Source organism: Lycorma delicatula, chromosome 8 (genome assembly GCF_047948215.1).
Source record: "Lycorma delicatula isolate Av1 chromosome 8, ASM4794821v1, whole genome shotgun sequence".
Lineage (NCBI taxonomy): Eukaryota > Metazoa > Arthropoda > Insecta > Hemiptera > Fulgoridae > Lycorma > Lycorma delicatula.
Genome location: NC_134462.1, coordinates 49833061 through 49894008, shown reverse-complemented (window position 1 = coordinate 49894008; position 60948 = coordinate 49833061). Strand labels below are relative to the sequence as shown.

The 60948-nt window shown below is 31.1% G+C and overlaps 1 protein-coding gene across 1 annotated transcript; it reads left to right on the top strand.

Annotated features, from left to right (window-relative positions):
- Nucleotides 1-672: 672 nt before the first annotated feature.
- Nucleotides 673-28430, top strand: LOC142328949 (uncharacterized). Its single transcript, XM_075373143.1, has 8 exons — nucleotides 673-830; nucleotides 5250-6607; nucleotides 12710-12955; nucleotides 14499-14630; nucleotides 19317-19512; nucleotides 21887-22104; nucleotides 25515-25784; nucleotides 28090-28430. The coding sequence occupies exons 1-8, from the start codon at nucleotides 743-745 to the stop codon at nucleotides 28393-28395; spliced, it is 2814 nt and encodes a 937-aa protein (XP_075229258.1). The 5' UTR covers nucleotides 673-742; the 3' UTR covers nucleotides 28396-28430.
- The last annotated feature ends 32518 nt before the right edge of the window (nucleotides 28431-60948 follow it).

The following is a 60948-nucleotide window of genomic DNA, read 5'->3' as shown; positions in this document are numbered from 1 at the left end:
ACCATAAAAAAAAACTGGTAACCATGATCTAGTATTCAACTCTGTATAAAAGTGATTGCCTTTATTAGGACTTGAATGCTAGAACCCTCGACTTCCAAATCAGCTGATTTGTGAAGACGCGTTCACTACTAGACCAACCCGGTGGCTGAAACTACCCTTTACCAACACAAATCCCTTCACCACCACAAGGTTTGATCCATGGAAGGGTGTACAATATATATTCCCTTCATAAAATTTCTGACTACATAAATCTTCAGATAATTTACTTTAATTGTGTAGAGGCGAGTAAGTGCTTTTATTTTTTCATTGACGTATGTGTGTAATTATATACATATGAAATATAAAAGTTGCAGAAATCATTACAGATGATAAACTCCATTGAATTTTAATTTATTTAAAATAAATAAATGTTTTCGGGAGCGGAAATTTATTAGGTTTGTTATATTTTAAGTACTATAGTACTTAGTACAATATTTGATATGTTGTACCAATTTTCAGAAACTTATATTATGTACACACACACACACATATATATATATATATATATATATATATATATATATATGTAAAATAAACTTTAAGTAAAAGTGAATGGATAAAATTAACTTCATTCAATCTAAATTATTTTATTAGTTTTTGTTTGTTACGTTGAACAACCTGATCCGTATCCCGGTAACAACAGTTGTATGATAAAGTTTACTAGGTTGCGTGATTAGTTTTAGTTTTTGAAAATAAATTGAAAATGGAATTTGATTCTCATTTTGCTGTTATTCAGGGTGTTTTAAAAAGCCAAGAAAAGATTCATGGAAAACTTCAAAATATTAATTCAGGTAAAATGAACATTATTTTAGTGAAAAATAATTTGTAAGGTTATGTTTAATACTTCTAATCTATTTATGTTAATAAAGTTTTAATATGTTTAATGATAACAGTTGTTTGTAAAAAAGGCATTTTTCAGGTGTTTGGGCGATCATTGTATTTCTTTCCTTTATCAAAATTGATAATATATTAATCAGTGATAAGTGCTTGAAATCTGTTTGATCATGGGTTCCGTACCTTCCAAATTTTGTTTCCTTTAATATTGTGACATATCCAGAGATAAGATTATTTCTTACCCAAAATAGTTTTTTTGCCAATCTAAGTTTTTCAAAAACATATGTGGCAAAATTAGTAATAAAGTTTGAACTTGAATTTGCAGGGTATTAGTTTTGTAGTCGTCCATAAAGGACATTACTAATCTTTAAGCATTTTACCTCCCTGCGTTGCATTTACCATATTTTTCTTTATTTTCTAATCTGTCGCATACTTTTAAATAAAGCAGCCATTTTCTTTAGATTTTTTTTTAATTCTTGGAACAGCTTTTCCCTAGTTAGACACAAGTCTCTATTCTGCGAGGGCTCAATTAACAACTGAGTTCTTGATTTTGAATTCTGATAACAATTAAATTCTGAATTGAGAGTTTAGGCTCTATTTGTTATTCATGATATCCTAACTCATGTAATCCCCCCCTTCATCTTAATTACATATTTCTTTACAGTTAGCAGGACTTCTCTTCCCTAAACTGTACAAATTCCTTACTATTAATCTCTCTTGCTGAAATACAGTTTAAGTAAAAATTGATGATATAATCAAAAAAATCTACTTTTGTCATGTTTATTTCCCATTTAGACATATGTTTATTTATTTATGATTGTGCTCTATTTTCACCTAGTTTTCTTTACAGTTACTTTGAATTAATCAGACTTTGTAGAAAATACAACTGGAGAAAAGTGTGTATCCAAACCAACCTAACCTGACAGTAAATTAATAAAACTTTTCATTTTAAAATGCTTAGTTTTATTTATTTTTTAGATGTATTAATATTGAATGTTAACAATCAACGTGTAAAGGATTGCATGTTAACTTAGTAACAGAAAATATAGGATATTTATTTATTTGGCATGAACATACTATTAGTTTTTTCCATGCAACATTACTTTTATTGTAAAATTAATATGCGAGATTTCGTGGTTTAGTTTAGTTTCCTCAACTCTTTTTTTCTTGAAAGTTTAAAGTAACATTACCCTTTACAGCCTTTTATAAAAGGCTGCTACAGTTAGATAACAGTTAAAAAATCACTAATATTGATTATAAGGCTTTGTTTTTCTTTTATCTAACCATTACATTTCTCGTATTAAGCTGATTAGAATTGTTATCTTCCATGCATACATTTGATAATATTTATACATTAATAATGTTGTAAAGTAGACTACTATTATTATTTCAGTATTAGAGCCCCCCACATTATTAGATGACACTGATACTAAAATCTTTGATACAATATCTGAGGGTGCATCATCTCTTTATTTTGGTTAAGAAACTATGTGTTGGCTATTTGAACAATATTCCAATCATGTAATTCGAAGTTGGATTCAGTTTTTTAATTTCAACAAAATTTACTTAATCCTCCTCCACAACTGTGTTCATTCATCACTGAAATGCTGGATCCTCCATTCCAGTATAATCTATGACCACCATTGATAACATGAAAGCAAGGCAGTAGTTCAGTTATTTAAAAAGTAATTATTTAAAGGTAGTTAAAAGTAAAAGTAGTTTACAAGTAGTTATTTAAAAGGTAAAAAGGTCAAGATGATGTTGAAATTTTAAGAGACAGAAGTGGTTATGAAGTTAATTTGTTCATTGGAAAATCATGATTAGCTTGTTAATTTGAACAGTGATCCAGTAAAATGTTAAATAGATTTAGTACTCTTCCATTATGAATCAATAGCATTAATGTTATATTAACCACCAAATACTCTTGGCAAGTTTGAAGTTCTCTGATATGCTCGCCATTTGTCTGAAATATTGCCAATTTTTCACATTTATGTAATTTGTTATTAGAGACATTAAAGTTTGCATGCTTCTGTGTGGCACCATAACCAAAAAACATAACATATTTTATTGACAGTAACCACTAAAGACCCATTGCTGAGGCAGTATATGGCCAATAGTATGTTTTCATACATGAACATACTCAAGTAAATTTCAGCTGTCATATTGGGTCTGCCAATTGCCATCAGATTGCTAATGATTGTGAGCACAAACCTCACCCATATAGATAATCAGGCCCTCACATTTGTTGTGGTTGATTTCTAACTCTTGTTCACAAAATTTAACTGGTAACTGATAAACTTTGCCCAAGCATAAATAAATATGTTTTCCGAAATGATAATTTAGAACCAACTGGTCTGAAATGAATTTTGGTGTAACTGTCCACCGATTCCACACACCCATTTGTAAAATCATGTCATCCCCCGTTCACATCTATGTGAATTGTGTAAAATGTTATTTACAAAAAACAACACAGCATCATTTTCATTTGTAATGAGTTCAGCCAAGTGTACAAAATTTATGATAAATGATGGAAAGAAAAAACAAGACTGGACAATATGGTTTAATTCATTATTAATAACCACTTCGGTACAGATCTGTATGAATGCATGCAGTTCTACGTACAGTAACACACTGTATTAATATATTAATACAATAACAAATATGAATAAAACAACTAGATATTACTAGATTACAACTGGATTAATTAATAACTTTTCTCGACCATAACTAAAACTCATTATTTGTTACAGTTATTTTACACATGATGTAATCTGTATATTGTACTGAAGTATAAGGGAGAGAACTACGTTCTTCTCTATATGCACATTATAACATTCTTATACAAAAATATAAGAATGTTTTTTAAATATTCTTATATAACAAGTTTTCAAGTGAAACAGAAATTTACTTGATTAATTGTGTAATGAATTAATATAAATAAAATGCTAGTAAGGAAAAAAAAGTTGTTCATTATAAAAAGTAGTCATGTGAGAACACTATTAGAAACATTCCACTCAACGTTTATTGTAATGATTGATAGTACTACAGTTCACAAAGTACCTTACTTGCATCTCTGGAATTTGTAACCCCTCTCATTTTCTGTCAGTTGCTATTGTTATGGAGTTTAGTACATCTTTATGTCAACACATCTAAAACAATGTGCAGTGATTGAATTTCAATAGCAGAAAAAGTACCTATTTCACACCCTCTGTACTCACCAGATTTGGTATCCTGCAATTATCATTTTTTTCTACAATTAAAGAGATATTAAATATATTCATTTCACCATGAATAATGAACTAAGGAACACAGTCAGGTTATGGATCAAGGAAAGATTCTTGATTGATAAGCATTACATTTTAGCCTCCCCTAAGTATTAAATTCACCAAAATTTTCTTCAAATGCTAGGCAATTGGTGATATTACAAGCTATTGATATATTTTTATTTAATTAATAAACTGGATCTCTCACTCTGAGACTTAGCATAATTGCAAACAGTGAAATATCTCAATCACATCTTTTATGTTCTGCAGTTTACACATTTTCAAGATAATGATATATTCATACCCATTGAATTCTGTTCTTGTACCATATTCTGTAAGTCTTCATAACTATTCCTGTAGGATGTTTATATATTCAATTATTTATATTTGTTTACAAATATTTATATTTGTTAATAAATTGTGAAAATTAGCGTTAAATCCATTTCCTAGAAGTTTCACCAATCAATTGGATTTTTCTAAATTTCTGTCCCGCCACGCCACTGGCAGTTCAACTAAGATTTGTCAAAGATTTGTTTCATTTGGTTTGTGATAATTCATTTTTTTAAGTTAACATTTTTGAATCATATCAGAATAACTGGAGGTTTTTTTTTACATAATGTATTTGGTGAATAATTATATTAATTCTCCTAATGTTATGTTTTTAAAAACTTTTTCATATGTTCTCTGTTTCTGATAAAAAATAATTTTAGTTTTGAATCACTGAGAATCATATACCTATTCATTATATCGATTAAATTTATATTGCATGTAAAAATACTCGGATGAATATGGTGATGTAAGATAATATCTTATGGAATTGAAATTATGTTATTGTTACATTGAAACCAGGTAGTTAGTCAACAGCTAGAAATAATCTTATTGACATTTTTTGCTTTCTTAATCTGTACATAAATATAAATTAAAAGAAGACACAGTTATTGCATAAGTGCCTGGTCGGTTTTTTTTTAAAGCACACACATGCAAATTCTTCATTTAATTATTCTGCAAGAAATCTAACAAACATTTTGTAAGTTTGTTTTTCCATTTTGATTATGTTTTACTTTTTTCTGATATTTATTTGCATTTAATTAATTACTTTTCCTTTGTTTTCAGGAAATGAATCTAAAGTTGATACCATTAATAAAAAATTGGCAGAAGCAATTAATCAAGTCTCTATGAATGATGACAATTTAAGACGTGTTTATTTACTGCTTTTTCTTAATACTGATCATGACTGCTTTGATTGTTTGTATGAGAACCCAAATTATGGTCATGTAATTGGGACAATACCTAAATTAAGTAAATATTTATTTATTGAAATAATTACTTTTTTGAAACTCGATAACTTCTTATATGAATCTATTTTATTTTTACCGCCTGTGTTAAGCATTGAAGTCATTGAGATGTATGTCATTTTATTAAAAACTAAGGATTCATTTCAGTTATTTAAATATGTTGATTTTATTTTACGTGCAATTTTTGTCAAGCTTATTTTACTAAATGTTAATAATGAAAGTAATTTTAATATAAAGTTAAAATATTTTGAATTTTTTCAATCGATAGTTGGTAATTTTAATTCATCAAAAATTGATGATTATAAATCTTGGGAACAAAATAAACTTTATTATTTCAGTGCTTGTATTATGAAATCAATTACTTCAGTTGTGAAAACATGTTGTCAGTTTTATGTTAAACCAGTTTTTAAAGACGATGCTAATATAAAAATTTATAATATTGAAATAAATAAGGAATTCCAAAAAGAAGTAAAGATTAGAATCGATGAGAACACTGATATATTGAAGAATAGTATGCAATTGATTTTATCAAAATTTTTAACTACTGCTCAAAGTATAACTATTTTGACATGGATATCTTGGATTGAATTAGATGAGTACACTGAAGAAAATTTACAAGTGATCATTGGTAATGAAATCTATTGTTGTTTACAGTTTATCAATCAAGAAAAGATAAAAAGTTGTGTAAATTCTCATTTATACTCAGAATTAACAGCAGTACTTTCTAATTTATCAATAAAACCCACTGATGAAACTGATGAAATAAAATATGCCGACATTGAAACAATATTAAATAATATAAAGAATCCTAATAAAAATGAAACAATATGGTTAAGTGCATTAATAAAAAATGAAACTTTTATTCCTGATGTTGCATCTTTAGATATTATTCAAGAAAAGGTTCATTTAATTTCGCAGGAAGATAATGAAATTTTGTTAAATAAATATATGAAATTTATTGAACAAAATGATAATTTAGATTCAAATTTAATTATTTTGTTTAAAAATATTATTTTATCTGCTCTTAAAAATATTCATGTTGACAACCAGGTTGTGTTATTGCAATCATTTTTCAAAGTGTATGGTATGACAGATGCACTCAAGTTACCAGACTTTGATTCAAAACTTACTGAAGTTTTTAATAAATTTGTTGATGAAGATGCTCAGACAATGGATGTGAGTATTTTAATTTTATATGTGACTTTTAAATTTGTTTGTTAATTTACTTATTATGTAAGGTTAACCCTGAGTACTGCCACTCAAGTGTCAATTGACCCCTTTCTGTACTTTCTCCATTTGGAGTATTGGTAGGATTTCTGACATTACATTTAAAATTTAATTTATATTTAATTAACCCTGATATTTCTGATATGTTAATTTATGCTTGTTACGGGAAATACAACAAACAGTACTGCTACTCAAACCTATTTAGATCTCTGAATTATATAAAAATTCATAGTTTCTAATACGCATTTGTTCATTAATTGTTTGTTTTTTGAAATGTTGTTTATAGTTGCTATGTCAAAAAATTTCTAGAATAGGGAAACAAGGTGACTCCTGAAAAAACTTGGCAATCAATTTAGAAAATTATTGAAATCTTAGGCAACTTGTATCCAACATTTTATGAAAGTATTTTAAGATTTTATTATTTCAAAGAGAAGGTGTGAAAGAAAATAATTCTATACTGGTTTGATCCTATTTTGTGAGATTCTAAGAATGAGAGAGAGAGAAACACTGACAGACAGAACCATTAGAGGGACCAATCCTCAAATCAGAAGTTTGTTCTTTATGCTTTATTTTTCAACAATTAGCATTATTGTAGAATCTCTTTTGTACTTAACTACTGAAAAAACTAACTTCTAATTTAACTGAAGAAATAACTATTAATCATATATTACTTATTTTAATAAAAAAAAGTAGGTCATCCTGGTGACCATATTGTATTTAATTTTGAAAATATATGTTTTATAGAAAAAAAAAACCTGGAATTTCAGTCACAGATTTCATTAGACACCTTGAGAAACAGAGAATGGTGAAAAAATCTGAGACAAATGGTATATCTTATACTATTCACATCACTTTTTCTTCATATAGTTTTCACTTCTTTGTTGATATATTTAAGTTTTGAGCCCTTACTATAGAACTTAATTGCAGTTTTCCTGCATTCTGTGTAAATACGAGTAACATGCTAGAGTGTTGTTGCGTTGTTATAATATTTGCTTTGTATCTTACTCTTCAAAATATCAGAATGATGATAAACTGAACATGCTAAGTTAGGAATTTCTCATTTTTTTCTCAATTTTTTTAACAGTAAATGATGAGCTACAAAAGAACAACCATTCTCATGCTACAAGATGATGTTTCTTATAAATCAAGACAAAGTGTTTTTGGTATCTAAATTAAAGAAGCTGGATAGGACTGTTTCAAGAAAATATTTCAATTTGTGAGAAAATCAAAAATTTTTCCCATCTTTTTTAATTAAAATACTATTAAAAGATGATTTTATTTTATAGAAAGATTATTTCTCTGTTAATTAATTTTTAAATAATACTAAATAAAACATAATGTCTTCTTTTTATTTAATAATCAACCTTTTGTAAGTTGTAATGCGACTTTGATTAACATTTACTTTGTTGTCTCTTGATCCATCTAAGTAAAGCAGTAGTAGATACCTTTTTATCTGAGAAGTAGCCTTTCTGCCCATTTGTTATATTATCTTTATTATGCAATATTATAAAAGGTTTATTTATTAATGAATATATGATTATGATTTCTTTAGTTCCAAATAATCAATTAGTGTGTATCCCTCAGCAACACAGTAGTCTATACATTTCACTTTTGCTCCTAATGACAATTTTTTCTTTGCTTGTGAATTCAGATTTGCTGTTGCTTATTATTATATTTGATTTCATTGTTACCAGGTTTCCTTCCATATTGTAATATTGTGCCAAAAATGTTTTCACTCATTTATATATTTCAATGAGTGAAATATATAAATGAAATATATATATATATATATATATATATATATATATTTCATTTTTGTTTTCAATGAGTATTTTAGTCGGTGGTTAAGAACTGCTAAACCAAAGAGCACAGATTTTATATTATTTTAAACCATTAATCTCCACCTTAATTTCAATCTGCCCAGTTCAAAATTATACTATGATTTCATTCCTAGTCACTTGTCTAGACTGACAAGTTCCCACATTGTTGCATTAAGCTTTTCTTTTGTACTCATCTTTCTGAACTTCTCATACTGCTGGCACTACATATATTAATATTTCTGTGATATTAATGAGGATTTTTGGTACTATATACACAGCAAGTGGACTTTATCATAACGACATTGTATGAGTTTTTTAATTAAGCATCACTTTTAGAAAATGGATTTCTATATCTTATTTGGTATACTAATTTAATAAAAGCCTGATTATCACATATATGTTTTACATGCCAGATCTTCGTGAATATTTGTATCCCAGATCATAGTTGATGGCTGACACACATGATTGGCTCCTTACAGAAAGTTACTATTCTATTTTTTTTTCAAGTTGTGATATACGGATGATGTTGATTCATGTGACATAATTTTTGCATTGTTGTTTTTACACATTTTTAGTGGACTGTATATAATAAATTAGTTTCTTATTATGTTTTTACTGTTATGGCTCAGCTAGTCCCATACATGTTATAAACACACAGAATGTAAACAATATACAAATTAAGTATTTCACAATCTCATTCATGCCCTCTACCTTGGAGATATCTTTAAAATACCACATAAATACACACAAATAATAATGACAACATTAACAAGTTAATGTCTAATGTTTTCTTTAACAGAAATTGGCAATAAACATAATGTGTTGATTGGTCTCTTCAATACACCATTTGATTGAACGCGTTTTCCTAAATCAGTTGATTTGGGAAACCCTAGTAAAGGCAGTTACTTTTATACGGATTTGAATACTAGATCATGGATACCGGTGTTCTTTGTTGGTTGGGTTTCAATTAACCACACATCTCAGTAATGGTCAAACTGAGACTGTACAAGACTACAGTCATGCATATCATCCTCTGAAGAAATATTAACTGAATGGTAATTATCGGACGCGAAACAGGAAAAAGAAAGAATACACCATTTGAAGTCTTGACAGTGACATCCCAAACTTTGTTATCTTCTGCTGGATGAAGTTCTACAATATGGGCTATTTTCCATTGGGGGAAAAGAGTCTTCGTTGATGATAACCATGTCACCAATGCTTAAATTAGGTGTAAAAGTGTTCCACTTCTTTCTCTGCTGTAGTCCATTCAAGTAGTCTCGCGACCACCGTGATCAGAAGTGTTGCAACAACTGTTGGATTTGTTGCCAGTGAGATAGTTTATTTGCTGGGAGATCAGATATAGAAAGTTCAGGATTAGTTGCAAGGTGACAAGGAGTTAAAGGAGAAAGATTGGTTGGGTTATCTGACAAAGGAACTAATGAGCGTGAATTTATGCATGCCTCTACCTGTGTTAATAATGTTACAAACTGATCGTAAGTTAAAACTGATGTCTTCATGATACATTTTAGGTGTGTTTTGACAAGTTTGACTGGTGGCTTCCATAAACCTCCAAAATGTGGAGCCTTGGATGGTATGAAATGCTATGTTATATTCCTTTGGGATAGTGAGGTTAAGATAGAACTCTTGAATTCCTCGTTCTTCTGTAACTTAGCTAGTTCTAGCAGTTGTCACTGAGCACCAACAAAATTAGTGCTGTTATCTGAGTACATATCTTTGGGTTTCCCCTGTCATGAGATAAATCTTCGAAGTGCTGCCAAGAAAGACTCTGTAGTAAGATCTACTAGTTCTAAATGTAAAGCCTGTGTACTGAAGCAAATGAAAAGTGAAATATAATATTTTATTGGTGTAGCTGCTTTTTATTTAGTTAATTTAACATGAAATGGACCACAATAGTCTACACCCGTGGTATAGAAAGAACAAGGTGGTGTTTGAACTTTTGATCTTGGTAAATCACCCATAATTTGTGTCTGAAGTTTTGGATTTACCTTGAAGCATGTGATGCATTGACAGAAGATTTTACTAGCTAAACTTGTGCCATTGATCAGCCAATATTTTTGACGAATAATGTTTAACAATAACTGTGGCCCTGCATGAAGCATTTTGGTGTGAAAGTGTCTGGCAATAAATCAGTAAATGTACGACTCTTTGGTGAGAGGATGGGGTGAATTTGATCTGGAGCTAAATCTGAGTACTGTAATCTTCCACCATGTGTTACATTGTTTTTGTCTAAGAATGGACTTAGAGAAATGAGTTGGCTGGTTTTGGTTAGTGGTTTTCCTATATGCAAATTGTTAAGCTCACTTGGAAACAATTCCCTTTGCACAATCTTCACCAAAGCACGCTCGGCTTATTGAAGTTCAGAAGCTGATAATGGACCGCGAAGGTGCGAATTTTCTGCTTGAGTGTTATTAATAAAACGTAAACAATAACTCATTAACATTGAGTCCTTGTAAACTAGAAAAATTATTTAAATTGATCATTTGGTTTTCAGCTGTAACATATGATGACGCTCTGCAATTTGATCACCAGTTGGTAGACTACTGGCTCTTCTGGAGATTCCTGTGACCTATACAAAAATGAAGGCCCCTTCCAACACAAATCCGCCTTCGTAATCTTATCTGGCATTAAGCCTCACAACAGGTAGTCAGCAAGATTGTTTTGACTCTTCAAATGCTTCCACAACCTGATGTCGGTGTTAATTTGTATCTGAGATACCCTGTTAGCAACAAATGTTGTCCAATGAGAAGGTTTAATCTACAGTAATGTTATAGTCGAATCAGTGTAATATGAAATTAAATCAGTTTGAAGATGTAATGCATTAACAGTTGATTGCATAGTTCAGATAACACCAGAGCGTCACTCAACTCTAGTCTTTGTAACAAAATTTTGTTTAACGGTGCGACGAGATTTTGATGTGACTAAATTTAACAGTGATGATTCCATCAAGGTCAACACACTTGAGATATATACAGGAACTATAGGCAGATTCTGAAGAATCTGCAAATCCATGTATCTCTAACTAAAGAACACCTTTCTGTTTAGGGACTATGGCCCTTTGGCCATAGCCCTTTGGACTTCAATGTTTGATAGCATATGCAATCACTCTTAAAACAGAGTCCACTCTTTAAGTACCCTTTCATCCCATCTGGTACCCTTTCATCCCATCCTAGTGAATAGGACCACAATTTTTGGATGATTAATTTTCCGGTTAAAATTACTGGACTTATGGTTTCAAGGGGATCGAAAATCTTTCAGATTGCCGACAAACTAGTGCATTTAGTTGTTTTACGACTGTGTTTTCTTCACGAAAGGAAAATTGGAATACATCTTGGCCTGGATTCCACATAAGACCCAAGTATCATAATCTTAGTGTCTTGATCTATCTCAATGCAACCCTTAGCCACATCTAATGGAACGTCAGATAGAATGTCTGGATTGTTAGTGCTCCACTTTCTGAAATGAAAACCCCCTTGATGAAGCAGATCTTTTAAATCACTCTGTAGTTGTTTTGCTTCCTTTATTGTCTTGGCTCCAGTCATAACATTATCCACATAAAAATCCTCTACGACTACCTTGGATGCCACTGGAAAGGAGGATTCTTCATACAGTGCTTAGCTGCTTTAAAGTTCTTGTTGCTAGGTAAGGAGCACTAGCGGTACCATAAGTGATTGTTAGCAATTTAAATGTTTTTTCATTAACAGTTTTAACTGTTTGGAATCCTCCATTTTTTAATTAATAGTAGTGAAGATACGATTATTCACAAATGGTCGTACGACAAGAATAATAATGATGTTTAACACGGCACAAGTTTGATGGCTGGGTAGAGGCATGCACATGAAAATTAACAATTAAAAATATTAAAAAGTGAATGATGAAAAATAAGCTAAGACATATCTGACTTCTAGTCATGGGGCGTTGCTGAATGATGCCAACGTCTCACGTAATTCGTAATTCACAAACACATTAAAATTAACATTATCCGGGTCAGTTGGACCAAATTGTGGATGTTGTTAATTCATGTGACACAATTTCTGCACTGTTGTTTTTATACATTTTTAGTGGACTGTATATAATAAATTAGTTCTTATGTTTTTATTGTTATGGCTCAGCTGGTCCCATACACATTATAAACACACACAATGTAAACAATAAACAAATGAAGTATTTCACAATCTCATCCAATATATTTGTATTCTTATCTGTATTACAGTTTTATATAGATGTAATTAGTCTTACACTTCAGTCACCCGAAACAGTTATTAATAAAGCAGTTAAACAAGCTTTATCCAGTGTTCATCATGGAAAATTAATGGTGGATGTGCTAAAAGTTCTTAAATTTGTGTGCAGTTTTGAGGTGAAAGAATATAATAACTCTCTACTGTTCAATATCATTAATAATGTGATGTTAGATTTAGATGAACTGACTGATAATGAAAAAGATAATTTTGCTGTTTTGGTAAGTATATATGTATATATAAATTTATTTATTTTTTTGTATTTTATTCAAATCACACAAAAGATAATTAAAGTTTCCATAATTGCAAACTTTCTTCACTCATTTTGCTAGTTTTTTTTGTCAACTGAATTTTTTTTATTGTTTCTGATTAATTTAATTTCATGAAATGTGACATCAAATAACTAATTTAAAGTAATAAAACCATTAAGAACAACACTATACCAACAATGTTTTATCAAACATATCCTAATCGGTTGTCATAATTTACATAAAACATCAATTTAGCTTTCACACCTTATTCAAGAGACATATTTTAAAAATAGATTTGTGCCATGTAGTCATTGTTGAATATTTTGTCAAAGATGGATTGAAAATTAAGATTATGAGAATATTTTGATGGAGGTAAATTGAAATGTTGACCCTAACTGCAGCATAAGTCATTTGTTTCCCTTAATATGAGTAATCTTTAATATTATTGAATAATATTTTACTATATTGAGTAATATTATTGCGTCTCTTTTTTAATGGATAATCTTTAATATTGTCTTGTAGTGATAGGAAAACCGAAAGTGCTTGAGATATTTTCGATGTTTTGTTGTTATGGAGTTGATTCTTAAGGTTTTGATGCATAACTTAGCTTAAATAGTGTGGAATTGAAAGTATTATTTTTGAATGAAGCGCAATCTGTGTGTAAATAATATGTTAACAGACTCCAAACAACATTTTTCAGTGACATTTTCATGGCTAGTAGTTTATTAAATCATTCATTTTCAATACTGTTTTCTGATTTTTATAATTAATTATATTATTATTTTTTACTTAATCTTATAAGAACTGAATTTTTAAAAATTTATTTAAGAAAATTTGAACATTCCTAAAGATATCATCTACATTTAAATGGAAATAGAATCATTTTCAGAATTCTTTCTTAAATCTTAAGGTAAAACATATTCCTGATAGAAATTTAAGTTTCTTCCCAAATCAGCTGATTTGAAAGTCTAGAGTTCCAGTGTTCATGTCCTAGTAAAGTCAGTTATTTTTACACGGATTTGAATACTAGATCATGGATACCAGTGTTCTTTGGTGGTTGGGTTTCAATTAACTGCACATCTCAGGAATGGTCGAACTGAGACTGTACAAGACTACACTTCATTTACACTCATACATATCATCCTCTGCAGTATTATCTGAATGGTAATTACTGGAGGCTAAACGAGAAAAAGAAAGGAAAGAAATTTAAGTTTGATAAAGTGAAGAGCATTAAATTGTTTGCATTCTGGTTTTGGTAAATTAAAGATAATACCATCATAAAAATGAGCTGTTTAATAAGTCTTTCAAATGACGGACTATTTGCTGATTTTTCTTTGAATCGCTACTCATTTTATTCCAAAAGATTTACATTTATGTAACGACAAGACAATTACAATTGCTATTTCTTGATGCATTGATGTTTTTGATATTTGAACATGGAAGATATGAAATAATAATTTTTAACCTTTATTATTTTAAGCGAGATTTGAATAAAATAAATTAAATTTTTTAGGTGACAAGATTAATTAAAAAGAACCTCATTGATGAAAACAAATTTCTGACTAGCTGTTTGATGATTAAATTATACGACAGTATAAAACTCCAGAAATGGTCTCATGTTGTTTTGATGCTTGATGTGTTCAAGGTGAGTTTTTAACAAAAATAAGAAGTATATTTATTTTACACTTTGATCAGTTGGAATACATTATTACATGTACTAGAATGTATTATCTTACTCATGTCACTGTACAGATAATAATCTTTATAAAAAATGAAAGGAAAATTTAACATTATTTTGAGTATTTATTTTTATAATTTCATAACTTTTTGTAGCTCTTATGAGCACAGGGTATTTGATATTGTTAATCCAATATTATGGACTGCATATGTTATTATTCCTTAACTAATATATTTGCATAGTACCTATTGTCATATAAGAAGTAAGTTCAGTAGAGCTAATGAGAAGCAGGTGTTAAGGGTCAGTGTAGCTGAAAAATAAATTCAGTTGCAATAAAATTAATCTATCCTTCGCTGACAATATAAAACAAAAGTTACAATAAATTCAGATTTAAATATTATATATTTACATTTATATTTATTTTATTAGATCAACCAAAGTACAGATTAAATAAAGTAGGATGACTTACCTTTTTCCACTCCTGCATAATATGCAGGAGTGCTTTTGCAATTTACTCGCATCATCAGCTGCATTACATATTCATATATTCATTGCAAATTACATTACAAACTTCATAAAATATAATATATATCATGTATTTATTTATTTCATTTAAAATTTAAAACCTTTAATATTTTTATTTTAAACTTTTATTCAGTTAAATTAAAAATTAAAATTTAAAAATATGAAAAATTAATTAAAATTAAATTTAAAAATTTGACTATAGTATAAGTATTTGAGTAAATAGTATAAATTGAGTATAGTAAAGTATGTTAAATTAAATGAACAGCATGCATAATTGCTTTACTTAGAATTATTTTTATATGATTTTAATTTTAATTCGATTTTATGCCTTGACGTCTTATTTTTACGTTGTATGTAAAAATTTTTACAATTTAATTTTTAATGTCAATTCTAATTTAACTGAATAAAAGTTAAAATAAAAATAATAAAAAGATTAAAGGTTTTAAATAAAATAAATAAGTACAAAATATGTATTATATTTTACAAAGTTTGTTATGTAATTTGAGGTGAATATATAATGCAACTGATAATGCGAGTAAATTGCAAAAACGCTCCTCCGTATATAGTGAAATAAGGTAAGTCATGTCATATTACTTATTTATTGTGTACTTTGGTTGATCGAATAAAATAAATATATTTGTATGTAGTACAGAGGAGTATGATTCTTAAAAGTATTGATTTAAAAAAAAAATATATATATATATTGGAGAGAAGAGAGGGAGAGAGAGAGAGAGAGAGAGAATATAAATATATTCTCAGTGTGTGTATCAGTCTTATATAAAAACATATGTATTTTAATATGCATATTATCTAGAGACAAATCAATCTAAAATAGTACAAAGGTTAAATAAATTAAATATACTAAAAACCTACATCATGAAAACTTATTTCACCCACAAAACAGTAATACTTTTTTCTTTCTCCTCTTATGACCAGTAGAAGTAATAATATTAAGAAAAAAAACACTGTAAAAATACAAGCTTTTCAAAAAACTTAAAATTTCAAAATTTTACTTAGTATTATACATCTCAAATATGTTTATTTAAAATTAAGTAAATTATTAACACTAATTCAAGTTCCCTTAACCTTCAAATGTCTTTAGTAATGCAGCATAAATCTGCCTAATAATAAATAAATTTGTTTGTTTGCAACAAAAATATCCAACTAAAATGTTAGATAAATATTTTTAAAAACAAGGTTCTTTAATCAGGCCAGGCAAAATAAGAAGATGGGTGTTTTAAAAATCTTAAATGCCCATTATAAAAACTACATTTTTGTTACAAGAATATTAAAATTTAATGAGTTGTTTATTTAAACTAATTCGTTACAACATTTTTATTAAAAACTTACCAAAACTTTAGAAAGAATAGAATAGTTACTTTTATTAATTCCTGGCAATCTCTCCAATAATAAAGCAAGGTGTGTGGGTTTGTTTGTGTGCTGTATGTACTCATAAAAATCACAACTCAAGAAACAGTTAAATTTTACAGGCCAGAAGCAGTCTGTTGTCAATTAATTTATATTTTATATTTGTACTTTTATTTATTTATTAATTTAATTTATTTTTTTATTTATACTGTATGAATTAGAATTTGTTAGGTAATTTTTAACTATTTATTTATAATTTATTATTAGATTTAAATCAATGATTAACAATTCTTATTAATATTTATATAATTATTATTCAAACTTATTAATAAAAGAGATTATTAGTTAATATTTAGCAGTAAAAAAAGGATTCTTTATTTAACAAATTATTTTAAAGTACATTACAATGGCCTGTGGGAAAGAAAGACTAAGAGAGCACAGGGAGTAGGAGAGAGTCAGTCAATCTCACACGAACATACACAAGAATAAACAAAGAAGATTGCGTCCCCAAGCCAACTTCCTGTTATCAATATTTCGTCGTAAAAGTTTTTGTTGTTTGCTAAATTCTTGAAAATTATTTAGTGATATTTGGCAAAAACATTTAACAAAATCATCTTAATGAAACATAAACCATGAAACATTTTCACAGTGGGCCATAGGGCCTGCCTTTTTTCTAATGTCATATTAATTTTTAACAATTTCATCTCTTTATCATTTAATCATTATTTATTTGAAAATGGAATGTTATTGCTAAGCAAGGTAAATTAACTGAATAAAAAATATTCTATTGAATTTTGTTTGCAATTTTATATTAACTAAAAATGTTTAGGAACAACATTTTTTATACACTTTCCATAATACGAGGTGTGATAAAAAAATACAGTGAATAATTTTTTATTAAAAAAAGTAATAAGGTTACATAGAATTCGATTTAATCTCCTTCAAAGTACTGTCCTTGGCTAGCAATGCACTTATCCCAATGTTGACTCCATGATTAGAGGCATTTCTGGAAGGCGTCTTTCGGAAGGGCTTTCAGCTGCTCGGTCGTGGCCCTCTCAATGTCAGCAATGGTGTCAAAATGTTTTCCTTTAAGCACAGTTTTAAATTTTGGGAAGAGCCAAAAGTTGCATGGTGGTAAATCCGGTGAGTATGGCGCATGTGGACAGACAGGAACACTTTTTTCAGCCAAAAACTCGAATGAGAAGCGAGGTGTTACACGGCGCGTTGTCGTGGTGAAGAAGGAAGCCATTGGTCCATTTTTCTGGTTGCTTTCTTCGTACGTCGTTTCGCAAATGTTGCAGTACACCCTCATAAAATTCAGAGTTTACAGTTGTTCCCCTTGGAACGAACTCTGATCGCACTATGCCCTCACTATCAAAAAAAAACGAGCATGATCTTGATGTTGGATTTTGACTGACATGCCTTTTTAGGGTGAGGAGATGAACTGGTTTTCCATTGGGAACTCTGCATTTCGGTCTCAGGGTCATAGCCATAGACCCAACTTTCATCTCCAGTTACAATTTTGGCCATGAAGTCCGGATCTGCATGAAGATGACCCTTCAACTCCATGCAAATTGACACATGATTTTCCTTCTGTTCATCACTCAAAAGTCTGGGAACAAATTTTGCACTCACTCGTCTCATTTGCAATTCATTAGTTAAAATGCTTTGAATGGATCCGTACAAGATGTTAAGGTCTTCCGATAGCTCTTGAATAGTCATTCGCCTGTTTGAACAAACCATTGTTTCCACTTTTTGCACATTTTCAACTGTTTTTGAGGTTACTGGACGCCCCGCACGCTGCTTGTCTTCAACAGACTCATTTCCGTTTTTAAATCTGTCATACCACTTATACACAGTCTTCAAAGTTACCACATTATCGCCGTACACCGATTCTAACATTTTGTGAGCTTCTTTGGCACTCTTTTGCAACTTAAAACAAAACTTAATGTTAATGCGTTGTTCAAAATCCATGTTGCGCGACAGACACGATAAACACAACCTCACTCTATCGGCTCTGGCAGCTGACTGGCAAGCTTGAATGTGTTACAACTTGTCCCTGCCTGTCTCAGTTGATCACGTTATTGGACAAATTACAGCATATGGATGTAGCGTCGGCAGTTGCCGCTATAAAAATTCATTTACCGTATTTTTTGATCACACCTCGTATATGTGTTTAATTAGGAATTTTTAGTTAAGTTTTCCTGTTTAATATGTATGAAGCTTTTATTTGTTTTGGTGTGCCTGAAAAATGACGGTGGTTGTAGAGCAGTAATTAAAATACATACATTGCAAATTACTTATTAATTTATTGATCTTTCTCGTCGTTGTTGTGAGTAGTCATCAGTATATTTTTCCTTCGTATTTCGAAAGAGATGTTCATCACTAAATTAGTCTTGCAAAATTATTGTTTTTGTTCATTTTTTATATATTATTAATTTATTAATGAACAACAGATTAACCTAGATCTTATGGTGCTAGTAATTTCAAATATTATGATTCTGATAATGAGTATGAAGGGATTTTTATAAATGAGTTATAAACTAGCGAGGAGATTCTTGAGATGGCATTGATTTATACTGAACAGTTAGTTTGAGGATTCTGTTGTAATATTTCAAACATTAAATTTGTTTTAAGCATTATTAGGCCTCAATAGTCACTATTTGTTTTCCAGATGCCTATATATTATTATTATTTTTTTTTTATTACAGTTAACTTTTTTTTTGCCTTAATTCACTGATTTGTTTTTTCTTTTTTCAGAATTTAATTGATGATTCAATTAGTGATGAAGATAATGAATTAAATTTACCTGTTCTTATTGTTTTCTTATGTCAGCTACTTGATATAACAAGATGCAGTCTTCCTAATTATAATTCTCAATTGAACATTGTCTATGATAAAGTTCTAGAGGTTTTGACAGCTATTATAGAAAGTTTTTCTGTTGAAGAGGAAAAAAGTATGAAATTTTTAGATTTATTTTCCTATTTATTGTTCCATTTTAATATACGTGTTTTTCTTGTTAATTTTATATGCAAAATTACATAAATATATGTATACCTAAATAATTTGTATATTCTTATGCAAAGCATATTTGAACTTCCACAAAAATTAGTAATTATGGCTTAATTCTTTAATTTTACCATTAAAAAATCCATTCTGCTAGAATCTTCTGCTGCAAATATTAAATTATAATAGTAATGATTATAATATTATTACATTTGTTATGGATTCCAGCCAAAGAACGATATCCTTGAATTGCGTAGTTAAGTATTCTCTAAGGAAGAAAATTCATTTTAAAAGTAAATAAGAATAGGATAAAAATAATAAATGACAGAAAGGAATGCAGAGAGAAAATATATTTTAAGATATATTTAAGATAAAGGAAATATAATACATCAGAAGTTGCAGAACCATTTTTATTTAGGTAGCCTGCTTGTATCAGATATAGATATAAGAATTAGAAAAACATCCTTTGAAGATTTGGATTGTTAAATCATATAAGTTATCCTGATTTAGTTAATAGAGGGCTGTACATGTAGAAGGTAAAAAATGTAGAGAAAGGAGAAAAAATTGAATGTGTAAGATATGTAACAGGATGAAGGATGCAATAACTGTGTAGCGAATTAGCACAGAACAGAAAGTAGTAAAGATTAGCAAATAATAATAAACAAAAGTTTAAAAAAAAAATAGTTTTCTTTTAATGTAAGACATTATTATAATGAATGTTCTGTTTAGTAACTTAATATATTAATATCTAATTTTTTTAATTTGAATCGTTGAATGGAATTTCTTCAAAGTACTAAGATGTTAACTAAACTTATCAACACTAATTAAAAACTAAAGATATTGTTGATAATTGAAGTATAAGTTATAGTTTGCTTTAAAATAGACTGTATTTTTTTTTTATTACAAGTCAATACTATAAATGTATATAATAATAATTTACACATTTTCCAAAACTGAAAAACTTTACAAAGAATTTTGCAAATTAATTCTTTTTTAACATTAAAAAACTATAAAAATCTTTTACAAAAATACTTTTATGAGTTCCAAAAAGAAAATTATATGTATGTGTTACCATGAAAGACCAGTATCTGGCAAATTTCGATATTCTCTGGTGAATGTCGACAAATACCAAATATGTGCATGAAAGACTGAAATATTTGCTTATTCAGACCTTTGCCGGTATATGTCGACAAACACAAATAAGCTCTGGTGGTAGTTGAAAGAATAAGTAAAAATTAAAAAAAAAAAAAAAAAAATCACCCAGTACCAATCCCTAAGGTAAATAGATTATGAGAAACCCTCATAAAAAATGAAGTTAGATTTAAATTGAACATAACCTGTGGTTTCTAACCTCGTCTAATTAATATTAAATATACAAATTATACTTGTTAATCTAATTGACTCTAAATGGAGTTAATCAAATTAACTCCATTTATAAAAAAAATTAATCAAATTTTCAGCATTTCATAAATTGAAAGGATCAATGAGGATATACAGAATACATTAACTGCGTAGATGAATGATTATGATACAAATAAGTGGTCACTTGGTCTGCCCTTTGTTCAATTTTTTTTTATAAAAGTATTTTTATTCAGCTCACAATCGGTGCATGTTGAATGCGGTAAATTTGATTAATCGCCTCCAGTGTTGGAGAATATATTTAATTTGTATATTTAATATTAATTAGGTGAGGTTAGTGAGTGTTAGTTATGATTGGCTTAAATTTAAACTTCCTTTTTTTATGAGGGTTTCTTGTAGTTTTTTTACCTTAGAGATTGGTATTGGGATTTTTTTTTTTTAATTTCAATCCTCACCAGATCTTACCTCTGTTTGTCAACATATACTGGTGAAGGTTCGAATGTTTAATAATATAAGCAAATATTTCGGTCTGTATTTGGTGCATATTACAATACATTGTAATATGTATTTGGTGTGTGTTGACATTCTCAAATGTGATCTTTCATTGTAGCATATGTATAGATAGTTTGGCTATCCTCTAAACTAAACTTATGTTTTACATTTGTTAATTAACTGCCCTCATATATATCTGTATTACAACGATTCAGGAAGACAGAATAATCATCTACAAAGAAAAAAAAACAATTTAATACTAAAATAGCTTCATTGAGCTGTTACAAAAATAAATTTTAATTAGTACATTAATATGTACAAATTGATTAGATAATAATACATTAAATTTAAAAAAAATATGAATTGACTTTGTGATAAAACTGGAAAACTTCAATACTGATAATGAAGATGATTTCATTTCATCTAACATGGTTTTAATTATTTGATAACTTATGCTTATTTATTTATTTTAGTTGCCGCTGTAAACTGGATGAAACAAGAGTTACAAAAGTTAAATGTAATTACCCAAATGCATGTTTTGTCTTACATACCTTCATTAAGTGATATTATTAGTAAAACTAGTATTGAATTATATTGGCTTAAATTAATACTCTGTGGTGAGGGTGTTAATATTGATGTATCCTTTCTATCTGATATGCGAAAAGATATTTTTCTTCGTACTTTATTAAAGGTAAGGGTACTGTACTGCTTATTTTTATCATATTGCATCTCATACATTTCATCATTAATTTACCTGTTGATCTTCTCTCTTCTTCATTTAAGAATAATATCTTTGATAATCTTTTTTTACGCAGACCTGACGTTTCTTTGTTTCAAACTCTCTAATTACAATTGCTTTCTCAGTTCATCATTGCTAGCTCTGTCTCTTTCTAAAATATTTATCTTGAACTTTATCCAGAAGTATATATCTTACTCTTATTATAATCTTCTTTCCCTTTTAACCAATGTTTGTGTTACATACATTAGTATTCAGGAGGAATATACATTACTTTCTTCCTGTGCTGTGAGACTTTATTCATATTAAGAATTTAAGATTTTATAAATTTAGATGAAAAAAAAATTGTTTTAATTATTCTCTGAAAATCCCCAATTTCCTTGTATAACTTTTTGCTTACTTCCTTTTCTACTTTAGCATTCTTTGGTAAGATAATACCCCAAATACATAAAATATCTCGATTCTTAGTAATATATGATGTACAAAAAAAAGGATATCAAGGTTTTAAAACTGTTTAATATCCTTGACTTTTACATAGTAATGAATCATGAATAAAATGAAAAAGTAATTCTTATAGTTTTTCCCTACAAGTGTTTGTCTGAGCACCTTTTGTCATGTGGTACACATCCAACCAATAGGAGGGATCGATCCCATATTTTAACCAGCACAACTAGAGTAATGGAAACAATAGTTGCTTCAATCCTGTGTGTCAATTTGGGTAGATCAGTAGGTAGCAGAAGTACATTCACACACACATAATCTTTTATAAAACGCCAAAGAAAAGATCACAAGAAGTTAGATCAGGTGACGTTGGAGCCCACCCCAAACAAGCCCTGTCATTGGGTCCATGCTGACTGTTCAGATGGGAAAAACATCATTAAACCAATCTTGTACAGAGTTAAGCCAGTGAAGAGGCTGACCACCTTGTTGCCAAATAAAATTCTATAGTACATTGTGCAGTTGAGGAAAGAGCCATGTTTACAGTATACCAGTATAAGTAATTCCTGTTATGCTTTGCTTCAGCGAAAAAGAACAGTCCATAAACTTTCCATCAGGAAAATTGCACAGAAAACATGTAATTTGGAGAGTCCTTTTCACTTTATAAGAAGTCATAGGAATTTTCTGACCCCAAATACAGGCATTATGTCTGTTAACTTTTCCACTAAAATGAAATGTTGACTCAACACTAAATACAATAAATTTGTCATCTTAATGCTGCAACATTTTGATTGCAAAATTAGCATTCACAACATAGTCTATAGGCTTAAAAGCCTATAACATCTGTTAACAGTATGGTTAAATTTGTAAATGTTTTCTTAAAACAGTCTATACTTTCTTCACTGGTTTGTGATTGGCCTTCCTAATAAAGCTTTTAGGACTTTGCAGGAAAGACTCCCGGATACATTCAACATTTTCTTTGGCACTCTCAGTTGTTATATATTCTCCCCTTTACACAGATATCCAATTGCTTCATACCATTTATGTCATCGACAAATGTTATCACTTGGAGGGTAATGTTTAATCTTTCTACAGAATGCACATTGAAGAGTAACTAGAGTTTCACATTTAGCAAAGTGCAAAACAGTAAAGGCTTTCTTTTCAGAAGTTACTATCTTTGCTAGTTTAACTATTAAGCAGAAAAATAGAGAATCAATTTAGGGCTATGCATGTAACTAAAACTTTCCTTTTTCCTCTTAGATTTAGCCTTAAATCAACATTGTACACCTCATTCAAAAGGTATTATAACAAATTAAAACGCAGATATTCTCTTCTTTGCACACCTAGTACTTTCTCATTTAGTGTTATTATATATATTTGTGCAGTGTCACCATATCTCTCTTGTACTATTACCGGTCTTTTTTCTGCATTAAACTGTGCCCAATACTTTTATTTCATCATTCTACAGAATTAGTCAGATCTTTTCTTACTTTATCAAGTAATCATATGTTTGTCTGAGAACATCAAGCTACTGTGTTTTTTTCTTCTTTTCTGTTATGACGTTCTGTAACCCATTCTACCCATGATAAATAGGAGAGGTTTAAACTCTCTTCCTCGTCATATTCCATCCTCTTTTTTAACCATATCAAATATTGTAATTTCATTTTAACATAGCTCTGTATATTTTATCTTTACCATTTTTATTACACTTTTATGTCTTTTCTTAATATGTTATTATTTTTTGAAGCATTTTTGGAAAGAAGTACTACTGATATTGCAGCACTGGTCACTGTGCTGCATATACATGCTGAATTTATTAAAAAAATCTAATTCATTGCCAATGCAATGATGACATTTCCATATATTCATGCAATACATATGGTGCATGGTGTGTGCTAATAATTTCTAACCACATCAACACAATGGCCAGGTGTAAAATTCAGTCTATCCATTTCTTCAGTGTACAAAGATTATTAATTGGTTGCAATTTTCTTTCAAATTTGTGACATTGATGAAGAACTTTTAATGTGTGATTTAATGATATAATTATTGATGCAATTTTTTAATGAAAGTTATGAAAATGTTCATGATTATAAACAGCAGATTCCTCATCTAGTGAATGAAGATTTTTATGCAGTTGAAGACAAGCTTAGATGAATAAATGACTCACTGTGATGTTCTGTCTGTACTTCCAGAATTTTCATGTTGACTTCTAAAGTAAATTGTGCCTAAGAAATTGAACTATCAGGAATGGTACACATTGCTGGGTTCTAACAGAACAACGCTAAAGGAAACATCAGGGCAGTGCATTGATCTTGTGACAAAATAGAGAGAGTAAGATGATAACGTTTTGAGCTATAGTCACTGGCAGCAAGACATGGGTGTTACATGCTAACCCTGAGTTTAAAACAATGCCATCACCAGTAAAGATGAAATTCTAGCAGGCAATAATGTCAGTGTTTTGGGGCAGAAAAATAGTTTTGCCTGTGGACGACCTTTTTCCTGAAGGCTCCACAATCATCCCAGAAGTCTATTAACAATTTGACTGTATTAAGCTTAAGAAATTCAATCTTATGTTTAGAATAAATAATGCGTCACACTTACATGGGATGTTGTATTGATTCATGACAATTCCCACTCACATTGTGCTGCTGCAACACAAAATCTCTTACAGTGAAAAAAATACACCTGATGCTCATTGTGATTGTGCCTCAGTAATGGTGGAAACTTTGTAGAAAAGTAGTATGATGAGTACTTTGAACAGCAATAAAAATATTTTGTAGGTATATTCTAATGTATTTTTTTAAATAGCCTATCGAATTTATCTTTTGGAAATCCCTTGTAGCAAAAAATGCATTGAGTTGAGCAATCATTATTTGTCAGATTCAATGATTATTAAATAAGTTATTTAATTGTGTTTTTTACAGGTTCTGCCATGTTTTACTATCAGAGAATGGAAAATAATGTTTAATAATATAGTTCCTAAAGAAGAAGCTCATCATTTACATGAATTGTTCATTACAGTTGCTGATGCTGTATTATTATTAGAAGCATCAGTAGTTCCTCATATTAGCGATTTAAATTCTAATGATGATATTACAAATATTAGTGATGATGATAAAATATCTGGAGCGACAACAGTATCAGCAAATGCTTGTCTTTCTTTTATTATTAGAAATCTTATTATTGTTGTTCAGGTAAATTTTTATTTTACTCTATTGGTGTTTACTTCTAACTGTGTACCCCTTCAATTAATCTATGGAATGGAAGTTAAATTTTTATTGAACACGTACTTCTTAGGCATGCGTCTTGTTTTGTAATATTTATTCTTTATCATAATTATTGTTATCGCTTGTTATATTGTTGGTTTTGTAATTATTTTTTTTAAGAGAACTACGTACCTTTTCAAAGTAGAAGAGTGTAGTTCAGTTTTAATGGCTTTTACTAATTAAATGTTTGTGTATATTATATATTTAAAAAGAAAACTTTGCTCTTTACAAAAGAATTTAATTTATTACTATTAAACAAAAAGGTACAGAATTAGATGTTTTTATTATTTTTTAAAGATTCCTGATGTTTTGGTTCAGTAAAACTGGTTGTAGCTTGCCTTTTTTTAACTATTCCCCAGTTATGATAGAATTTTTTCCTTTCTTGCCAAAAGTCCATTAGTGTAATGTTAAAATTTTTCATCTGTTACGACAATGTACTTTTCTTTAATGAAAAAAAGCCATAACAAATGTTTTGTGATATTTGCCAACAACCATGTTGAATTTTTTGTTCCCATTATAGAAAGTATATTTTTTCAGTGAAATATCAAAATAAACTTTATTTCAAATTACTTTTGTTCTCTGCTGTTTATTAGATGTATGACTTCAATTAAACTGAAGCTGCCATTTAAATGTCTTACGAATCACTAGCTGAACACACAATATTTACAACTAATGTCATGGTGCTACAATAAGTTAATAAATCACAAGATTAAATAGTTGCTAATATAAATTAAAATTGTTTGTGATTGATGAATAACAGAATTTTCAGGAGTAAATGGTAGATGGATGCAATTTTAGCTGTTTTATTTTCATATTTAGTCAACTATACAATTAGGAACGTGAAAAATAATGGTGAAATTATCCCCTTTTTTGAAAACAAGAAATATCTGGTTACACGTAAAACATTTTTTCTTATAATAATGTTAATTTTCTTCATTTCAATGTAAACTTTATAACTTGAGTTACACTGTAGTACTATATTCTCATGTAATAGGGGGTAGAGTAATGAAAGCCCATAAGGGCCTAAGTATATGAAATCTATGAATTATCAAGCATCTATGAATGTCAAAACTGGTGCCAGTTTTGACGTTCATGTTAAGATTTCCAAGATCATTTATTCACAAAGACAGCCACTCTTAGGATTTTAGTTAATCACCAAAGCAGCAATTCAAGCAGCTAAAGTTGAATTTTAAAAAAAGAGGAGCTCATCAATTTAATTATGTAATTCATATATCTTCAAAATGTTAATAAAGTCACAGAATCCAAGTGTATTTTAAACTATATTTTTAATTGTTTACATTTGTCACAATAAATGTCCACATTGAGCAGTGCTCCAGGCATTAACAGGTTATATGTTGCCTTTAATATTTTCTTTCAGTTTATCCAAAGTGTGTAGATTGTTCTTGAAAACAGTATTTTTCAAATGACCCCCATAATCAAGAATCTGATTTTGGGAGATCTAGGATCTATGAAGGTTAGTCCATAGGAAATTAGTCATCAAAATATTCATTTAACAACTCCAAAGTCAAATTGGCATTATGCCATATAGTACATTATCTTGCTGAAACCAGCTGATTTTCTTCATTTTCAAGAAAGGTTATAAAATTTAACAGTTAAAATGTAATTTAACAGTTTAAATGTTAAAATGTAACAGTTCGTATTTAATCTTTCTTTGAAAAACAAAAAAGGATTTAACAACACTCTTCTTTGTAAAATCGTATACCAAATACCAACTTTTTGAAAAGGCAATGGACTTTCATGATAAATGAGGATTTTCATTACTCTGTATTGTATTGTTTTGGCTGTTAATATATCCAGAAAGATTAGCAGCTTCATGTAAATAAAAATCATATAAAATGCTTTTGAACCAGTTGCAGTACTGAAGTACTGCAACTGACATAGACAGAGGGATGACGGGTCATAAGATAATGCACTTTGACATTGCCTATACACTCTCAGCAAAGTATCTGCCTTGCCAGGATGCCAGGGAACCTATAACAAAAAAATTGGAAGTGTTGGATCAGCACTCATTTTGGTTTGTATTGGCTATAAATTCACTTTATTTTGAAAAATGTGTGTTGAATCTTTAATGAAAGATGAAAAATATTAACTTTTTGTTTTTTCATACTTAATATTTAAAAAAAATCCTACTATGTTGATTTACATGCATGTAAAAGTGTGTGTGTATGTATGTTTAATCGTAATTGATAGTAATGAATTAACATTTTTTCAGGATATTATTTTCCCTCATGTGAAGGAGATCTCAAAAGAAAATTTAGCTGAAATCTTTATCAAGCTATGTAAGATTCTGCACGATTTTCCTCGTGCAACACAAAATTATGGCTCTTGGGCCCTTTTGAAAGTACTACAAGATTTAATAATATATGCTGAACTTCCTAAAGTCGATAATGAAAAATCAAATGTTTTAGAAATAAGTAAATTTTGTGCTGGTATTGGTTTAATTCCTCACGTTGAGTTAAGGATGAACTTATCAAAAGCTCTTTTGTCTTCCATTAAAGCTAAGGAAACTTGTGTATAACTTTCCTAAAATTAAATTAAATTTTTTATTACAAATTTGATTTATATATTTTCTGAAATGCACACAGTCAAGTCCTTAGTTAATCTATGTTTCATTTTATTTTATTTGAATTTTAGAGGTATTGATAAATCATTGATGAGGTAAGTATTTTTATTAAGTTACAGCGTAATTATGAACATCAGAGTTAAGTAATATCAGGATTTTAAATGAGTGCAAGTGACTATTTGCATCATGTTCTGCTGTCATCCTTTAATAGGTTGATGTCTAGCTGTAAAAATCCTGTGTACACCTCAGTTTTATTATACCTATTACCTTATAATGCTCCCATTTCTTTCTCCATTATTTATTTTAATTTTTTTTTAAACTTTTGAATTCATTTATTTAGAATTTTTTGTTAGTTTATTTTTTTTATCTGGTAATAGTTATTCACTCATAAAATTCTAATTTATCTATATAATTGATGAGATTTGTTAAAAATATGTATTAATGGTAATAAAATATTTGCTAATGAATATTTATTAACTTAGTGCAATATAGTGAGAGGTTAAAATTAATTGAGTATATTGGAATTAAGATATGTTGTACATAGTGTAAACAAAATTAGTTGTTTTATTAAGATTGAAACTAGGATGGAATAGTGCAGATAAGTAAGTGAGCAGATGTGCAAATTCTCAGAAACTGTAATTTTATTTTGAATTGCAGTTCTTGTGAATTGCTGGAGAATATGGTAGGTTATATCAAGAATATGACCATATTCTTCACATAAGCCATACCACTTGACCATGTGGTGTGGCTGACTGCATTTGTGTGTTTAGTCATTTGTTTGTTGTGTGGATCCCTGTGTAAGGTAGATGATTGTATAAAGTCGATTGTAGTTACATAATTGCAATGGTTATTAGATGATAGCATTTTTATATGTCTATTAAATTTAATAACTTTTAATTAATATTCACAGTAATTATTTCATGTCACTAATTATTCTTTTAATTACTAAACAATTTTTGGTTGAACTTTAAAATTTAAGGAACAGATGACAATTTTTTCTTTCTTTGCTTTATCTCTATTGCTGCTGTATAGCAGCTTTAGCTATAATTTATCCAAAATTTTGATATTCAGGTTTTTGCAAATGTCAGCATTTCACAGCCTCCTGGAGTCTAAAAAACATAAAAAGGAAAACAATAGAAATCTCCAAAAATATGTATGTAAAATACATCCTGTTTGAACTGGCTCAACAAAATTAAAAAAGGGGAGGGATAATTTTTGCCCTTTTTTAACTTTTGACTTTTTGTACAATTGTCATAGAAGATTAAGCTTTACTATAATGAAAGTATATATTAAGTTATTTAAAATTCCACAGTTGAAATCAGTTGGATTTAGGGTGGGGGAGATATTTAATGTTATTTCTAAATATATTTTGGCTCATATTTCAAAATCCATTAACCAGAAAGTTTGAAATTTGGCATATTAGGTTTGTAATAAAATTCTTTGTCTACTGGTTTGTCTCGCAAACCATTGATTGTGTAACTTCGATCCGATTAAAAAGACATCATGTCCTGAAACTTGGACTGCGCTGATCTGTATCTGTAATAATCTCATCAATATCAGTGCCATGTTGGACGGGTTGTTTGTAGCTGGTATGAATATCAGGTAGTTAACCTGATGCCCAAAGATTCCAAAAAGTCGCCCAAATTGTTTTGAGATGTAGAATCCTGCGATTTGGAAAATGTATTTCATATTATACTGTAGCAGCAGTAGCATTACCATTATACACATACCCACAAAATGAATATCATATTAGCGTATTCCTCTGTTGAAAATAAATATGGTATTACTTCAGTGGAAAACTGATCATGTTCAAAGTAAAATTCACAGAAAACCTTTGCTGACAGCCCAGTTAAAATGCATGAAGATGTTGACTCTCAACTGTTTTTTCATGGTGAACCCACGCATGCGAGTTAGATTTTTAGGAATGTGGTTTGACCAATGACTACTGTGGGTAACGCATTTAAAGGAGCCGAAAGTAAAGTGTTTATAAATGTTGAGTTTTATGAAATACTCGATGAGGAGCTGATCAAGTATGCATGTTGCACTTCTACCAAGCTCTGGTCCACTTTGACTACAGCTGTGTGGCTTATTCATCGACTCAGTCCACCATTCTTAGAATGCTAGATGCAGTTTGCCATTCATTCATTCCATTTTGCTACAGGTGAATTTCATACAAGCCCTTTGGTAAATCTACTGGTGGAAAGTGGTGAGCCATCCCTTTGGAATAGATGAAACCAAATGATCTGCACTTATGTAGCTTGTATTAAAGCGCAATGAAATCATCCAACTTTTGCTGCGGTGTTCTCTAACCCACATCTGAATTGATGCTAAAGTAGCCAAGATCTACTGCTCTGCTAGGCATCATTTTAGGCACATTTTGTATCTCTAAATATACAATTACCTCCAGTTCTTACTGTAGCTCCATATTATTACCCCCTTGGCGGCCTTTCATTAATTATGCTTCAGTGTTTGTCAGTTTCATAAGAACACAAATTTGGTTATTTTATGGGAAGAATTTTATAATATTATAAATAGCATGAATCTTGAAGCTGTAATTTATACGGACAGCTCTAAAAACGTTAATTCTGTTGGTTTTGGTTGGCAACAGAACATACATGTTTGGCCTTCCCAACATCCTTAGTATTTTCATTGTGGAACTGTATGCTATTACTAAGGCCTTAAATATAATTAGCCCATGTTGACATGTACTTGTCTGCTCAGATTTCATGAGTGCTTTACAGAAGATTAGTGACATGTACTGATCCCTGTAGGGGAAGACTCCTTCTACCACCCCCTCCTTTCATAGCCCTTATGGGCTTTACTGGAGATCATTTTTGAAACCTTGGCTTTTGACATATTCCAGTCTGCCTCGGCCAGGATGCCACAAGTGACATTCCCATCGGTGTACTACTATTTAACGAACTCAAAACAGAACACATCTTACCAAGTCTTAAATAAGACTCAAAGGAACTGAACTTCCTACCCGTAGAAGGTAAAATTAAGTTCAACACACAACATGAAACATAAAAATATTATGTGGAACAATAACAACATAGTAACAGTAAAACAAAACATTGGACAAAAACATAATTAATAAAACAAAACATCAACAAAAACAGAATACAAGAGAAATCCGAGCAGAGCTCTAAATCCCCTCAGCAATCCTTTCCTTTGCTAAGTACACTATAAAACTCTCCACTATTGCCCATTCGGCCTGGCTCCTCCAGTTTACATGGAGATCCAATGCCGACCCAATAAGATCAAGCCAACTGATGGTCTCCATGGACAATAACTTGTACTTCAAGCTCGCATAAAGAACATGGTAAGTGTCATCCAATTGTCCACACTGAGGACACATCCCAGAATCTACCAGGCTGAATTTCTGCAGTTTGTCCCTAAAAGCACCATGGCCGGAAAGAAATTGCTTCATATATTTATTAGGGTGCACTCAAGAGGCATCCCACAAACCAACAATTTCTGAAAAGAGATCATGCATATAACACTGACCCTCTGTCTCATTACGTCTGGCCTGCCACAAGACATTGCCATGTTATTCAATTTCTCGAACCGTATCTGAAGTCAATTCACTAGACTTAGCAACATTACGCTGCTGCTTCTCAGATACAATCAAGTCTAACGGATTCAGACCTAGAATCACCAAGATTGCCTCCAGTGAAATAGTATGGTAACCACCCATTACTGTTAACAATATTAGGCGTTGAGCCTAATAACTTTTATATTTTAGTCTTATCTGTCCAAACAGATCTTGCGTATAGCATAATAGCCTCACACACACCTTTATACAGGATGCTCATGGTCTTATAGTTAAGACCCCAATCAGGATTGACCATACGTCGAATACTGAAGAAGGCATTGCAGGCCCTCTCCGCGACATATTTAAGTTGCTTCTTAAATTGCAGTTCTCATCAAGAAACATTCCAAGATACTTTTGAACCTGAACGTACTTTATACGCTGGCCTGCCATTGAAACAGACTCACCGACTCACTGCCACCAATATCACCTGATCGAACACCTTTAGATTTTTACATCTGTGGATGGATGAAAAATATTGTATACAAAATAAAAATACATTCTCATAAGGAATTAATTATGCGCACTGTGTATGCACCTGAGTAACTTAAGGAGAGTCCTGAAGAACTAAAAAGAGCAGTAAAAGCAGTACTGAAGCATGCCAAGAAATGTGTTGAAAATACAGGCTCAGTTTTGAATATTTATTATAAGCTGATAATGTATAATGCACTTTGGTCTAGTGTACTTTCTAAATAAGATTATAATTTTTTAATTTTATTCAATTTATCTTACACTCTTTTGTATGAATTTAAACTCTTTACACATTTTTTAAAAAAGTTTGTGTTTATTACCCATTTAACAAAGTTATTGTACATGAAACGTATTTATATGGGAAATCCAAGATAAATCTTTCACTAGCCATAACTTGTAAATGAATCATTTTAGAGGCTGACTGTGGCTTGACCTTTGTTTGTCTGTTTGGTGATTGACAATGATGCCATTCATTTGATTGCCATTTTCTCTCTGGCATGTGATACGGAATCGATGTTTCATCGCTGGTAACAACTGAATTAAGGAACTCTTCACATTTTTCTGTGTAGTGCATCAAATATTCCAAAGCAAATCCCAATCGGATTTTTTTGTGATGTTCCGGTAAGACATGCGGAACCCAACGTGCATAAATAGTCATGAACAATACTTGGCATTTTACAACGTAATAATCCAGACACAATGATGAGGAGTTTGGAAAAGAATTTATGGTATTGTTAATGGATATCTGTTAGATTACATCATGTATTGGAGTTATCTAACACATCCTAAAAATTACAAGTTTACTCAAGAATTTATGACAAAGATAACAGAGATCCATCAGATTATACTGTGTATTTGAGGTGATTTAAAATATTGTAGCTCCATACAGCAGTGATATATATTACAAAAAAAGCTTAATTTTAAGATGGCACAATAGTTATTGTGATAAAGAAAATCAACATGTCTGACAAAACGATGTATGAAAGTAATTTTTTAATTTTAGTTCAAATAATTTATAGTATATTATATATCTTAAGAATTAAGTAACTATATTAAGAAATGAGCAAATAATAAATATTAATGGGCAAAAAAAAAATGTATAAAGAACAATATAAAACAGTTATTAATAACATTATGTTTAAAATTATGGTAAACATATGCACACACATATAAAAACAACTGTTGTTTAGGGAATTAAAAATGTTGTAACAATTACAGCATTCAAATCAAACTGTCCACTAAAAAACCTATCACCACTCTTTTATGAAATTGTTTTTCCTATCCCTGCTGTCCCACTCGCACAAAAGCAACAGAATTTGCAACAACCTTTACTTGACAGCCATGGTTGAGCCGTTACCACACGCTAATTTTAGGTGGTTGAGTACTGAAGAGCAATATCGATATTAACAGCATTGACGATCGTGGTGAAAAGGGCTATATCTTGGAAGTGGACCTTGAGTATCCACAAGGATTACCCTTTCGCACCAGAACTATTAGTACCAACCGATGATATGTTGTCCCCGTATTTGAAGGACGTAAAAAGATGCTCCGTAAAGAAATTAATGACAACCTTGTACGACAAAGAACGATATGTTTTACATTACAGAAACCTAAAGTTGTACACTCGACTCGGACTGAAATTAAAAAACGTTTACAGAGTTCTGGAATTCTCCCAATCGCCTTGGCTTAAACCGTACATCGACTTTAATACTGAAAAACGTGCATAAGCACGAAACAGTTTTGAAAAGGACTTTTTTAAGTTGATGAACAACGCGGTGTACGGTAAGTCCGTGGAAAACGTACGAAACAGAATAGACTTCCAACTGGTTACTAACGAACGTAAACTGGACAAAGTGATTGCAAAACCGAGAGTTAAGGCTTGGTATGTCTAACCCGGAGGTGGTCGGGGTAAGTCTGAAGAAAACATATTCCTCAATCGTCCGATCTACATCGGATTTACCGTGTTGGACATTAGCGAAATGATCATGTACGAATTCCACTATGACTACATGTTGGAAAAGTACGGTCATAATAAGGTCATTCACGGGAACCGGATGTTTTTGAAGTGGGTTGTACTCGGGCGTTCGTGGTGGCAGGGGCAAGTGGCTGGTGTCTGACGTATCCTTTGTTCATAGCATTTACATTTTAGTCGTTGAGATGGAGCCGTGGACGCTAGACCAACGCCCGTACGCGTATGACAGTTTTGTGTGCGAAATGACGAATCCGTAACTGCTGTTCAGCGAGATTTCCGCCGTTTAATATCCATCGTAATGCAAGTGTCCCTTCTCGTAACACAATAATGCGATGGGTGAACAACCTTCGAAGAAGTGGTTCAATATTGAAGAAAAAACCACCGGGTCCCCGACGAGAACACCGAACGAGTAAGGGAAGCCATTGTCAGAAGCCCACGCCGCTCTATTCAGAGGCATTCAGCAGCGCTTCAAATGAGCGCAATACGGTAAGACGAATTTTGCATACAGACCTGCATTTCCATCCTTACAAGATAGCCGTCGTGTAGCAGTTAAACGAGCAAGATTTCACGCAGCGGTTACAATTTTGTCGACAATGCTTACCATTTTTGAACAAAATGAAAATTTGTTATTGTTAATGAGTGACAAAGCCCATTTTCATCTGAATGGCTTCATCAACAAACAGAATTGCCGGTATTGGGCAGAAAGCTTCACGAGAGACCACTTCATAGCCCATAGGTGACTGTCTGGTGTGCAATAGGAAAGATCGGTGTTATTGGACCATATTTTTTTGAAGAAAATGACGCTGCCGTAACTGTAACAGCTGATCGTTACATTGCGATGTTGAATACGTTTTTCATCCCTGAGTTACGAAACCGGGGAATCGATTTTCAAAATGCGTTATTCCAGCAGGATGGAGCTACAGCGCACACAGTGAGGGCAACGATGGCTGTTCTCCGTAACTTGTTTCCGGGACGGATCGTTTCCAGATTCGGCGACATTCCTTGGTCCCCCGATTTGAGTAGTTGTGATTTTTTTCTGTGGGGGTTTCTGAAATCGCGTGTGTACGGCAATAAACCGCGTACATTGGAGGACCTAATGATCGCAATTCATGATCGCAATTCGTCATCACGTCGCCCAGATTGATGTAGACATGCTGCAAAGAATTGAGGCCAGTTACCGTGAAAGGCTACAACAATGTATTGCCCAAAATGGACATCACTTGCCGGACATAATTTTTCGTTCATGAGTAAGTAACAAACGCTTTGATTTAACAAGTGTTTCAGTACCAATAAAACTTTTTTAAAGTAAATATTCAATTTTTTATGATTATTTTAAAAACATTCGGTTCCCGTGAATGACCCTGTAAATCTAATGACCTATACAAACAGTCTGATGTATCATATCGTGACCGATAACGTTTAGAACGATTTTCTTCACGATATCGATCGGTTCGATACTTCAGATTACCCCCGCAATCACGTATGTTTTAGTAATACCAACAAGAAACGACTTGATAAATTCAAAGACGAGATGAATGGAAAAGCTATTCGTGAATTTGTCGGACTTCGTGCTAAGATGTACAGCATTCTCGATTTCGACAAGAAGGAGAAGAATGTTGCAAAGGGTATTCCTAGAGTATCCATTGCAAAGGATCTTAGACACGATCTGTACAAAAAATGTATTTTTAATGATTCCGTTACGTTTACAAGCGCGTACGGAATCATAAGCACTTTACACAATATATTTTCTATTAATAAGTCAAAGAAATCACTTTCGCCTTACGACGATAAACGTTACATATTAGAAAATAAAATCAACACAGTTCCATATGGGCATTACAGTATAAACAAAAAGAAACGTAAACTCCCACCCATCAATGACGACAACACTCCCCAAAAGAGACCAAGAACCGTAAACGAAGTGCTCATAGCCCACGGTCATGACTATTGTAGTCCAAGAACCGTAAACGAAGTCCCAATTGTCCACGACCATGACTATTGTTAATTTTTTTATCATGCGGATATATATATTGCCTTTCTTTTTAAGTAAAAAAAATTTATGTATGTAATAATATGAAATAAAATATTTTCTTAAATTTTCGTATCATTTTTAAAATGATACGTTGTAGGAATGTACGAACAGGGGACGTGTCGTGCGTGCCCTGGCATAAATGGCGTAAATACGCCAATTGCTGGGATGGATAGTCCTTTATTATGACCTTCAGGGAATATTCGACGAGGAGGAACATCGGCGGCTGCTGCTGCTTGGTTATCTGCCATTTTTTAAGTTGTTACACAAACGTGAGTAAACACTAACTGTTCAGAAAGAGAAGCAAGTGAATAAAATTATTAAAGCTGTAATCGCAAATGAGAAGGAGGATGATGATGATGAGTAGGGTGGGAGGTGAATTTGATAGTGCAATCATCATCCTGTAACAGTCTTATCGTTTGCTAACAATTCTCTAGGAGGTATCTGTTAAAAGATTCCCACGATTGAATATTTGTGTGTGTGGAATAGGATTTATAGCTAAATTATAAAATAGTAAAAGAGATACGTTGCAATTATCAGGTTATTATACATAAATAAAGTTAATGAAAGTTGACATTGTTTATATGATGCTTTATAAAAAAATATAAAATATCTAGGAGGTATGCGTGAGAAAAAATAATTTCATTACGGAGAATAAAAAAAAATACATTATAAGTACATTATTATTTTATTGTATGTTATTCATTATAATAATACATTAGATTTATTGTTACGAGTTTGGATTATTTTTGTCTTTTAACTTGAAATATATATTATGTTTCACCCGTTCATCTATTTCTTTGATTAGATTACTATTTATTATAGCGACGTTAAATGACTAGGGATTTTGTTAAAAAATATACTGGCGTAATACGAAAATTGACGTTTGCAAACAGTTAATTTTGAAAAGCATATTTTTACAATAGTATAAATATGTACTCCTGCTGAACGAGTGATGTACAGTGTATTTTTAAATTAAAATTCATTTATATTTGTTAATGTGTAGTATTACTTTCTTCTCATATATTTATCTCAGAGTAGTTACCTTAAATTTTTCAAACAAGCGTCTACCAAGGGCTGCTCTAATTAATTATTTCTGGAGTATAAATATTTTATTAATATGTTCCTTCCCATATCTCGATTCCATATTGAAAAAGTGAATGAACATATGCAAAATACATAATTGTAATTATTTCAGGATCTTTAAAAAAGTATGAATAAGGTATTTTAGAATACCTAAGTATGAATAAGGTATTTTTTGATTTTTAAATACTATACATGAACATTCTACTGCATATGATCGTCCAAAAGCCCTCCAATTTCCACCTCCATGGTCCGAGTTTGCTCATGAGAGAGAGAGAGAGAGAGAGAGAGAGAGAGAGAGAGCGTGAGAGTTTGAGAGAGTTTAAATTAACACAATTGAAAATTTGATTAAAAAATTAAACTTCACAAATTTTACCTTTCACTTATTCTCCTTCCCCTTTTTCCTTTCTAACTTCTCCCAGTTTCCTTTTTACCCTTTTCCCTTTTGCCCGCGCGTAAATTGGTCCATTAGTTTTTTGGTTTTTAGCGGACACACATACGAACATGCCTTTTATATATATATATATATATATATATATAGAATAAAAAAGTCTGTATATTTCTTTGTTTGTTTCGTAAATATCTCGACACCAGCCCCACCTAGCGGGTATAGTTTTGCAAAAATATTTCTTTTCACGGAACTAATATTCATATTCTGAATATGAACCAAATCGGTCCATAAATATCTCAACCCCATCGCCATCTAGCGGGTTCATTTTTTGCAGAGATAATTCTTTCCCTGTAAGTAACATGTATTCTGAATATGAGGCAAATCGGACCATAAATACAATTTTTCGAAATATCTCTACGCCAGCGCCACCTAGCGGGTCCAAACTAATTCAGAAACCTTCCCTGGCATGCGTCCAACCATTACCCAGTTTTATCGCTATCGGATGAGCGGTTTAGGAAGGCATAAGAGACATACAGACAAACATTTATTTATATAAATATATATATATATATAAACTTTTGAACTGATGGTGGTTTTGGGGTCTGGGGGATGTTAAACGTAAAGATATGTCGAAATTTTCCGTAAAATCGAATCATGGTACCTATTATTATAGGTAGCTTTCTTAAAAAATCTACCTAATAATATCGTTAAATATACATTTAATTAAACATAAATCATTTTAAAATAAAGTTATCTTTAAGTTTAAAATAGGAAAAAACATAAGTTTTCAATACATTAGATATTCAAAAATTAAATTATAAAACATCTTACCGTACATTAGTTTGGCAGAAAGTAAAAATAATTAAAAGAAGACATACATTATTCTTAGCCAAGGGGAATTTTTAATTGACAAAATATAGTCAGAGAAATTTTTTAAAAAGTGACCAATGGGGAAACATAAAAAACTTTATTAAAATATATAAAGCCTAGCCCGCTATCTTTCCTGCTAATATATAATTACTTATTTAACAAAAATTATTTTATTAATTACAAAATAATATTTTCGGTACAATTAAGTAAAAAAACAAAAATATAAATATAAACGAGATCAGTTTATTGTGAATCTGCTGATGGTTTTTTTTTCAAAAGGTACAACATTCGTATATTGGGGGTAACATGTTTAGGTGAAATTAAGAGTAGTAATAGCAAAATTCATTTTGCTTAGTTTGTGGTAGATAAATAAAACTAATGATAATTTTTTATTTATTACAATTTGTTTTTTATAAATGATTTAATTTACTACATATTAAGGTTATACGGGAATATGAAACAAATTTTTTACAGCAAGAAAAATGCTACAATTTTAACCAGGAACCTTCCGGACGAAAAGCTGAAACTTGATGTTAATATTTAATGCGTCACATTTTCTTTCAGTACCTTGAAATAATTTAAATTACCATGAAAAATTATGAACGATGAAAATTTAAATATATACACTGTTTTATATATTGAATGAAATAAAATAAATAACGATAAAAATTGTAAACGCCGACTTGGTAATGGGTACAAAATAAAACGCATACTCAACAATTTATAAACACGATTTTAATTACATGTATTCTAAATAGCGTACACTCTCAAAACTTAGTCGCTTTTTTACTATTATACAGAATAGATTAACTACGAAGTATGATGTCACTCCAGTACTTACAATATACGTGAAACAAAAGTTTCTATTAAATCACCTATATCTTTTAAACGAACTGCCAGATTCTGATAAATGAAAACATACAGAAAACTCACATCATTTTAATTTCACTGTCATGAATCGTGCAGTTTTCAATTACAGAATGCGGACTAGGTCGGTAACTTCAAATATTACAACACGAAAATGGTGCTACAATAGTTCGTCGTAAAACTAACACTTGATCTTTCTAAAAATAAAATTGGTGTTCTTTTACTAAATATTTAAAGTGATTTTCTTTATCAAAAAATACTCTTCTAGAAATATGTAAGGAGTCTAATCTCATGTTGAATTTTGTTAAGATACGTTATGTCGTCTACAATACAATTTATTTAATCTTCGATAAATAGAAAATGTTTACCTGGCTTTGATAATAAGATAACGAACTAAAATTCAATCTAAATTAAATTATTACTGGGAACCATGCAGCTATTTCTTCCTATAACGTAATTTCTTTACGATCCAGAATAATATTAAACGAAAAAACGACGTGTAAAACGTTATTTCAGTTTAAACCCTGCTGCATAGCTAATAATAGATTTATCTAGATAAAATTTACGTTTAAAATCTTCGTTAAAGTTTAATAAGTACATCAGTCAAAGAGTCACTTAGATTGTCCAAGCGTAACCGAAGTTATATCCGATATCGTTACTAGCAAATACATTCTGGTTTGTGTAAGTAAAGAATATGTTTTCTGAAGAGTTAATTCAATTATTCTCCATTTAAACAACAGTATCAACTAAATATTATACAATAGACACATTTAAATGCGCGCGCGCGCGCGCGCGCGCACACACACACAATTAATTGTTTGTACCCATCAAAATAAAATTGTTTATTTATCGATATGTGATAACAAAATTATTTTGTAGAAATCGTTTGATTATTTTTCCGATCTATAAAATTTAAAGAAATAATTTTTAGTGCTACCATTTATTTATTGCAAATAAATTTGTAAGATAATTCTATCTTTATATATATAAAAATGTTAAGTTCGTTTGTGTACGCTTCAAAAACTCAAAATGTTCTGCACCGATTGAGCTCAAATTTTAGCACGATATAGATAAAGACTGTTTTCATCTTTTTTTAATAAATCTATCTATCTATTTTTAATTTGGAAATGTAAACAAAGGAAAACCAATCAAGATTAATGCAAGATGGCCGCTGTCAAACACAACGACCAATCACAAAGAGCCCGTATGGCCGTTGCCAATGTAAACAAAATCACAACTGATTAAGTAACAAATTTCTTTGAATTATATTTAAGACTATGCAAACAAAAAAAGTCGAAATAACCAAATATACAGAAAATAATATCCCTACATAATGAACAAAAATTCCTTTGTTAGGTTAAATATTCATTCACTTTTGTCTGAATTAAATATTCACTTTAATCGAGGTACTTTTGCGTGATCGTGTCGTGATTGAGCTGCGCCTTTCACCAAATCGTAAGTAGAGGTTATGTTTTATATGAGAGATGGTCAAAAAAATATTATTTTTTTATAATTTATATTTAACTAATATTTTACTTATTTATTTAAATTCATGTATTTAGTTAATATTATTAATTTTTAGCCACTTTTCAATACTGTCTGTCCTGTGTCTCATTGTTGTCGAGCTGCCGCTATGAGAACCATGAGAGATAGGTGAAAAAAGTTTAAATAAATTTTTTTGGCCTTTTCAAAATGAAAATTTTCGTTATTAAACTTTTTGTCCTTTCTGTCATGATTTTCTACCTAGAGCTGTGAGAGCCATAAGAGGTTATAATCTTATCCCTTCCTTCTATTCCAGTGAAAACCGAAATAATGCCTCGCAGAAAATTGAATTCGGGCCGTCGCACTCGCCACACAGAAGGATCAAGAAGACGGCTTTCGAATATGACTGAGGAAGAGCGGGCATCCGTACGAGAGGAACAGACTAAGCACCATCCAGATACGTAATGTGGAACCAGCAGAAAGACGAGCAGCCAGGCTTGAGGATGCACAATTGCGAGCACGTCAATCGCGTTCTGCAGCAACAGATTTGGTTCGTTCTCAACGGAGTGAAGGCGACAGGGTGAGAATAGCTGAAACACGAACCCAAAGAAGAGCTGATCTGAATCTGCAATAAAATCGTCTTGCGTTCCGGTACAATCCAGCTGTTGATTCAAGTTCAAGTCGGCATGTTGTCATTGGCCAGATGAGTCATGTCTGTACCTACTGCCAGGCTCTAAAGCTTAATAATGAAACGAAAGGGATGTGTTGCGCTGGCGGAAAAATCAAATTGCCTCAACTTGATGCACCACCAGAGCCATTGAAAACTCTACTTGCTGGATCTACCGCTGAATCGAACCGAATCCGGATGCCACCACACATATTAAAATTGAAAATAGGTGTGCCAATTATCCTGTTGCGGAATATTAATCAGCCAAAACTCTGCAACGGCACGCAACTTGCAGTTAAGAAATTGATGAATAACGTAGTGGAAGCAACGATTTTAACGGGGCCTTTCAAAGGTGAAGATTCCTCGAATACCCATGATCCCGACCGATACATCATTTCAATTTAAAAGATTGCAAATGCCAATCGAATTGGGAATCACAATCAATAAAGCTCAAGGTCAATCTTTAGAATTGTGTGGTTTAGATTTAGATGCGGATTGCTTCTCAAATGGACAACTGTATGTTGCGTGTTCCCGAGTCGGCAAACCAGATAGCCTTTATATCTACGCAGACAGTGGAAAAACAAAAAATATTGTATATCCACAAGTATTGCAAAATTAAACTTCTATGAAACGTATGCTTTGTTTTGTTTCTCATTTCTCATCCATGCAACCACAATGTGCCACAGCAAAGCGTGGCAGGGTATAACTACTTATATATAAAACTGCAGTAAAATAGTTATACTGTAGATCGTGGAAATCTTTTAACAGACACACACCTCCTAGATATTTTATATATATTTTTTTATAACGGGCATCATATAAACAATGTCTTAATGCTTAATGTTTGCGAACAAACACACACACACACACACACACACACACACACACACACACACACAGAGAGAGAGAGAGAGAGAGAGAGAGAGAGATTATTATTTTTTTAAATACGTGTTTGATAAATTCTTGCAAAATAAATACGCAAGTTTTCCTTAAATAATTTTTTTATTTGTAATGATAACCGTCTTTCAAGTCTAACTCACAGTCCAAAGGAGCTAAAGTTTTTCTTTTACTGCCCTTACAGTGTGATTTAATTAAATCTTTAAAAATACTAGTAGGTATTTTGACAATATTATTTCGAGCAATCTTCTTTTTCCTATTAAGAAACATATAATAAAACCTCAGTTGTGCTAAGTCTAGCGTTTAGGGGGCGATACGGACCAATTTATTTGCGTTATTGCCTCCCCCCCTGTGAATTCTGTGCGTTGTCTCTAGGCAAAATAGAGTTTTTTCTTTCATGAAATGTGATCTTGTTCATTTAAGGGATAGTTTCAATTTGATATACGTACTGATGCAAGAAATAGAGCACGAGTTAAGTTAATAGTTGAATAAAAGTTAATAAAAAAAAATTGTAGACACATAACGCATGTAACCATGAGGCTACCACAAATTTTGTGCAAGATGGGTGCGTCACTGAGTGGTTGAGATCACAGGCGGCAGAATTCTATGATACAGGAATTTCAAAGCTTGTCCACCGCTATGATAAGTGCCTGAATTTGTATGGTGATTATGTTGAAAAGTAGTATTTTAGTCCCTCTTTCACATGTATATAACAAAAAGTTTTTCTTGTACTTGGTTTTTTAAAATTCCAAAACGTTCCTTACTTTCTGAATAGCCCTCGTATTATTCCTAACCTTATAATCAGATTACTTTTTTTCCTGATGACGTACAACTTTGATTTTTCACTACAATCCCAACCGTTACGGAGTTATTCAAGTTTTTCAAAAAAAATACTCCCTAAAAAGGAAGGGCGCGCACCCACACCCAATAAGATCCGTCCGTCCGCGCCCGTCGATGACGTACCACTTTGAATTTTATCCCCCACCCGTAACGGACTTATTTTGGAAAAAATACCCCCCAAAAAGGGGGGTCACGCACCAGACCCAATAAGATCGGTCTGTCCGCGCCCGCCGATGACGTAGCACTTTGAATTTTCAAAATCTCTAACCCTTTCTTATCTTTTAAGGCGCTAAGGTAAACGTCTTAAGACGTTACTAATTAACACCTTTTTATTACCTTTTAATTACCACTGAGCTGATCCTGCTCCGAAGCACTGCGCAGCCACAGTAGGTGCCGTGGTCTCTAACCCCCCAACGGGACTCAATGAGATGGGGCTATGTCGTGCCCCACAGAGGATCTCCCGCTGGCCGGGACTCGGTTCTTTTTATGTTGCCTCGTCTTTAACCGGTGCCCTCCCGTGAGGCTGGGCTCCAGCCGGGACTACGGCTTTTTGTTTCTCAGCAAGAGGGGTCCTCGGTCACTCATCAAACATGGCCCACCTCAGCGAGTCGCCTTCTTCTGAGCAAGACTATCCTCGAAGTCCCTACCTATCAAACGCCGTTCCACTCCCTTGCATCCCGATCTTTAGTCTTAAAAATCCGCGTAGTTAACTTCACAATCGACTCCCACTGTCTGCTTCCAGTTAGAATGTATTCACAGATCAATTCAGGGATGAGCCAACTCAGCTCCAAACCCTGTCGGACAACGTCCCATCTATTACACCGAAAAATAGTATGTTCAGGTATGTTTAACATACCACAACCAAAGCGATGGAGATAGGCTTCAAAATCAATAGATGAGGTCTTCGCCAGAATTAGCCTCCTTCTAGATGCATGTGGTCCACGGTGGTTACTCATGAGCCGACTTAGTTTAGCAGTAGTGTCCTCAGCAGTCTCAGTAACCTTCTTGATGTGCTCGTTGTACTGGCGGCTCGACTCCAACCACACGCCGAGATATTTTACACATCTCGACGTGGGTATGTTGGTGACTACAATTCTAGCCAACATGTCTCTAAGTCGCCTTCTCCCGGCGAATACTATCGCAGATGTTTTGGCCGGAGCTAGGTTCAGGCCTCTTTCCTTTAACCACTCGTCTATTTGTCCGCCGGCAAGTTTTGCCGGCTAGCAAGAGAGCCAGGTCGTCGGTGTAGGCCAACAATTCAACGTCACCGTGGAAGCCCCACTGCAACATGCCGTCAAAAGCAAGATTCCACAGGAGTAGCCGCAGAACCGACCCCTGTGGATCCCCGCCATTCACGTCGAACGACACCTCTCCATCTTCTGTATTGGTTTTTACCCGTCTATCATGGAGGTAACTATTAATTAGAGAATGAAAGTAATCACTGATGTTCCTCTCCTGTAGGGCTTTGTTTATCATACGCCAAGGCTCACTCCTAAATGCATTCCTGACGTCTAAGAGAACCACTAATGGGATCTTCCTCCGACGCCAGGTCCCGGCAACACGATCTCTTGCTCATCCAGTGACATGTCTCAGGGCATCAAATCTCCCCGAACAAAGCTGTATTGATTGGGGGAGAGTCCACCCTTTTTCTCGCTTTTTTATCCACAGTCTATCAACAATGAGGCGTTCAAATAACTTGCCAACAGTATTGAGGAGGCAAATGTGACGAACAGGCTTCCAAAATGTGATTAAAAGCGTCTAGTGCCGTATTACAAGTGCCTAAACAATCGTACCGGGTATTAGATCAGGTCCTGGACTCTTGTCAGGCTGCAGTCTTCGGGCAGCTTCCGCCAATTCGCCAATCGTGAAGCGGCGCACATTTATAGCCTCCATCTCATGCCATTCCGACTCAGGGACCGTAAAGAGTTCCAAGACTGCCCGCAGTGATCCACCATGTGGGAGAAGGGCAGCAGATTTACCAAACCTGTTTATGATTAGTCTATATGTCCCTACCCCGGGTACTAATTAACACCTGAACGTCTAAAAACACACCTGAAGACGTTCTACTGACCGGATGTTTATATTTTTGCTTCGTGTTGGTTTCATACATAAAATGTAATATTGTTGCATACTTTTTTGTATTGGAAGAGTTTTTAATGTTTGTTTTTGTTTTAATCATCCGAGAAGGGAGCATTTACTCTCCATTCGGACTTTTTTTAATTAATTTTATATAGTTTTTGTTATTTTTTATTTTTATGTTTTTTTAAAATAAATTTATTGTATTTCTAACATTCCGACTGTGATATTAGTTGTCAATTTTTAGTGATACTAGTTGTAAGTTTTTAATGATATTAGTTTTAAGTATTATTTCATTTTTAATATTTTAGTTTTTAGTCTAGTTTTAGTTATGTTAGCTATAGTTTTTATTCGATTTACGTTTTATTTATTTTTAATATTTTAGTTTTTAACCTAGTTTTAATTTTTATGTTAGTTTAGTTTTAATGTTAGTTTTTTAGTCTTTCTGTTATCCTTTGCACCCCTCTCGGACTTTGTTAAATTTTATATATTTTTAGTTAAATTTTAGATTTTAGCTGTGATATTAGTTGTAAGTTTTTTGTTTAATTTTTTTTAGACTAGTCTTAGTTAAAAAAAAAAAAATTATTCCGGGCGATGCTAACACGTAGGCGTTTTTCGCCCTCAAAAAAAAATTGACTCCTGACCCCGACCTATAACGCCGACTTCTGATCCTGACCCGACCCCTGACATGACCTGATCTAACCCTTCCATCTGCTCTCGATCCTTACAACCCTTTACCCTCAATTTTTTGGAAATTAAATCAGAATTTCGAATTTTTTGGTTTTTGACTGCTCTTGCTTGTTGTCGGAACGGCTTTCTTGCAGTGGAGTCATTTGTATTCATATCCGCCCTCCCAATTCAGCAATTTTACAGATAGAATATTTACGTCCATATCTCTTGCGCAATAAATGCAAAAAGTTGAAAAAAGGATTTGACATTAGTTTTACATTAGTCGAACTAAAACTATTTTTTTTTAAAGGTTTTTTTGTTTTTTAAAGACCCCCACCTTTTTAAAGGGGGACCTCCTATAGGCCCTCCTTTCTTTTTTACATTTCTTACAGGGCATGGTAAATAAAATTTTTAAAAACAAAAAAATAGTGTAATTAAAAAAAACTTAATTTAAATTAACTTATTTTAATTTTGTTTAAAAAATAAATAAAATTTAACTTAAAAAAAAAAAACAATTTTTCTAATAAAATTTTACATCTAATTAGTAAATGATAAAAAAACAATCTGTCATTCATAAATATAAATGTAGTTACTACAGTAATGAAAATTGATCACATAATCACGGTTTTAAAGCTTTATCCTGGGTAAAATTAATCAAATAATTTTAACTGTATGGAGATTGAATGAGATAGCTGTTAAAAATTAATTAATGAAAAGTAAAACTAAACAAAGCACCATAAAAATGTAGAAAATACTTTTCTTACTTAGTTGCAAAGCTACTTTAGTTTACAGCCATCTTCTGCCTAAATCATATTTTCACCTATCTTTAATTCTGTTAAGAAGATTTTGACATTCTGTTTGGAAATTATGATGTTGCTATTTCATCTTTGCTTCTTTTCCTTTGCAAAATAAAGTGCAAACTCAACTAAAGATTTGCTGCCGCTAAAAATTCTGATGTTTCAGGCAAAATAAACTGTAAATATAAGGAATTATAGTAAATCCAAACATTATTGTAATTGCAGAATCACATTAAAAAAAAATCACTTCTGATTGCAATCATTGAATGAAAATAGAAAAAGTTTTATTTATTTTTGTATTGCCTCAGGGTGGTTAACTAGATCATTAAAACTCATTAAAGTAACCATATTTTTCACCGAATTCAAAACTAAGTCCTGTAGCATTTAAATACTACTAAGAGCAGATTTGTGATCACTTTTAACTATTTGTCTAATTAGCAGAATTTATCATGTGGGTTTGAACATTTTTCAATTCAGTATTTAACAATTGTAATTAAATATAAACAAAAGAGCCATTTTCTACCAACTCGTGCTATACATGTTAATATTCGTTTGTTAATGGTGAAGTTTTTTTTGTTGGCTATATCATTATTGTCTGTAACTAATAGGCTTGTTTTGATTTCTGTACTTAGGATTTTGGTTGGGAAACAATTGTTTCTCAATGTTTATTTATTGCATGTTCTAACCTGCAATGGAAAAGTGGAACTGCATCTTGGCATATTTCATACGCACATGTGACAGAAGTTTCATGTTTTACTTTGAATCCTAAACATAAATCCCTTTGCAATGTCATGAAATGCTTGAAAAAATATTTGGTTTCTGCAGTAAGTGTTAATACTAATTTTTTTTAAGCAATTTTTTTTGTCCACGTGTTTTTTCAAATTCAAAATAAGTCCAAAGTAATCCTTTCCTGTAAAATCATACTTGCTCCAATTTTCAGAACAACTCAATAAAATAATGTATATTCATTAAGTGTCATTTACATCATCTAATGTAATGGAATGTCCAATTTCGCTGTTGAGACTGCGATTTACGGCTATCTGCTTGTTCCACACCTCGAAAAGAAATTACGTTCTCCGTACTGCTGATAAATAAATTTTTATCTAAATAGTTTTAATTAAAAATATTTGCCTTTTGGTAATTAAAGCAGTCCTCCATTGTAATATGTCGTCATCTTAACTGATGGCGGTCTCGGACGTAAAGCAGGCCCCGCTGTTGCTTCAGAAACAGGGTCTGTGTTGCTTTAGCGACCTTTTCTAGTGCTTCGCCGTTACCAACGATGTTTTGTATATAATTATGTATACACACACATATATATATATATATATAATTATATAGCCTACGACACTACTGGTAACGTAAGGATTCGATCACGAGGTCATACATCTAGATCGGTTCATTGTTGAGCTGCTGCGGTGGAACAAACATACATACGTACACCCTAAATACAATACACTTCTTTTTGGGCAGCAGTGTAAAAACTGAATCATTGAAATTGCTTAGTTCCTATTTTGCATTACTGCATCCCAATAATACACGACATTTACCAGTATCTTTTAATTTAAAAGAGGAATGGGAAAATCAATGTACTTTTTATCAACCTCAGAATAAAACTGAACTGGATCACGCCGTTCTTGGAATAGAACAGCCGAGGAAAATGTGGAGCCTATTCGATCGTTAAAGGATTTTCCTGACAAAAGCAAAGCAACACTACCTGAATGGAGAATGGCCAAGAACACTTAATTGTCATGATCTGTGATGTAGATGTGTCATGTCAGATATGTGATGAATGGCAAACCCACCGGGTTGGTCTAGTGGTGAACGTTTCTTCCCAAATCAGCTGATTTGGAAGTCGAGAGTTCCAGCGTTCAAGTCCTAGTAAAGCCAGATATTTTTACACGGACTTGAATACTAGATCGTGGATACCGGTGTTCTTTGGTGGTTGGGTTTCAATTAACCACACATCTCAGGTATGGTCGAATTGAGAATGTACAAGACTACACTTCATTCACACTCATACATATCCTCATTCATCCTCTGAAGTATTATCTAAACGGTAGTTACCGGACGATAAACAGGAAAAAGAAAGGTGATGAATGGCAATTAGGCGTCTTGTTGTTTGTTATTTTTAAGAAATTTTCTTTTTTCATATTTTATTTATTCATTTATTTTTAAAATGTTTTTTTAATTCTCAATTTAATTTTTCAGAAAGGAAAAATAGGATAGTATTTTTTTTAAATGATGGTACTGTATTATTCTGTTTTTTAATAAATCATTTTTATTTTAGTCAGTCAAGTAAGTGGCTCAATGCCATCCATACCATCGTAATTACATTATCAGTATCGTCGCTACCTGATATTTCACATTCATCAGTACTACTACCTTCTTTTTCCTGTTTAGCCTCCTTGTACAGTCTCAGTTTGACCATTCCTGAGATGTGTGGTTAATTGAAAACCAACCACCAAAGAACACTAGTATCCACGATCCAGTATTCAAATCCGTATAAAAGTAACTGCCTTTACTAGTACTTGAACGCTAGAACTCTCGACTTTCAAACCAGTTGATCTGTGAAGACGCGTTCACCACTAGACCAGTCCGGTGGCTTAAACTACTCTTTACCCACACAAGTCCTTTCACCACACTAAGGTTTGATCTATGGAAGAGTGTATAATTTATATATCCCCTTAATAAAATTACTGGCTATATATTTTAAGATAAATTATTTTAATTAAGTAGAGACGTGTAAGTACTTTTATTCTTTCATTGGTGTGTGTGTGTGTGTATTTCATTCATTTTAATTTTATTTTTACTTTATTTTTCATTTTATTCAAACTACGTCAAATTTTAATTTATTTGTGAGTGTTTTCGGGAGCAGAAATTTATTAAAATAAAGTACTACAGTATGTACAATACAATATATACAGTACTGTACAATTACAATATTTGATATGTTGTACCAATTTTCAGAAGCTTATTTTATGTACATATGTATAAACTGTGAACTATGTATACGTAGTAAAAGTGAATGGATAAAATTAACTTAATTGAATCTAAATTATTTTATTAGTTTTTGTTTGTTACGTTCAACAACCTGATCCTTATCCCGCTAACACCAGCTGTATGATAATGTTTACGATTTTGTGTAAAGTTTTACTTTTTGAAAATAAATTGAAAATGGAATTTGATTCTCATTTTGCTGTTAGAGCCAAGAAAATATTCATGGAAAACTTCAAATTATTAATTCAGGTAAAATGAACATTATTTTAGTGAAAGATAATTTATAAGGTTATATTTAATTGTACCCGTAATCTATTTATGTTCATGTATTTTTAATATGTGTAATGATAATAGTTGTTAAGGCATTTTTCAGTTGTTTGGCCGATCAGTGATAAGTGTGTACCCTCCGAAGTTTGTGTCTTAATATTATGACACATATCCAGAGATAAGATATTTCTTACCCAAAATAGTGTTTTTGCCAATATAAATTTTTCAAAAAGATATGTGCTAAAATTGGTAATAAGCTTTGAACTTGAATTTGCAGGGAATTAGTTTGTAGTCATCCTTAAAGACAGTACCAACCAGCATTTTAACCTCCCCTGTGTTGCATTTACCATATCTTTATTTTCCAATCTGCAGCATACTTTTTAATAAAGCAGTCATTTTCTTTATATATATTTTTTTAATTCTCGGAACCATTTTTCCCAGTTAAGACACAAGTCTCTATTCTGTTGGTGCAAAATTGAGGGCTCAATTAACAGATAAGTTCTTAATTTTGGATTCTGGTAACAATCAAATTCTGAATTGATAGTTTAGGCTCTATTCGTTACTAATAATTAAGAAATAACATTTGTTATTCATGATGTCTTAACTCATGTAATCCCTTCTTTCATCTTAATTACATATTTCTTTGCAGTTAACTGGAGATTTCTTCCCTAAACTGTACAAATTCCTTACAATTAATCTCTCTTGCTGAAATACAGTTTAAGTAAAAAGTGATGATATAAACAAAAAATCTACTTTGCCGTGTTTATTACCCATTTAAACATATGTTTATTTATTTATAATGGTGCCTTATTTTCGCCTAGTTTTCTTTACAGTTAATTTAAATTAATCAGACTCTAGAAAGTACAACTGGAAAAAAGTGTGTATCCAAACCAACCTAACCTTACAATAAACGAATAAAACTTTTCATTTTAAAATGCTTAGTTTTATTTATTTTTTTAGATATATTCTTATTGAATGTTAACAGTTAACATGTAAAGGATTGCATGTTAACTTAGTAACAGAAAATATAGGATATATTTATTATTTTGGCACAAACATATCAAGTTTTTTTCCATAAAAAATTATTTTTATGTAAAATTAATGTGGGAGATTTCATGGTTTAGTTCAGTTTTCTCTTTTATTGAAAGTTTAAAGTAACATTACCCTTTACAGCCTTTTATAAAAGGCTACTACAGTTAGATAACAGTTAAAAAATCACTAATATTAATTATAGGCTTTGTTTTTCTTCTCTCTAACCATTAGACATTTCTCATATTAAGCTGATTAGAATTGTTATCTTCCATGCATACATATGATAATATTTGTACATTAACAATGTTTTAAAGTAGACTATATTATTATTTCACTATTAGAGCCCACCCACATTATTAGATGAGACTTTGACACAATATCTGAGGGTGCATCATCTCTTTATTTTGGTTAAGAAACTATGTGTTGGCTATTTGAACAATATTCCAATCATGTAATTCGAAGTTTTAATTTCAACAAAATTTACTTAATCCTCCTCCACAACTGTGTTCATTCATCACTGAAATGCTGGATCCTCCATTCCAGTATAATCTATGACCACCATTGATAACATGAAAGCAAGGCAGAAGTTCAGTTATTTAAAAAGTAATTATTTAAAGGTAGTTAAAAGTAAATGTAGTTATTTAAAAGGTAAAAAGGTCCAAGTGATGTTGAAATCATAAGAGAAAAGTGGTTATCAAGTTTTATTTGTTCATTGTAAAATCATGATTAGCTTGATGATTTGAACAGTAATCCAGTAAAATGAAACAGATTTGATACTCTTCCATTATGAGTCAATAAACATTAACCACCAAAGACCCATGGTAAGTTTGCAATTCTCTGATATGCTTGCCATTTGTCTGAAATATTTGCCAATTTCACTTTTATGTAATTTGTCATCAGAGACATTAAAGTTTGCATGCTTCTATGTGGCACCATGACCAAAAAAACATTCCTTACTTTCTTGACAGTAACCACCAATGTGGTCAACACTATGTTTTCATACATGAACATACTCAAGTAAATTTCAACTATCCATTTATTGTAATGATTGAAAGCACTATAGTTCACAAAGTACCTTACTTGCACCTCTGGAATTTGTAACCCCTCTCATTTTCTGTCAGTTGCTATTGTTATGGAGTTTAGTACATCTAAAATAATGTGCAGTGATTGAATTTCAATAGCAGAAAAAGTGAACAATCTTCAATCTTCAAAAAGACGTTTATGGTGATTAAAATGTGAGCCATACATTTTGTGCATTGGAAGCTAGTAAAGCGAACGTTAAGGATGAACCTCATACAGCAGTTCATTAGTTTCTGTGGCTGATGAAGAGCACTATAAAGAGGTGTTTGAATTGATTCAGAATAACAGTCACATCACACTGTAAAGCATTGACACAGTCAGATAGGCATTTTGTAAGAACAAGTAGGACACATAACTGGGCTACCATGAAATCTGTTGCCAAGGTTCTTGTGAAGTTGAAATCTGAACCTATTTCACACCCTCTGTACTCACTAGATTTGGTATCCTGCAATTTTCATTTCTTTCTACAATTAAAGAGAGATATTAAATATTTCACCATTGATAATGAATTGAAGAATGCAGTGAGGTTATGGATCAAGGAAAGATTCTTGATTGACTGGGGATTGACAAGGAGCATTCCTCATTGACAGAAGAGAAAGTTGGTCCAACATTAGCATAATTATGTAGCTACAAATGGTGAATACATATAAAAATAAATACAAGTATTTGCATCAAATAAAATTTATCACCTATTGGTTTATTTGACTGTATCTTTTCATTTATGTGTTATGAGCGACTGCATTACATTTTAGCCACCCTTCATAAAAGTATTAAATTTACCAAACATTTTTTCAAATGTGATGAGGCAATTTGTGATCATGCAAGCTATTGATGAATTTATATTTAATTAATAAATTGGATCTCTCACTCTGAGACTTAGCATAATTGCAAACAGTGAAATATCTCAATCACATCATTTATGTTCTGCAGTTTATACATTTTCAAGATAATGATATATTCATACCCATTGATTTCTGTTCTTGTACCATATTCTTAAGTCTTCATAACTATTCCTGTAGGATGTATATATAGACTAAAAATCAATTTAGCCTGTAATTAATGCAAATTTATATGCAAATATAAATTTGCAACACTATGCTGTGTATATACTGTGTATATTTGAATGCAAATATACACAGCATGTTTCTTGTTAGGTAAATAATATTTACGTCTTCTAAATTATTCAAGTTAGTTGTTCTCATAAAAAAATACAATACTCACAAGGTGTATAAGAAAGGACAGTTTTTTAATTTACGCTTCTGATGTTGCTGTCATTTTTAATAATGAATGACTGTTCTAAATTAATAGATCTTCTTACTTATTTAAATTAAAAGATCTGCTTTTGCAGAATTAATTTTACTCTGAGGATAAGTTTATTACCGGTAATACTAAGTAAACAATATAAACTTAATTTTCTACATCCTTTTTTATGCTATTCAAATAATTTATGATAAAATTATTTCTATTAATGTCATGTCATACCAATATTGTATATTAGACATTGCCACATATTTTCAATAAACCTTTTTGTTTTATATATTCATTGTTTTTAACTGCTAATATGTACTTTATAAAATTTTATTTATTAATAAATTGTGAAAATTAGCGTTAAATCCGTTTCCTAGAAGTTTAACCAATCAACTGGATTTTTCTAAATTTCTGTCCTGCCACGCCACTGGCAGTTCAACTAACATTTGTTTCATTTGGTTTGTGTTAATTCATTTTTTTAAGTTAACATTTTTGAATCATATCAGAATAACTGGAGGTTTTTTTTTACATAACGTATTTGGTGAATAATTATATTAATTCTCCTAATGTTATGTTTTTAAAAACTGTTTCATATGTTCTCTGTTTCTGATAAAAAATAATTTTAGTTTTGTGCAAATCACTAAATCATATACGTATACGTATCCATTATATCGCTTCCATATCTTATGGAATTGAAATTATGTTATTGTTACATTAAAACCAGGTAGTTAGTTAACAGTTAGATATAATCTTATTGAAGTTTTTTGGTTTCTTAATCTGTACATAAATATAAATTAAAAGAAGACACTGTTATTACATAAGTGCCTGACTGGTTTTTTTTATGCACACACATGCAAACAAACAGTTGTGCAAGTTTCTTTTTCCATTTTGTGTATGTTTAACTTTTTTCTAATATTTATTTGCATTTAATTAATTACTTTTCCTTTGTTTCCAGGAAATGAATCTAAAGTTGATACTATTAATAAAAAATTGGCAGAAGCAATTAAAGTCTGTATGAATGATGACAATTTAAGATGATTTACTGCTTTTACTGATCATGACTGCTTTGATTGTTTGTATGATAACCCAAATTATGGTCCTGTAATTGGGACAATATCTAAATTAAGTAAATATTTATTGATTGAAATAATTAATTTTTTGAAACTCGATAACTTCTTATATGAATCTATTTTATTTTTACCGCCTGTGTTAAGCATTGAAGTCATTGAGATGTATGTCATTTTATTAAAAACTAAGGATTCATTTCAGTTATTTAAATATGTTGATTTTATTTTACGTGCAATTTTTGTCAAGCTTATTTTACTAAATGTTAATAATGAAAGTAATTTTAATATAAAGTTAAAATATTTTGAATTTTTTCAATCGATAGTTGGTAATTTTAATTCATCAAAAATTGATGATTATAAATCTTGGGAACAAAATAAACTTTATTATTTCAGTGCTTGTATTATGAAATCAATTACTTCAGTTATGAAAACATGTTGTTAGTTTTATGTTAAACCAGTTTTTAAAGATGATGCTAATATAAAAATTTATAATATTGAAATAAATATGGAATTCCAAAAAGAAGTAAAGATTAGAATCGATGAGAACACTGATATATTGAAGAATAGTATGCAATGGATTTTATCAAAATTTTTAACTACTGCTCAAATTATAACTATTTTGACATGGATATTTTGGATTGAATTAGATGAGTACACTGAAGAAAATTTACAAGTGATCATTGGTAATGAAATCTATTGTTTACAGTTTATCAATTAAGAAAAGATAAAAAGTTGTGTAAATTCTCATTTATACTCAGAATTAACAGCAGTACTTTCTAATTTATCAATAAAACCCACTGATGAAACTGATGAAATAAAATATGCCGACATTGAAACAATATTAAATAATATAAAGAATCCTAATAAAAATGAAACAATATGGTTAAGTGCATTAATAAAAAATGAAAATTTTATTCCTGATGTTGCATCTTTAGATATTATTCAAGAAAAGGTTCATTTAATTTCGCAGGAAGATAATGAAGTTTTGTTAAATAAATATATGAAATTTATTGAACAAAATGATAATTTAGATTCAAATTTAATTATTTTGTTTAAAAATATTATTTTATCTGCTCTTAAAAATATTCATGTTGACAACCAGGTTGTGTTATTGCAATCATTTTTCAAAGTGTATGGTATGACAGATGCACTCAAGTTACCAGACTTTGATTCAAAACTTACTGAAGTTTTTAATAAATTTGTTGATGAAGATGCTCAGACAATGGATGTGAGTATTTTAATTTTGTGACTTTAAATTTGTTTGTTGATAACTTATTATGTAAGTTTAACCCTGACTACTGCCACTCAAGTGTCAATTGACCCCTTTCTGTACTTTCTCCATTTGGAGTATTGGTAGGATTTCTGACATTACATTTAAAATTTAATTTATATTTAATTAACCCTGATATTTCTGATATGTTAATTTATGCTGTAATCTTTTATCAAAGTTGTTACTTGTTACAGGAAATATAACAAACGGTACTGCTACTCAAACCTATTTAGATCACTGAATTTTATAAAAATTCATAGTTTCTAATATATATTTGTTCATTGTTTATTTTGAGTGTGAAATTAGTGTAATACGTGATTATTCATGAGAATGTGAATATTCAGCTAAATCAGTATTTGAAACATGTCACTAACTCAGGGTCTGGATACTTTGACTGAATAATAGGCTGAATCTGAATCTATCACAATGAGAAGACGTGTTTTAACGGCAGAATAATGTGCTGAATCATAATGTGAATATGAATCTGGAAGAAGATGTGTCCTAATCAGAATTTGAATCTATGCAACCAGAATAGTTTTTTGGCAATACAGGCATACATGTGTCATCATTTACTTTTCGAAAAGCATTTTTGAAGATTCTAACTCTAACTAGATTTTTCAACAGTTCCTAAACCGCCTGAAATAGATATGAGTTCATATACTACCAATGTTAAAACAGTTTCACATAATTTACATAGGACTGTATAGGGGTAGTTAAAGGAGAAAGAAAAACTTTTATTTCAGGTGATGATTAGTTGGGTATACAGTGTTTTCTAAATCGGCAAATGGTCATCGGAAATTGTATGTTTTTTTCTCGATTTAAGGCAGTGTATACCCAAAGCCCCCTCGCATCGCCAATGCTCATCACCTTGTCCTAAACAGAACCTTGAGGGGGTAGTCCTAATCAGGACCGTAAAAATATGTGAAAAAAAAATCCACATGTATCACCGTCGTCATTTGAAACGTGAAAATGAAATAAATTTTAGAAGCATGGTAGGATTTATGTTTGCAACTTCCATCTGTAACGGAATGAGAAACGAGTTATTTTATATACGTCCAAGGCCGATACATGCCAGCGAATCAGTATCGGTTTCAGAATAATATGAAAGGACCGATATTGTTAACGTGTAACTAAAAGGATCTGTTTTTGAATTCGATTCTGAAACGCATTAATACATAATATTCTGAAAAGTTGTAATGAATCGAAGGTATATGAAGGGTACAAAGTGGTTGGAAAAATTGCTCGAAGAAAATTATCACAGTCAAAGTCCTAAACTAGTGAGACGGTAGAAATATGAAACGTGCTACAGGATCAGATTTTGAACCGTGCTACTAGATTATTGTGGTGTCGAAGAATTGTTAAATAACCAGGGTTTGAAGCGTCCTACTGGAGAAGCATCATAAGCGTCCGACTTGATCGGATGTATCAATGAAAAGTGCAAGATGTAAATATTATACAGTTTATATTAGTGTCACTGTTTACTTGTTCCAGCCTTAAAAATTGAAGCAGTTAAATTTTGGTTTTATAAGCATTGTAATACAATTTAACTACATGAGCAGAACATGAATATCAAACGCTATATTTTAAGTGAAAGCATTTTGGTCAGTATTTGAGAACTGAGCACACAAACTGACTGCAGTGTATTATTGGACGTGTACCATGAATAAAAGCCTACAGCAAATAACATATTTCATACTATAACTTCCTAATAACCAAAATGAATACAATGTTCTAAATAACAAGATGTTTTTATTCTTTCATTTTTTGCATTCATATCTCTTACAGTGTGTAACTTTCAGATTATTATAACTTTCCAAATCATAGAATTTCTTAATAACTTTGTTGCCCATACAATGAAAAATCTCTTTCTTGTCGCTATTACAAAAAGAAATTTCCATTCTCTCACTGTTACTATAAGAAAAAATATGTGATATTTTCCTCTTTCTAATACCTGTTAGGAAGTGCATAAAACCCCTAATTTAATTTACTTTTCCGATTCAAAATTTATAAAAGCAAATTTTACACCCGAAAATTAATTTTTTGATCATTACTTACACTTACTATAGCTGTAATTTAGATTGTTTTTGTTGTACTTGCATACGAAACGTGTTTTTCCATTTTATCTCTGACTCAAGTTGCTTTATCTTGTTATGTTGATACAATACATCATTAATTGTTAATTCTTCATTAAGTTAATGAAAACAAGTCGCACTACTATCATGAATCGTAACACATACATTTCCTTTTAATGTAGAAATATACCAATTTAATCATAAATCATGGATTCACAACTATTTAAAAAATAGCCGTGTGTTAATTGCTTTTTCAGTTACTATGGAATCTTTCAATTGTTACAAAATTGTATTTATTATTTTAAAAATGATATAAGGAAAATACAGAAAAATTTGTTTTTTTTTTTTTTTTTATTTTGTAATAAAAAAAGTAGATATATTTTTTCACTGAGCATTTATACAAACAGCTCGACATTGGTCTCTGTGGAATAAATTACATCCTCGGTAGCACCATGAAAGAAGTATCTATCCTATTCCACTTATGCGTTCCTTTTAATGCATTCAAATGTACTTTATATGATTGTCTTTATTTATTTCTAATATTTAATTAGCTTACAGTTTACAACAATGAAGTATAACCTGGCACCAGAATTCAATGACTGGGCGTTTTGTCCCAATTATGGATTAATTTCTGCTACAATTGCCACTCATTTTAACAAATTTAAGTGAAAATTTGGAACTTGAACGTGTTTTATGAGGTGCGGATTCACAAAAATTAAGCCATTCTTTTTACAAATTTTCTGTTGATTATGGTTTTTTTAGTATTGCAGGATTTTATTTTTACTGTTTATTATATCGGTTTTCTCAAAGAAATATGGTTTTAAAAGCCACCTGTATGATTTTCTTGTTCTTGCCCTCTGTATATTCTCTTAATTAATCGATTCTATCTACCGTACACTTAGTAAAATAAAAAAGGTGTTATTTATAACCACACTGTTGTACAATAAATTTTGTCGTCAATAGCCGTAACATTTTATTTCCAGATACCAACAAAGGTGCGTGTTTTGCGCTTTAATATTAACAGAAGTAGAGGCTATCGTTGAAGCTGCAGTTGTATTTAATTGAAGATGTTTTCCAAACAGTTAGGTTTAATTTGTGTTAGACAATTTCATTGAATTTAAAAAAAAATAAATATGCTGTTTTAACAAGGAAACACAGAAAAATTCATAGGTATTAATCATTCCAGTGAAAACTTATGTGTAGAAATATGAACACTGGAGTATTTACGGCATGTAAAGCATGGTAACCTATTGCTGTACAGATGAAAGGCTAGATTGCATATATTTTCATCATGAAAGGGAGTTATAAACTTGTTTATTTCTTAAAATTTATGCATAGTAAGAAGTTTTGCAATCCAACAGACTTAGGGCTTGTCGTTTATCAAGACCATGAATCAGATTGTTCAAAGATTTCGATATGTATTGACAGTAGATTAATGAAAACATTAACAAATTAGAAGCTTACTTCTTGACTGCTGCATTTTGTGAGCAAACATTTCATATTTACGTATCTCATCATCGATAAGAAATCAGTGAGCATGTTGCATTGCTTCATCAAAATTAACAGATATTTCAGATTATTTCAGGAACTGGGTTTTCTTCAATCATCTTGGAAAATATGTCAGTCAAGTCATGATAAAAATACCAAACAATTTATTCATAAAATTGTAACGATTTGACACAGTAAATAATAATAACACTAATATTAATATCTGTTACTTCCAAATTATCTTTAATAAGTTATCTACTGTACTAGTTAAAATTGTGAAAGAAGTTAGGAGTAGCAATTGTCCTATTTATGGTTTTGACAACACTTTTACAGAAACTGTTGGCATTATATCTTCAGACAAAAACTAAGTCATCACCAAAGAAAAATCTCTCTTCTATTATATAATGAACACATTCATAGTGTTTCAATTTCAATCATAACATTTGAACGACGTAATTCGATTAAATATTACAGTACCTTAGAAATCAATAGACAGAGGAAGGCCATGCGCCATACTCATTTCACTTACACTGCCTTTCCTAGTATTTCCTCTAACGCAGTCATAAATACGCAGAAAATCGGTCTATGTAGAAACAAATCATAACTATAGAAAAGAAAATTATGCAACTATTACTCAAATAACCTGTGAAGAAGATAATTTTTTCTATCAGAATTAAAAATTAACTTTACATCAACATAATCTTACAACCACAGCAACGTGGTTATTGGCTCTCTCCCTTTTTCATAGAATTTTGCTAATTTTCAAGCACACTGATAAACTTCAGTTAAATCAGGTCGTGAGAATCCTTGTGTAAACTTTACGATGTAAAGATTACATTGGTTCAACTGTACATTAAAAGGAGATAGCTGACCACCGAAGTAGCGAATTATACTTTGCTGAACCAGAAGGGAAGAGATCTTTGAGCATACTCATATTGAAGGAGAAAGATAATAAAAAAAGATATGGTGTTGATCAGAGGGAGAAACCAAGAGACAAAGATAGGTGGATTATCATAGCACGGATTTAATCACACAAATTAAAAGAAAAATTTGATCATCTTTAAGAATGCCATATGCATTTTTCCAAAAGTGAAGAAATTTCAGTATAATTTCTCAACTCCTACAACGTCTGTTAAAATTTTTATTACATTAACATTTTCCAAATCGATTAATAGTACTTATTAATAGTTTTAATAGTACTTATAAATAAAACATTTGCTTTATTTTCATGTTTTATTTATAAATTTAAAATTCATATTTATTTATTATTTATGCAAATTTTTG

Excerpts from the sequence above, each read along its gene's own strand:
- LOC142328949 (XM_075373143.1), top strand. The coding sequence starts at position 743 with ATGGAATTTGATTCTCATTTTGCTGTTATTCAGGGTGTTTTAAAAAGC. Across the intron at positions 22,105-25,514 it reads TTCTTCGTACTTTATTAAAG|GTTCTGCCATGTTTTACTAT; the intron begins GTAAGGGTACTG and ends TGTTTTTTACAG. Across the intron at positions 25,785-28,089 it reads ATCTTATTATTGTTGTTCAG|GATATTATTTTCCCTCATGT; the intron begins GTAAATTTTTAT and ends ACATTTTTTCAG.